Source organism: Camellia sinensis, chromosome 4 (genome assembly GCF_055761805.1).
Source record: "Camellia sinensis isolate YWXY chromosome 4, ASM5576180v1, whole genome shotgun sequence".
Lineage (NCBI taxonomy): Eukaryota > Viridiplantae > Streptophyta > Magnoliopsida > Ericales > Theaceae > Camellia > Camellia sinensis.
Genome location: NC_138964.1, coordinates 152031688 through 152099126, shown reverse-complemented (window position 1 = coordinate 152099126; position 67439 = coordinate 152031688). Strand labels below are relative to the sequence as shown.

The 67439-nt window shown below is 35.8% G+C and overlaps 3 protein-coding genes and 2 long non-coding RNA genes across 6 annotated transcripts; 3 read left to right on the top strand and 2 right to left on the bottom strand.

Moving 5' to 3' along the window:
- Positions 1 to 8966: 8966 nt before the first annotated feature.
- On the bottom strand, positions 8967 to 11086 carry LOC145789594 (uncharacterized). Its single transcript, XR_014327685.1, has 2 exons — positions 9223 to 11086; positions 8967 to 9119 (listed from the first exon to the last, which is right to left on the bottom strand). It is a non-coding gene; the product is annotated as an uncharacterized LOC145789594 (long non-coding RNA).
- Positions 11087 to 21408: 10322 nt separating this feature from the next.
- On the top strand, positions 21409 to 24790 carry LOC114316900 (transcription factor MYB80-like). The gene is made up of 3 exons (XM_028263596.2): positions 21409 to 21541; positions 21982 to 22111; positions 23877 to 24790. The coding sequence occupies exons 1-3, from the start codon at positions 21409 to 21411 to the stop codon at positions 24589 to 24591; spliced, it is 978 nt and encodes a 325-aa protein (XP_028119397.2). The 3' UTR covers positions 24592 to 24790.
- Positions 24791 to 30528: 5738 nt separating this feature from the next.
- Positions 30529 to 37413, top strand: LOC114316912 (tRNA (Ile)-lysidine synthase). 2 transcript variants are annotated; one of them, XM_082866566.1, is made up of 5 exons: positions 30529 to 31182; positions 35626 to 35739; positions 35885 to 36163; positions 36820 to 37060; positions 37139 to 37413. In XM_082866566.1, the coding sequence occupies exons 1-4, from the start codon at positions 30694 to 30696 to the stop codon at positions 37027 to 37029; spliced, it is 1092 nt and encodes a 363-aa protein (XP_082722692.1). In that variant the 5' UTR covers positions 30529 to 30693; the 3' UTR covers positions 37030 to 37060; positions 37139 to 37413. The 2 variants fall into 2 exon arrangements, with proteins under 2 accessions (XP_082722692.1, XP_082722691.1); XM_082866565.1 differs by having other exon boundaries at positions 30539 to 31182; positions 35620 to 35739.
- Positions 30607 to 35626, bottom strand: LOC145789593 (uncharacterized). Its single transcript, XR_014327684.1, has 2 exons — positions 33124 to 35626; positions 30607 to 31523 (listed from the first exon to the last, which is right to left on the bottom strand). It is a non-coding gene; the product is annotated as an uncharacterized LOC145789593 (long non-coding RNA).
- Positions 37414 to 57579: 20166 nt separating the features above from the next.
- LOC114316911 (uncharacterized) lies at positions 57580 to 59353 on the top strand. The gene is made up of 3 exons (XM_028263608.2): positions 57580 to 58600; positions 59010 to 59088; positions 59213 to 59353. The coding sequence occupies exons 1-3, from the start codon at positions 57803 to 57805 to the stop codon at positions 59287 to 59289; spliced, it is 954 nt and encodes a 317-aa protein (XP_028119409.2). The 5' UTR covers positions 57580 to 57802; the 3' UTR covers positions 59290 to 59353.
- The last annotated feature ends 8086 nt before the right edge of the window (positions 59354 to 67439 follow it).

The following is a 67439-nucleotide window of genomic DNA, read 5'->3' as shown; positions in this document are numbered from 1 at the left end:
GATTATCCGGGGTCGGGGATCCCCGATCCCCGATCGGGGGCGGGGATGGGGCCGGGATAGGGGTCCCCGTCGGGGATCGGGGACGGGGACGGGGGGAGTATTACTTTCGGGAATCGGGGACGGGGGGTAGTCCCCGGCCCCGCCCCGCCCCGTTGCCATTCCTAATCCAAGTATCCAAAATGTTGTCAAAAGATAATTATTTTTATGTCCTTATATTTTTTAAGGGTTCTAAATAATTTTAAAAAGTTACAAACTGTAACTTGAGAAAATCTCACTTTTTTAGGCTAAATAAGCTTAAAAAGCCATGTAACTTATAATTTAAAATTATAACTAAATACCATTAATTATTATTTTTTTAACAAATAAGCCATATACGTTAACTTGCGCTACCAAATGGGGGCATTAAACCTAATTTTTTAGAAAAATTTGAACGAACTTTTTTTCATTAGAATAATGTGTTAATGATATTTTTGAATATTATTATTGTAAAGTGATAAGATCATAACTCTACCATACGCATGTGTATATATTTTCTATTTATGTATTATTTTTTTAATTAAAAGAATTACAACAAAATAGAAAGCTTGGGAGCATAATTATAGTAAATCTAAGTATACAGAGGATCAAATACAAAACGAGACAAGTATGTCTCACAAGAGATGGAGCCCATACCAACATGATGTGAGACCTTCCTTTGGTGATACATCTGTATCTCATTCTGTGTTTGATTTATGTATTCCTAATATTGTTTGCATAATTAAATGGAGCCAACTAACCAGTTGGTTGTCAGGAAATACCTGTCTCTTACTCTGGAAAGTTTCAAAATTTTAAAATTTTAGAGACATGTTTGGATTAGCTGTGTGCCAACACATGTTCTATCAGATATGTGCTCTCCTTCAAAAGGGACTATAAAAACAAGAATTTAATAATCTTACATAGATTCTCTGCACACATTATTGTTATATATATAGTTTATATATGATATTCATCTCCTCTGTTCATATATACTTTAATTCTATACAAAATATCATATATAAATTCTATATGTATATATATATATATATATAGTTTATATATGGGTATTCAGTGTAAGATTCTAAATTTTGACCTAACTTGTAGCCAGAGGCTTAAGGCTTGAATTTTGGGCCAAATCATAAATTTAGATGTTTCAAATTTGACTTTTTATTGGTGTTTTTAGTGATCGGGTACTAGTCTATTGTGGTAATTTTCTTTTGTTTTATTTCAAAATAAAAGAAACAGATTACTTTTCGAAAGACTGTACAGTTTATTTGATTTTAATTTTTAAAAAATATTTTTTAGAAAATTTTAACTTTTTATTTTTATTTTTATTTTTGTTTTCAATGAATTTTTTTAATATTTTAAGCAATTTTTTTAATTTTTAGACACGCCTAACATAAATACACTTAAAAAGTATAATATTTGTGATTTTTTTTATAAAAAAAAAAAATTCACTAAATAGAAAAAAAATACAAAAAAATATATATATAAAAATTCAGTACATTTTTCATATTTTTGTATAGGTATTAATTTTTTAAAATATTTTTTCACAAATATTCTACCGTTTAGATATATCTAAGTAAGGTGCATCTAAAAGAGTAAAAAAAATTGCTCAAAATTTTAAAAATATTCACTAAAAATAAAAAAAAAGATACGAAAAATAAAAAATTCAATTTTAAAAAAATTAAATTAAAAAAACTGAAACCAAATAAATTGATAACTTCCTCATAATATATATATATATATATATATAAGGGTTGGAGTTTAATTGTTACAGTATGGTGGTGGTATTTTTATTTTGCCAGTCACTTTCAAACTACATGAACATAGGGGTTGTACGGGGAGCAAATATTCCGGCAAGCCCGTACTCCTTTCTTCCGAGCTCCGTTTATGTCCGATCACCTGCGAGCAAATAACAGTGAGCTGCCCGGCGGTGTGTGGCCGGAAATACCCTCTGACGATCAAGTTAGCGCATACCTTAGGATAGAGAAAGAGGGAGAGAAGTGTTTGAGTGTAGGAATTTTCTTACAAAGTGTTCGTCTGTCTGCGTATGGGGGGCGCAGACATGCTTATATACCCTCTGCGCCCCGTATCCACTCCTAGTCATCTCCTGACACGTGGCTCTGCTATCCCATCTGTCAGCATAAACCTTACTGAATATCACCTAATCTCAACTGCTTGCCTTCTCAGCTGGAGCTCGGCAGCCGAGCTTCTCTATCCACGGCCGTGTTGTGCTTTATACCCAAGCACTTCACGGGCTAAGCCCAAGGAGGACCGGGCTAGGCGGCATCTCGGCAAAGCCTAACCCGGGGCACCTCCTGCGGTCGGCCTTCCTGCCGATTAAACGATTACCTCGGCTGACCACGACTTTCCGGGCGCCGGTCATTAAGCTTGACTGGCTCCACCATTGCCTGATCAAACAACTCGGTCCAACCGAGCACTGCCTTGCCGAGCAGCTTCTTTACGGTCTGAGGCGGAACATGCTTGGCCCAACTCCTGCCCAGCCCAACTCCTGGCAACCCATCTCCGGGCGGATCGCCGGTCATCTCGGCCCCATGCACCATTAGGCTCTCAACTTGCTCGGCCGTTGCCTCGGCCCAATTCCAGATCATAAATCTCCTTCTCAGAGGTAATAATAAAACGAAACTACTACGTAGCTCGAAACTGTCGAGCTCGAAATTGGCTCGAATCCAAAACGACGCCGTTTTGGAGAATTTTTTTTTTTTTTTTTTCATTCTCGTTTTTTGGAAGTTAAAGATGAAGAAAAAACAAAAGAAGAAGAAGAAAAGAGCTGTAGATTCAGATCATCAACATCAACATCAACAAAAAAAAAAAAAAAAAAAATTTGTTCATCAACAATTTTTTTTTTTCTTTCTTGCAGGAAGAAGAAGAACAAGAACAAGAAAAGAAGAAGAAGAAGAAGCAGACCAGAACTAGAAGAAGAAGAAAAGAGAATAGGAAGAAGAAGAAAAAAAAAAAAAAACAAAACATCAATGTCTTCTCTTGTTCAGTTCCAGATCAAACAAAACATCAAACAAAACATCAATTTTTTCCCCCCTTCATTTTCAGCTCCAGATCTAGAGAAAAAAAAAAAAAAAAAATCATCAATGTCTTCATCACATTCAGCTCCAGATCAGCTCCAGATCAAACAAAACATCAAACAAAACATCAATTTTTTTTCCCCCTTCATTTTCAGCTCCAGATCTAGGAAAAAAAAAAATCATCAATGTCTTCATCACACAGCACATCTTCATCATCAACATCTTCATCAACACAGCACATCTTCATTATCAACATCTTCATCATCAACATCCCCAGATCCAGAAAAAAAAAAAAAAAAAACCGCCCCTTCTCTCTTCCTCTTCTCCCCACCGATCGCCTCCTCTCTTCCTCTTCTTTTCTCTCTCTCCTCTTTATCTCGCCTCTGTCTATTATTGAAAAGCAAGGCCTCTGTCTGTTATTGAAGCAAGGGAAGGAAAAGAATTAAAAAAAAAAAAAAATTCGAGCCAGTTTTCGAGCCAAGCATTCGAGCTACAGATCTTTATCCAAAATAAAATGTTCTTAAAAATTTATTTAGTAACCATACTTTTATAATAATAGTTAAACATATTATTACCAATCACATTTTCATCAAAATTTGAATAAAAAATTAAATTTTAATTTAATTGTTAATCACTTTTTAGTAATCACATTTTCATTAGAATTTGAATTAAATAAGAAAGTAAAAAAGCATGGCTACTAAAAACATTGTTTTATGTACTTCGAAAAAGAAATATTGAAATTTAATATTTTTTTTTTTTTAAAAAAACACCACTAAATTACTCATTGTGATAGATTTAGAGACTATTTGATACAGCTTATTTGAATTATTTGGAATGTTCTAAATAAGTGTATTTTTTTACTTTTTATAAAAAATTGTGTAGAAAAGTATAGATGAGATATTGATTAATGTGACCCCAAAAAGATAAAAAGATAAAAAGTGTGAACTTGTTTTGGGATGCCAAACCACCCATTAGTATAAATTATTACACTCATTTAAATAATTTAAATAAGCAAAAAAAATTATTTAGAAGTTAAGAAATAATTTGTTTGGTTTCAGTTTTTAGAATTCACTTTTCAAAAAATTTTACTTTTTTGTTTTCTGTATTTTTTTTTCACTGAATTTTTTTGATATTTTAAGAATTTTTTTAAAAAATTTTTAGACACACCTAACATAAGTACACTTAAAAAATATAATATTTGTGAAAAAATCTTTAAAAAATTTATTAAATACCAAAAATACAATATATATATATATATATATATATGAAATTTCAATACATTTTTCATATTTTTGTATATTTATTAGGGTGAAACACCAATAAATTCCAAAATGTGATATTGTGAACTATTTAATCCTTTTCTTTTTTCTGATGAACCCAAAAGTCCATTTAAAGTGAAAATTAAGCAAAATGGTAGTCATTTACATGCTTGGGTTTAATTTTTCAAGGATAAAAGTGGGTTTCTCCAAATATAAAATTACACATGTAGGAAAAAAAGTTTTGGATTTTCCTTCATTCTGAAACAAATCTCACATTACAAAAAAAGCGTAACACTCTAACGTAATACTTCAATATAACACACTAAAAACTTCTTGGTATATTTTTTCCAAACAAAACGACGTAACATTAAAAAAAAAACTCCTTAGTATACTTTTCCCAAACGTAACACTCCAATCAATATAATCTCAAGTGTAACATTCCAATGTAATACACACAAAAATACTAAAAAACTCCTTAGTGTATTTTTTCTAAACGTAACCCTCACAGTTTGAAAATTATACATTTATCCAAAACTTACTAAGGAATTTTTGTATTCCTTTTGAAATGGTTTGAAGAATCCCGAATCATTTTGGAATAATTTGAAGAATCTCACATACTTTTTTTGGAGTGTTACATTAAAGTGTTATGTTTGATAAAAGTATGCTACAGAGTTTTTTTAGAGTATTACATTAGAGTGTTACGTTTAGAAAAAGTACACTAAGAAATTTTTTTGTGTGTTACATTAGAGTGTTACACTAAGAAGTTTTTTTGGAGTGTTATATTGGAGTGTTACATATGGAAAAAGTATACTAAAGAGTTTTTTTATGTGTTACATTAAAGTGTTACATTAAGAAATTTTTTTGGAATGTTATATTGGAGTGTTACATTTGGAAAAAAAAAAGTATACTGTTATATTAGAGTGTTACACTAAGGAGTTTTTTTTTTTTTTTTTTTTTGTGTTATATTGGACTGTTATGTTTGGAGAAAATACACTAAGGCCATGTTTGATTCACAACACTAATAGTGAGGTATTAATAATCCTATTAAATTAGTGTGGTATTAGTTATCCCACCCCTACCCCATTACTAATAATCCTACAAATTTGTTGGATTAATTATCCATTGGATTAATAATCCTAAACTAAAATGTCAAAACAAACATAGGATGATTGGGCCCACGGATTAATAATCTCAATCCTATGCTTTAATCCTTCCAATCAAACATGCCATAAGTGTATTTTTTTTGGAGTGTTACTTTTGAATGTTACATTGGAGTGTTACAATTTGAAATTATGCGTTTGTCCAAAACTTAATAAGGAGTTTTTGTACTCCTTTAAAAATATTTGAAAAATCTCACATCTTTTGAAATGTTTGAAAAATCTCATATTTCAAGTCGTTTTTGTACTCATTTTTAAATGTTTTCTAAATAAAAAAGATTCTCATACAAAAATTTATCCCAAATTTAATTCTCATAGATTATGTATCTTACCTTTCTAGTACAAAAAAAGAAAAAAAAGAAGGAAGCATAATACAAATAATGGTATAATCGTAAATCTAATTTTTAAATAATATATTAAATATATCTTTTCAAAATTAATGGGACTAATTGGTTTATAAGAAAATTCTTGGGATTAAATAGATCACCATTCCTCAAAATGAGATTTATAAGTAAATTTTCTTATTTATTAATGTTTAAAAATATTTTTCACAGATATTTTACTATTTAAATACATCTAAGTAAGGTATATCTAAAAAAGTAAAAAATTATTTAAAATTTTAAAGATATTCACTAAAAATAAGAAGGCACGAAAAAAAAAACCTCAATTTCTAAAAAATTAAAATTAAATATACTGAATTATTTTTTACTTTTATTTATTTTTATTATCAATTTTTACTTTATAACAAATTATACCTAACAAACATTTAGTCAGGGGAAATGATGGCAAGAATGCGGGCACTTGTCCTCTGTATTTGGTTTGTTCTTTCTAGTTCAACCATGGTATATATATGTACCAAACTGTCCACACACTAATCTCCCAACTCTGTCACATTAATATTATTTTCACCTAAATTTTAGGTTTCCAAATGGAAATCTCAGGAGGATCATTTATTTCGTCTCATACAAGATGGTTCAACTTATGTAGTTATTTGGTGTAACTTATAATTTATTAGGTAGGAATAACTTAAATAAATTAAAAAAAAATTGATTATCTAAAAATTAGAAGTAAGTACTTTTAACTTCTATTTTATTACCCACTCAAAAAAAACTTCTATTTTATGATTATCAAATTTTAATTTATAATAAATTGTATTAAACAAGTCCATGACGACTTTATTCACCTATCAATATAACTCATAAGTAATTCCCTCTAGGTTTTGAACTTGTACTGTTGTTCTAATTTTGATACCAAATATTTTTATTTAAGGGAATGACTTGTCGGTGACCGGTAAGAGTTATTAAACAAAAAACTCTTATCGGTAAGAGTTTTTAAAAAAATTCAACTTGACCATGTTTTCTTTAACTCTTACCGGTAAAAGTCTTCATTTTAATGATTCTTATCAATCAGAGACCTCAACTGTCTGATTCAGTTCAACTTTCAGTTGGAGACAAACTAAATCCTTCATTTAACTAATACGTCAAAAGACGCTAGTTTAATAATAAAACACGTGAGATCGAGTCTTATACATTTTCTACTATACCAAAAAGGAAAATGATCCATTACCAAAAAAAATTTCTACAAAAACATCCCTTCATAGACTCTGACTGGTAAGAGTTTAGCACTACAGAATAAGTAAATAGACTATTACCGGTCAGAATGTGTGAATAGATACTTTTGTGAGAGATTTTTGTGAGAATGTAACACAACTGATACCAAAACAGTGGTCTAACTCATATCCAATACCTATACCTATGGTTTTTTTTAACCCAAAAAATGATGTTCTAAGATGTCATATTAGTATTCGTAGACCTAGGCCCCGGGATAGGCGGTTGCCAGCTTAATTTAATCCAATTCATAAGAAGTGACCTACCACCGAAACACCAGTGGAGCCCATCGACCATCCTCAACGTGGCCAATTTTCAATCGAAGTACAGTGCGAAATCTCTGCAGAGAACTACTGAAAATCATCCACCATTTCTTGCCCCCAAGAGTTGAACTTGACTCTCTGCTGGGGAAGGACAATGCTTTTACCACTGAGCCACCACCCCGGGTGGTTACCTATACCTACGGTTGATCCCACAATTATTATGACAACTTGACAACAATGGTTTAAAAAAAAAACAAAAAAATTGACAACAATGGAATCCATGGACAATTATTTGATATTGGTAAAGTTCAGATTTATCATTTTGTGGTAAAATTTTAGGAGATAGTACCTAACGTATCAATCAATAAATGAAATGGAGCAACATTCTAAAAATACTCAATAATTTTTTGATTGCTCGACAAAGGGTATATTCTTGAACAAATTTGTGATAATAATATTCTGGAGAAATTTCAATGCACGGTAGGTTTATAAAAAAAAATTATAAATAAATGATAAGTTTTATAAGCATTAGTAATTAAAGATATAAACTTTTTTACCAATCTGTAATAACTTTTTGACAAATGCAATAATTAGTAACTTTCCCTAAGATTTTTCCTATCACAGACCTATATTATGACTCTGTATTTTTTGAACTCATATAATGACTCTGTTTGGCAATTGGTAAAACAGCAACATGTTTTTTTTTCAAATTTTTTTAATTTTTTTTTTTAAAGATTTATGTTAAAATTTTTTAGGTCATTTATAAGTCTAAAATGATCTAAAATCTAAATAAGTGTGAGAAAAATCCAAAAAAGTTGATTGAAGACCCCAAAAAATGCCTACTATCACTACAAAAAAATTGACTTTTTGCGACGGTAAAATACCGTCGCTAATACTCCTAATGCCGTCGCTAATACTTTTTGCGACCGCGAAATGACTTTTTGCGACGGCAAGAGGGGGGTCGCAACTGCAGGGGTTGCAAAAGAGTTTTTGCGACGATAAGTGCCGTCGCTAATGTTTTGCGACGGCATTTTTTACCTTTTTGCGACGGCACCGTGCAGTCGCTAATAACGTTTGAAATTTCTTGACTTTTTTGCGACGGCCCTATTTTACCGTCGCTAAAAATGTTATTTGAGACGGCAAAAAATACCGTCGCCAATAGTCTTTTTTTTTAAAAAAAAATACTACTTTTTGCGACGGTTTGGTGCCGTCGCAGAAAATATAAAAAATATGAAATTTTCTATTTTTTGCGACAGAGTAATGCCGTCGCAAAAAATATTAAAAAATAATAAAATTTCTATTTTAAATAATAAAATTTCTATTTTTTGCGACAGTATAATATCGTCGCAAAAAGTAAACCTGTAACAAAATTAATAAAAATATTAAAATTTTCTATTTCTTCCGACGGTGGTGCCGTCTCTCTCTCTAAGAGTTGATTATTTACATTCTATTCACAAAAACATCATAACAAAAAATAAAAATAAAAATTTAAATTGATCAGACCATCAAATTCAATATTTTACAAAGAACAATTAAACTGTACATGTTCATAAAAGCATATTTAAATTATAAAATTCACCCAAATCCTAAAAAAAAAATAATAATAAAATAAAATCTAAAATTCACCAATCAGCACATTGGATATTTAAATGCTATTACAAAAATTAAAAAATTTCCAACAAGATCTCAATTTTGAGCCTATTTCAAAAATCAAGCTCCAAATTCCTTACTTCTAGAATCAGATCTTCCCCTCAGCAAAATTTATCCTTTTGACCTACAAATAAATAGATAACAGTTGCAAATTATAACCTTTTGGAGAAACCAACTATTTAAACACCAGTAATGAAGACAATGAAGACTGTGGAAAGAACACTTACGTTGTCATCAGGAACAACTGCATATCTCTCAATTGGAGAAACCAAAGCTTTCCCTGCTCACAAAAAATAATAATAATAATAATAATGGAATTCAATGTAGTCCAAAATAGTGTAATAAACTCTTATTGTAATATACCTGGGGAATTTTTTCATGTCTAATGGGAGTGGGAAGGGTTGGACTTAAAGGGTTCCTACCTGTCTTGGATTGTAGAATACACAAATTCATTTTGTAGGAACTCACATGTAGAGGGTCCATCATAAAGAATTGTGAGAAGAATACTAATATGTGATTACAATTAACTCTATATATGGTAGTTAATCAGGTGTAACGAAAAAAATTTTACGAAAAAATAAAAAAAACAGGGTGTCCACTAAAAATTAATTTTTTTTTTTATTTTTTGTATTTTTTGTGCAATAATTTATGATCTATGGTTGTTAGGAAAGATGAGAGGGAGACGATATAAATGTTTTAGAGCTCTAATATTGGAGTTCTAATAGCTCTAATGGAAAGAAATGCCTATGAATACAGAAATCATGACCCACAACTATATCCATAACCCACAACTATACCTTTTGCATCGGCTGGTGCCAGCAAAGAAATGCCTATGAATACAGAAATCATTCCTAATATGAACATTGTTGTCCTTAGAGCACCAAATACCTGCTTAAGCAACAGTCAATAGTCTGCCAATGTGTGTGAATTCAAGAGAAGCAAGACTGGACATATGCCAACAGACTATGCCAACAGACTAAATAGACTATGCCAAGAGAAGCAATCATTCATAAATGTTGATGTATTGGTTTCATCGCACAACTTGGAATTTGAACTTCCAGGGGTACTAAAAACTACTTGTTCCATTGTCATCTGCATTTCTCAAGAGTGAACATTACCAAAAAATCTTCATAATAATACTTACATCATGCGGGTATTGTTTATAATTTTTAGTAATTTTTATTTTGGAATCCCTGGCCTCAATTATATTTAAAAAAAATTTAAAAACTACACATGAAAATTTGTTTGATATTTTTCTTTTTCATTTGAAAAAATATGTAAACAAACAACTCAAAAAAAAATCTTATAAAAAGAAAATTTAATTTGTTTATAAATGTTTCTTTTCCACCTTCCACCACCTCCTGTTTTCATATAACATATTCAGTATTTTCAGTAAACCAAAAATAATGAACTGCAAGCATTACCATCAACTGCTACCTTACTTCCCAGTTTTGATTGAATAAAAAACATTTGAATAAACAGTAAGATGTGAAGAGAACACAGGTAGAAAGAAGAAAAAGTAATTGCCCGTCGACAACAGTAATCAATTCTCAGTGGCACCTAGTGCCATTTGATTCTCTCCCAAGAATTCACTTAAAACGATCACATGTATATTGACTAATCAATGCTGCCATATAATTGAAAATCTGTGAAACCACAGCTTGCAGAAAAAAAAAATAATAATAATATATCAACAAAATTCAATTCCAATTAATCAAATATCATGAAACTGAAAAATCTGTATATCCTCTACTCACTCAGTTGCATCTCTCCAACAGGCAAAGAAAAAATTACAAAGAGCTAAATACAAAACTTTGCTTTCAAAAAATAATCACTTTTGATAGCTAGACAGGACAAAATTTCTCAATGGCTATTTTACAACATTCACAATATGATGAAAGCGGAGAAGAATAAAAGACAAGAAGTCACAAATGCATACCAGGCACCGCTTTATCAATGCCCCTAAAATGCCCCAAAATGGATTGAAGAATCTTGCGATCCAATCTTAACCCTTCAGCATCTCCATTGCTTGTCCACTAGAAAGTTAACAAATTAAAGGCCAAGAAGAATTCTAATGTAGCACAGTGGACTCTTCCAGGTAAAGAGAACTAACCACGGGATCAGGAGCATCAATTTGCTTGCACATAGTCCATGGCACTCCAGTTTGAAGTCCCACAGCCATTTGTGCTGCCCAACGAACGTAAGCCAGCCCTTTCTCATGAAAGGCCCCTTCTATAGTTTGGTACTTGTTCTCGATTCCTTTAGCCACGAAGCTGTAGATCAAAGACTGTTGCCCCATCTCTCTCACACTCAAAACCCTAAAACCCAGAGAGACAAATGGGTAGAGAGATAAACGGAAGGAGAGATTGGGGATTTTGGGTTTTTCAGGGGGGATTTTGGTTGAAGAGGTTGGGGTTTTGGGGGGGGACGGGGGGGAGAACCCGATTGGGGATTTGGTTGAACAGATTGGGGATTTTGGGGGGAGGGGGAGGGGGGAGCGGGAATGGAAAACAAGAAACAGATTGGGGATTTTGGGTTTTTGGGGAGGGGGGAGCGGGAATGGAAAGAGGGAGGGGGGGAACCGGACGGGAATGAAAAGAGGGGGGTGGAATTTTTTTTGGATTTTTTTTATTTTTATTTTCATTACAAATAAATATTTAAATAATAAAATGATTTTTTTTTTTTTTGCAACAGAGGATGTCATTGCTAAAAAAAATTATTTTTTATTAAAATAATTTTTTTATAGTTAATGAATTTTTATTTTTATTTTTTCATTTAGTAAGGTTGAAAATTTATTTGTTTCATATTTATTTTAATGAATAAAAAATTATTATTATTTTTTATTTGGTAGAAGTAGGGATAATATTTTCCATTCAAATAAAGTTAATTTTTTGTGGTCAATGTGGCATTTGCAGTGGTAGTAGTGGTAATAATGGAATGGCATTTGCAGTAGTGGTGAATGTGGTAGAGAAGATGGGTGGTGAGAGACAGATAGAGAAGAGAGATAGAGAGAGAGAAAGAGAGACAGACAGATAGACAGAGACAAAGTGATGAGTGAGAGAGAGACAAAGTGGTCGCTAAAAGTGCATTTTCTTGTAGTGGAGAGCTCGGTAAATAGAGAAGAGATGAGGGAGAGAGTGAGCAAGGTGAACACAATGGGAGAGAGAGACAAGCAGACAGACAGACACATAGAGAGAAAGAGAGAGAGAGAAGAGCGAAAGACAGACAAACAGACATAGAGAGAGAAAGAGAGAGAGAAGAGTGATAAGTGAGAGAGAAACAAAGAGAGAAAGAGATATAGAGAGAGATATAGTGGTGGTAGTGAAGTGGTGGCGATGGTAGTAGTAATGGTAGTCGTAGAGGTGAAATGGCGACCGTGGTAGTAGTGGTGGTAGTGAAATGGCGTTTGCAGTAGTGGTGAAGGTGGTAGAGGAGATGAGTGGTGAGAGAGAAAGATGAGTGAGAGGCACACACAGAGAGAGAGAGAAAAGAGATGAGAGAAGAGATAGATGAATGAAAGACACAGAGAGAGAGAGAGACAAATAGACAGACAGAGAGAGGAGAGTGATGAATGAGAGAGAGAAAGAAAATAGAGAGAAAAAGATGAAAAAATTGGTGAAAAGATATAGACAAATAGAGAGACAGAAAGAGAAAAAAAATAGAGCGAAAAGAGATAAACGAGAGAGAGACAAAAAGAGATGAGCGAGAGAGAAAAAAAAATAGAGAGAGAAGAGAGACAGAGAGAGAAGATAGATGAAAGAGATAGAGAGAAGAGAGATGGACGAGAGACACAGAGAAAAAGAGAGACAGACAGACAGACAGACAGAGAAGAGTGATGAGTAAGAGAGAGAAAGAGAAGAGAGACAAAGACACAGAGAGAAAGAGAGAGACGAACAGACAGAGAAGAGTGATGAGTGAGAGAGAGACAGAGAAGAGAGACAGAGACACATAGAGAAATGGAGAGACAGACAGACAGAGAAGAGTGATGAGTAAGAGAGAAAAAGAGAAGAGAGACAGAGACAGAGAGATAGGAAGAGGAAAAAATGGGTGAAAAGAGAAATGTTCAAAAGAGTAAGACGACGTCGTTTATAGTGGATCGATAAATCGAGAAGGAGCTCGATAAATAGAGAAGATGGGAGTAAGAGAGTGAGCAAGGCAAATATAGTGAGGGAGAAATAGACAAATAGACAAGTAGAGAGAGAGAGAAGAGTGACGAGTGAGAGAGAGACAGGGAGAGAGAGATAGACAGAAAAAGAGATAGAGAGAGAGAGAGATAGAGATAGAGGGAAAGATAGAAAAAGAGAGAGAAACAACAGATGAGCGAGAGATAAACAAAAAGAGAGAGAAATAGAGCGAAAAGAGATGAGCGAGAGAGAGACACAGAAAAAGAGAAAGACAGAGAGAGAAGAGAAATGGACGAGAAAGATAGAAAGATAAGAGAGAGAGAAAATAAATGAGAGAGATAGAGAGAAGAGAGATGAGCGAGAGAGACAGAGAGAGAAAACAGATGAGAGAGATAGAGAGAAGAGAGATAGGCGAGAGACACAGAGAGAAAATGAGAGAAAGAAACAGACAGACAGAGAAAGAAGAGTGATGAGTGAAAGAGATAAAGAGAAGAGAGAGAGATAGAGACAGAGACAGAGAGACATGAAGATGAAAAAATGAATGAAAAGAGAAATGTTATATCAAAAGAGTAAGAAGACATTGTTTTTTTAAATTTTTTTTGCGACAGAAAAAAGTACTAGAATTTATTCAAACCATTTTGTGACTGTATATATATGAAGCTGTCTCAAAACAACAATCACTATGCTAGGTTAGAGTTTTCCAAAAACTCTTTTGAGAAAATTATACTTTCTTGTGTTTCCGTGTTATATTGTTTTTACTGAATTTTTTTAATATTTTAAGTATTTTTTTTTTTAATTTTTAGACACACCTAACATAAATACACCTAAAAATTTTAAAAATTGTAAAAAAAATCTTTTAAAAATTCACTAAATACCAAAAATACAATAATTCAATACATTTTTTTTTTTGTATTTTTATGTATTTATTAATTTTTAAAAATATTTTTTCATAATTTTTTTTTTTAGATACATCTAAGGTGCATCTAAAAAAAATATTCACTAAAAATTAACAAAAAACACGAAAGTCACTTTTTGCGACGGCACCAAATGCCGTCTCAAAAAAGTAGAGTATTTGCGACGGCAGAAAATACCGTCGCAAATGCTCTTATTTTTTGAGACGGCAAATTGTGCCGTCGCAAATGCTCTGCTTTTTTGAGACGGCAAATGGTGCCGTCGCAAATACTCTGCTTTTTTGAGACGGCATTTTCTGCCGTCGCAAAAAGTGACTTTTTGAGACGGCAAGTGTGCCGTCGCAAATAGTCCCGTCTCATATACCCACTTTTCTTGTAGTGTATTTATGCCTTTTTCTCTTTAGTTGACTTTGTCAAATTTGGTATATATATTATTTTAAAAAAATTTAAGGTCATATAGTCTAGTAAGGACCTTAAAAGTTTTTTAAAAAATGAAATTTTTTTTTACTAAGGACCAAAAATACCCACAAACAAAATTTTGCTAAAAAAACATTTGCTGTGCAATTGCAAAGTTGCTCATTTGTGACTAGAAACAATTTTCGCACGGCAAGTTAAGGTTACTTATTGTGGGGATATATTTTCTGAGTACCAACACGTGGCAAGGTGACGCCGACGTGTCAGCCGAGGTGCCACGTGTCTTGGTCGTTGTGCCGAGGTCATCTCGGCTAGGCCGAGGTTGCCTCCGAAGATATCGGAATCCGAGATAAGCGGATAAGAGACAAGAGTCCTAGAATGAAGAGGGAACTCAACTTGGATATGGACAAGAGTCCTAGATTGAGAGAAGACTTCAGTTTGGGTAAAGATAAAACTCTTAGAGAGTTTATCCTGATCCCACTGGGAGTTCCAGATTAGCAGTAATCCTAAGTCCATTAGGGCCAGGCTCCTATTGGGACTGGGATTGTATTGACTATAAAAGAGAGGCACCCCCATGGGTCTAAGGTATGCTTTTGATACTCAAGCTTGTGAGTTTAGTACTTGATTTATCTTTGAGAGATATACTGACTTGATCGTCGGAGTGCCCCCGGGTGGTCGAAACCACCGCGGGATTCTTATATTTCTGTTACAGGTAAGACAGGGGCCATCTATTCTGCCAGTGCTCTCCAGCTGGTTACTAAGCGGGCAGTGTGGTCGGAAAATCACCCACACAATTTGGCGCCGTCTGTGGGAAAGAAAGAAGAATAGATGGCCAATGACGGACAGAAGGATCAGATTAGAGACAATGCTCCTGCTGGGAGTGGGAGACCTATCGATCTCGACGTTGAAGGGGACAACCGCAACACAGAAACTCGTGACCAGAGTCACGGAGTAAAAAACGGCAGCCAGGAAGGTGACGCACCAAAGACAACAGATCGAAGCGGATATCACAACGAAGATGACCTCCAGGTATGGAAGGATAATACCTGCGGAGGAACGAAGACCCTTCCAGAAGGGATGCGAAGACAGGGGGCATGAGCGCTCCCAAGGAGATAATATTCAAGTATAGATGAGCTCAACCTGAGTGAGCAAATCCCGGATCCCAGATCCCAGAAGACATGATCTCGGCCTAGATAAGTAGGTTCGAGAAAAGAAGAGCTCAACCTGAATGAGCAAATCCCGGATCCCAGAAGACATGATCTCGGCCTAGATGAGTAGGTCCGAGAAAAGAAGAGCTCAACCTGAGTAAGCAGATCTAAGATTCCAGAAGATAAGATCCCGGCACCTGAGTCCGAGAAGAGAAGAGCACAATGAGCAGATCTCAGATCTCAGAAGATAAAAAGGAAACACACAAGATCAGACTAAAGTTGGCCAGAATTGAGAAGTATGCTAGGGCCGAGGAGGACATGCCGGGAACAAAGGCGTCGGAACAAGAAAAGAGAAACGGCTCGCCGTTGCGAGGCCGAAAATCAAACTCAGGTTGGAGCCAAGTAAGATCAATAGAGAAACCAAGGCTGACAACCTCGGCTTGAATTAAACCTCGGCGACAAGGTCGAAGCTACATGTATGATGAGAACCCAAGTGGATTTTAAGTTCACACTGGGGGGGCAGAGAGAAGAAGAATGTGTTTACCACTTGTTGAAATTTGCAGCAATTTACAAGTTGGTTAAACCAAGACGATGCTTAACCGAAGTTAAGCCGCAGATGATGCTTAACCAAAGTTAAGCCGCAGATGATGCTTAACCGAAGTTAAACCAAGACGATGCTTAACCGAAGTTAAGCCGAGATGATGCTTAATTGAAATTAAGCCGAGATGATTCCTTGTCTCCACTTGTTGAAATTTGTAGCAATTTACAAGTTGGAGTCAAGCTGATTCCTTGTCTTCACTTGTTGAAATTTGTAGCAATTTACAAGTTGGAGTCAAGCTGATTCCTTAATTCACTTGTTGAAATTTGTAGCAATTTACAAGTTGAAGTTAAGCCGAGATTATTCCTTAATTCACTTGTTGAAATTTGTAGCAATTTACAAGTTGGAATTAAGCTGATTCCTTATCTTCACTTGTTGAAATTTGTAGCAATTTACAAGTTGAAGTTAAGCCGAGATTATTCCTTAATTCACTTGTTGAAATTTGTAGCAATTTACAAGTTGGAATTAAGCTGATTCCTTATCTTCACTTGTTGAAATTTGTAGCAATTTACAAGTTGGAGTTAAGCCGAGATTATTGGTTCTCTTCACTTGTTGAAATTTGTAGCAATTTACAAGTCGAAGTAAAGCCGAGGTTATTGCTAAACACTTGTAGCAATCTACAGGTTGGTTAAACCGGAGAAGATGCTTAACACTTGTTGAAATTTGTAGCAATTTACAAGATAATGTTAAGCCGACATGTGATCATCTGTTGAAATTTGCAGCAACTTACAGGTTGAGTAAAAAGCTAAGTATGTTGTTTAAACACTTGTTGAAATTCGTAGCAATTTACAAATAGATTATTGTTTAACACTTGTTATGTTAATCCTTGTTGATCCCTGTTACAGTATATGTTAATCCTTGTTGAAATTTGTAGCAATTTACAAGTAGACTAAACCGAGATCACCGTTTAAACACTTATTGAAGCTTGAGACAAAGTTTGCAAAGTTAACATTGAGTAGTATATGTTTCACACTTGTTAGAATTTATGAAAAGTTTGCAGGTCAGTATCTTGCTGAAGTAAAAGTTTTATAGCTATTATACCCGAGGTATGTAACCCCGAGAAGATTGCACAAAGGAGGCAAAGTATGAAAGGCATGCACAATATTCTAAGTATAGAATCGTGTAAGAGCAGTTAGAAGAAGATCAAGACAGAATTCATGGTGATTAACACGCCCTCACCATACAATATCATCTTGGGAAGGCCATGGTTGCATACAATGGGGGCAGTTCCCTCAACGTTGCATCAACTATTGCGATTCCCCACAGAACATGGGATTGAAGAAGTCAGAAGAGACCAATTGCATGCAAAGAATTGCTCCATGGCAGCAATGAAAACTACCTGTAAACATTCAGGAACCAGGGAAGGCAGAGATTGAAGACGAGGACATGGAGGTCCTAGATGATGTCGGCAAGGAGCCAGCCAAAAAGAGTGAAGAGACACTGAAGAAAATCCTCGTCCAGGAGGGCGACGAAGAGCGCTTCATTCAGAGAAGGAAAGTTGAATTAGACATTCAAGAACAAGGAGGCACATCGGCCATATGCAGAGCTTACATTATCTAAAGAACAAAAAGGTACAGGAGTACAAGCGACAAAGAAAGAAGGAAAAACTTCAAAAACTGAGATGATGCTTAACCGAAGTTAAGCCGAGATGATGTTTAACCGAAGTTAAACTGAGGTGATGTTTAACTGAAGTTAAACTGAGATGATACTTAACCGAAGTTAAACCGAAATGATGTTTAACACTTGTTGAAATTCTAAGAGAATTTACAAGTTAAAGAGTGCACAAAGTTAAATGTCGACAAAAGATTTGCCGGAGTCAAACGTCGTTTTGATTAGAACAGAACCACTAAGTACACACCAGAAGAGGTGACCAGAATTGTGAAAAGGAATAAATGCTTCAAGAAATAGCGAGGATAGTTTGCAAAGGCCAAGAGAAAGAGGGTCTAAAGGGGGTGAATTAAATACCAGAAGTTTTAATACATCGGCGAAAGAAGAACACATCAGGTCTGTGACTACAGCAAGAAGCCCACCCTAATGTGATCCTAAGTACAACTTGCGTTCACATTAGGGGGCAGGGAGAAGGTGTAGGGGGAAGGAATGATAATTAAGGAGCAAGGAATGTTAACACTTGTTGAAATTTTTGAGCAAATTACAAAATGAGTTAACCGAAGATTATGAAGTCTACCACTTGTTGAAATTTGTAGCAATTTACAAGTTTGGTATAGCCGAGATAACACTGAAAGACGTTTCCAAGATATGATCAACCGAGATGACCAACTAGCTTGTTAAGAGCTGAGAAAGTTGGCAAGTACAAAAATGAAGACCTTAAAAAACTAGGGACTGAAAGCAAGAACGTCGGACTAATCTACTTCGACGGACGACAATGGTTCAGCCTCGGCAGTCAGTTGGAGGAGCTTCTCTACCGCTACCTCGGCATCAATTTTAAGAAGGAAGCAAACTACTCGGCATCAGCGGTAGGTTGTGTCTCACCCCCAGAAGACAGTTGGAAAGAACTTCTCAGCAGCCTTCTCAGCCACGAGCTCAGCATCAACCTCCTGAAGAAATTGATCAAAGCTCTTCTCGGCGATTGGCACCTTGGAGTTTGAAGGCAAAGATTGAAAGCAAGAATCTGGAAAAAGACACAGAAAACAGAAACAAGAATATAATTCGTAATCAAGAATGGTGATGAAGCTATCAAGAAATCAAGACAAAAAGATTGCACAAGTGTGTCAAGCCAAGAACAGTGGTAGAAATCAACAAATGTGTGAACAGTGTGTATTCAAGAAGATGATTTGGAAATAACGGGTAAAACAAGCAATGGTGATTAACAATGAAGCAGAGCTTCTTGGAAAGCAACAAGAAATAAAACCAGGAGGAACAGTGGCTTACCAGAAAGAGGGAAGCCAAAATGAGAATTGCCGAAGTCTGACGACAATGACAGAATGACGTAAAGCTTCACCGGAGGAGAGAAACGAAGACAGTTGAAGAAGCTTGAAAGCTTGGAACAAATGACGAATTTAAGCAAAAGAGCTAGAAAGAGAAGAAGCCAGAGGATTAAATGAGAAAAGAAAAAAAATAGTCAAGAAGACGACAAAGTTCAAGAATAAAGCCAAGTGCACAGGCACTAAGTAAGTATGTGAAGAACAAGAAAGTAATGACCCAGACATGATACTAGCAACAGAAAGCGGATATGACAAAGAACAGTTCCAGGCATTTTTGCAATAAGAAATCAAAAACTTGAAAACAGACAAAAATAGAAGACAACAGAGGGCAAATAAACAGATTCAAAGTAAATCAGAAGAGTTATGAAAGATTGAGCTTAATAAAAAAGTAAGAGTTTATGAACCTACAAAGTGAAGTGAACGCCGATATGAAAATCGCCGGAGTCAAATAGGTGACTGGAAATCGGGAACTCACCAGAGAGTGTGAGTGGAGCAGTCGCAAAGCTCTTGGAGTTTTCGAATTAATGGAACCAGAACCTCGGCTAGGAGGCGCTATTTCAAACAACTTGGAATGCATGAAACTTGATACTTGACACCAGTGGACAGCGAAGTCCAGGAAACTTTGAGGTCGGCAAGTTTGATCTCAGACAGAGGGGCACAGATGAACGAACAATGTAGGTTCCATCACCTCAGAATGCCGAGGTAATAGAACCTAGGGGGCAGTTGTGGGGATATATTTTCTGAGTACCAACACGTGGCAAGGTGACGCCGACGTGTCAGCCGAGGTGCCACGTGTCTTGGTCGTTGTGCCGAGGTCATCTCGGCTAGGCCGAGGTTGCCTCCGAAGATATCGGAATCCGAGATAAGCGGATAAGAGACAAGAGTCCTAGAATGAAGAGGGAACTCAACTTGGATATGGACAAGAGTCCTAGATTGAGAGAAGACTTCAGTTTGGGTAAAGATAAAACTCTTAGAGAGTTTATCCTGATCCCACTGGGAGTTCCAGATTAGCAGTAATCCTAAGTCCATTAGGGCCAGGCTCCTATTGGGACTGGGATTGTATTGACTATAAAAGAGAGGCACCCCCATGGGTCTAAGGTATGCTTTTGATACTCAAGCTTGTGAGTTTAGTACTTGATTTATCTTTGAGAGATATACTGACTTGATCGTCGGAGTGCCCCCGGGTGGTCGAAACCACCGCGGGATTCTTATATTTCTGTTACAGGTAAGACAGGGGCCATCTATTCTGCCAGTGCTCTCCAGCTGGTTACTAAGCGGGCAGTGTGGTCGGAAAATCACCCACACACTTATGTATGACTCTCTCTCAATTTTGCAGTGACGATGAACCAAATTTTTTAGAACTACCATTTTTATATTATGATTGTCCCTATTGTTCCCTCTCGTCCGATCCCATTCTAGTGAGAGCCTTGTGTAATAAGTCATCATTTTTTTATAAGTAATTTATTGTTGGGAGGTCCCAAATGGCTTCTAATGGATTCTCATTAGCCATTGACAATTATTTAATTCCATGCCGTTTCCCAATATCCTTTTGTGTTTGTTTCTCTCGTTCTTTATCTTGTTTGGATACCATGATTCATTTTTCCTTTGTTTTCCTTCACAAGAAACTATAACAAAGGAATCAAAATTCCACTACTCTCCTTAAAATTGTTTCCAAACATTCTTTTAACCACACATCATGCCAAAATGGTGGGAGCAAACAAGCAAGCTCAAATGTGCTTTTCCAAATTGCTTCTTTGATTAGTTGAATCTTTATATAATAGTCACTCTCGTCAAACTTGTGATCAATGGAAAATCAAAAACAAAGCAAGTCCCTTTGACACTAATGAAACATTTAATCCAAACAATAAATAATTTAAGCTAATTTATTTAGTTTAGATCTAAGTTTAACCAAATAATTCACCCAATTTGAACCTGACTCAAATGTTCTTGGAGCCAGGCATTTGATATGAGTTATGGATGGGTTAGAGAGGTAATAATAAATTTTTTAATTTTTTTTGGATTCCATCTCAAGCCGTTAAATCGAAGATGCCATTCATCATGCAAATATAGTTAAATGGGAGTGAAGCCCATGCTTTTCTTGCCTCCACACTAGTTATACCTCTAAGCTCGCAACCTCTCTCCATTCGCTCCTTGGGCCATCTGCAGAGGTTCAATGTTTGAATTTGCATCGCTTATTCACTCTAATTATCATTTTCCTTCTTCTTTTTCTTCTTCTTTTTTGTGAATGTTGACATAGTTTTGGATCAATAGGTACAATGGTGAGGCCTCCGTGTTGCGATAAATTGGATGTGAGAAGGGGGCATTGGACCGAGGAGGAGGATGCGAAGATACTTGCTTATGTATCGAAGCATGGAACGGGGAATTGGACAGATGTGCCAAAGAAAGCAGGTTCGAAGGTTCTTTTCATTTGGCTAAAACTAAAATGTCAACTTTTTCTCGACTTATTTTTATCTTTTCTAAACAATTTTCAATTTCGAATTAAATTTTATTACTTTATACGTCTGTCTCAAAAGGACTCTAAAAATAAAATAAAAAATAAGTCATTTTTTAGAAAAGATTGCTAAAGACATGTTGGCTATTTTTTTTCATTTTTTGAACTTTTTAAGGAAAAATTCAATTTTTATTTTTAAGATCGCCTAATTAAGACCGGATCTAAAAAGGTTTTTTAAAAAAAATACAGAGAAAATAAGCCTAACTAAAAAAAAAAAAAAAAAGAAGATCTTGAAAATGACTCATTTTAAGATTCATTGATGGTGAATCCGAAGAGTTTAAGACTAATTAATTTCGATTTCATGTGGATTAACAATGGCATGAGTGTGGTTTTGTAGGGCTGAGGAGGTGCGGAAAGAGTTGCAGATTAAGGTGGACTAACTACCTAAGGCCTGATCTCAGGCATGAGACCTTCACACCCCAAGAAGAGGAATTGATTATCAGGCTTCATGCTGCCATTGGCAGCAGGTTAGTCGGTTACCGATTCGTTTAAACTTTCTTCCAAGTAACCAGCGGCAGGGATGTTTTCCCAGACTGTCCGTCACTTTCTCTAGAAATTTTTAGTTATTTTCTTTCTCACTCGGATTGAATTATGAAACTACTAATTTTACTTCTTTCACTCACATTGGAAGCATGATTTCAGATTTCAGATTGATTTTTTTTCCTCCTTCATAACCCCGTATACAAAATCAGTCACAGAACCAGCCACGAAAGCTTTTACAATAATTCAGACTGAATTTCTTACTTAAAAATCTATTCATGTGCTTTTCTATCAATTTTTTCCTTATTATTTATTTCTTATATGAATGGATTATGTATATATATGTATCAAATTTTTTACTAGAATGACTATTGGTCAAATAAATATTAGATATAACGGTAATAATACGTGACAGTATTACCAACCAATGAAAATTCTACTATTGTAACCGTTAGAGTTAGAATTACATGATTGGGTTAGTGGGGCACAAGCTTGTCCACCTAGTTCTATTTGTGATTTTTTATTGATCAATGATACTATGTAAGATAGTGTCACCGTTGCACTCAACATTTATTTCAGGACAAATTACAACAATAATTCCTACATTTTGCCCCTTTTATCATTTTGGTCATTACATTTTTAATTGGCTCAATTTTGACTATTAATTTTAGATTTTGTATCAATTTGGTCCAATTGATGACATTATTTGTATTTTTGATAGAAAATAATCACTAAATTAGTTGAAATTAACTTACTAAGTAGACCAAGTTTGTAATTTTACTTCTAAAAGCATGATACATACCAATTATATACGCGTTTTCTATAAAAAAAAATATATATATATATATATATATATTAATATTTGTAATCAATTAGACTAAATTGAGATAATATTGTAAAGTCATAATTTTATAGTCAAAATTAAATCAATTAAAATTATAAGAATTAAAATGACACAAAAATCAAAATAGAATTATGGACGTAATTTGCCCTTTATTTCACGAGAAGTTGTTTGTTTCCCACCAAACAATAGGGTGATACATAATTATTTTGTTTAAAATGTAATAGAAAAAATAAAAATAAAAACAAAAACAAAGATATAGTTACACGTCTTTCTGTCATAGACACACCACATATGATAACCGGATTTTTTGGAAAATTTAAAATTGATATCCAGACCAACTTTCAATAGTCGTTGAAATGACTCAAACACAATACCTTAAATCTTATTCTCAGATGATAACAAACTTAACTATCATATGCATCTTATTACAAATTGATATAATTTTATCATAAAATTTTGTAACATTAACAACAAAATGCGTAATTTTATTACAAATTAACATAATAAAAAATATCATAATCAAGTCACAAATTTTTAAATTTTTTATTACGCTAATTTATAACGAATTTAAGTATTTTATAATTAATATTATAAAGTGTAATAATAAAATTATATCAATTTGTGATAGGTTACATATAAGCTCCACAACATTGGCTTTCCCGCAACGTTTAACTACCTCTACAAATAGAAAAATGTTTTGGAATTCTAATTTCCGGGCTCTAATAACTTTAATGTGTATGTGGAACTCATCTAATGTGATGTTTTAGCCTCTTTTTTTTTTTTTTTTTTTTTTTATAAATTTTTCACTTCACTAGAGTTCAATTAAAGCCGTAATTTTAGAAGATGTATCATTGTTGCTACAAATATTTTCTTAATTATTCTGTGTGTCATTGTTTTATGTGGTTCAGGTGGTCTATAATAGCCCAACAACTTGCAGGAAGAACAGACAATGATGTGAAGAACTACTGGAACACAAAACTAAGAAAAAAGCTATCTGAAATGGGAATTGATCCAGTGACTCACAAACCCTTCTCCCAAATCCTTGCTGACTATGGAAACATTGATGGCCTCCCAAAATTCGGAAACCGAATCGGATCCCTCAACCGGGACATAAAAAACGCATTCATCTCCAAATCGGTCCAGTCTCCGATCCCACAACACGTATTCTCAAATTTCAACATGCATTTCACAACACTCGATCATCCAATCCAAAACACCGCTGGCAATTACGCAAATAACAGTTCGCTAGACCTTCTGGCTCAGCTCCAATCCATTACGCTCGTTACTGAAGCCTCATCAAACTATACCAACAGCCAAACAACCAACACGCCACATGTTGATTGCTCCTCTTCATCAGCAGTAAGTCAGTTTAACGCGTCTTTGAGTTTCAGCTGGCGCGATTTTCTTATTGAAGATCCATTTATACCGGGTGATGTACAACAAGAAGAAGAGATTAAGCAAGAAGAAAAACAAGATTTTAGTGCGGTTGAAGAAATGGGTCATGAATTTGAGGTGATGAATAGCTTTGAGAGTTCATCGTGTTCTGACAGATCGTTTGTTGAAGCCATGATGGATCAACAAAGCGATATGCTATTGGAGTTTCCTGGACTTATGGAAGAATAATTGTTCTATTGAATTGTCAAGAATCATTGGAGTTCAAGAACTTGTCAAGAATCATTGTTCTACGTAGATTCTATTGAATTGTCAGTATACTGATTTGGCAAAGATTTAACTAGCAATTTTTGTCAGTTTGTTATTGCTTTGTTCATTAATTAACAGTATATAAGATGTAACTGAATGATTTCTAGTTACCTAATAAAGGAGGTGGTTGTTTCAATTAATCAAAGTACTACGTTTTATTTATAATTGATGTGTTGAGCATCTCCAATGTACTAGGCATATAATACTTGTTAGTTAGAGCATCTCCAATGTACTAGGCATATAATACTTGTTAGTTAAAATGCCTAGTGTGATTCACTTTTTTCAATTCCAATGCACTAGGCATATGATGAGGCATTTTGCCTCAGCTCATATTCACTAGCTACATGTAGCTAGCCTTCAACGCTAGGCAAAATGTATTCAATCATTAGGATCATTTCCCTCCATCTTTGTTGTTGACGTGGCATTCTATAAAATTAATAGTATTTGGATAAATAGCTAAAATAAAGAGCATGGTTGGAGTAAAAACATAAAACAGTCGATAGGCAAAATAAAATATATACTTTATAGTAATATTTAGATAGGTAAAATGCCTACTACCGTTGGAGATGCTCTTAAAATGCCTAGTGTGATTCACTTTTTTCAATTCCAATGCACTAGGCATATGATGAGGCATTTTGCCTCAGCTCATATTCACTAGCTACATGTAGCTAGCCTTCAACGCTAGGCAAAATGTATTCAATCATTAGGATCATTTCCCTCCATCTTTGTTGTTGACGTGGCATTCTATAAAATTAATAGTATTTGGATAAATAGCTAAAATAAAGAGCATGGTTGGAGTAAAAACATAAAACAGTCGATAGGCAAAATAAAATATATACTTTATAGTAATATTTAGATAGGTAAAATGCCTACTACCGTTGGAGATGCTCTTATGGCTCTATTTCGGTCATGGATTTACACAATAATTGTGAGGGAATAAAGGAAAGATAAAAAAAATGAAGTGAAAAAACAGAATTTATTTATTTCATTTTAATTTGTTTTTATTTTTATTTTTTTCATAAATTCAATAACACCCATTTTTCTTTCCTTTACAGTAGAAAATAGTTAATGCTATACATAAATAAATAAATAAATAAAATTATATACAAAAAAATTATATTAAATGATGTAACTCGTTTATAGTCATTTAATAAAAATGAAAAAAAGTCACCACCATGAATTGTAATGCTAAAATTCCGTTTTCAATCATACTGCCAAAGTTCTATATATTTGTTATTTTCATTAAGAAATATATTATATTTTTATTATAAACTAAATTAAATTAAATTTGGTGTTCATCAACTAGGGTTACCGAGATCTCTTAAACCATTAAAAAATATTATTTTGATCCCCTAAACTATAAAAACATAAAAATAGACTCTCTAAACTAATGACGTGTTTCACTTTGACCCTTTTTTGTTAAAAATTTGTACGTTTTTATAAGTTAAGAAGTTCATTTTTACGCTTTTTATAATTTCAGACAAATTAATAAAATTCCTTTGTTTAGAGGGTTTATTTGTAAATTTTTATAATTTAAAGAGTCAAAATAATATTTTTCAATAATTTAAAGGATCTTTGTGTAAATAACTCATATTTTTATTCTTTTGCTATTATACTCTATAAAAGATGGTTTAAATTAAATAAATTTATAAATTTCTACTTTGAACCCCTCTTCTTTCTACCCCTCTTTTGCTCCCTTCAAATGCCACAACAATAATTGCCCCTCCTCCTACCTCTCTTTATGTTCTCCATCTTCCCCTTACTCTTCCGAGTCCAGATTCCCTCCTTGATGCCCCTTCTTCATTTCTTAAATAAATAAACAAATAAATTTCATTTCATTTCCCACCCAAACCTATATACAACATATAGCTTTTGTACACTCACTCCCACTCTTACTTAGCCCCTTCTCCTCCACCAAACCCATCATTACCAACGACCCATCCTCACCGGCGACCCACTCTTGACGACGACGAGAAGCTCTTGAAACGGAACCGGCTGACTCCTTTCATTTTCCTTCTTTCTCCTTACACAGGCAAACTGTCTCTCTCTCTCTGTTTCTTGATTGTGTTTTTGATTATGCAATGCTTCATGATCTGATCATTGGATAATTCGACAGTTTTGTATTTGAAGTATGCAACTAAGGAGAAATTAAACATGAATAGTCACTGCATTATTGGTTTTGAAAAAGAGAAGGCTAGTTGCTTAAGTGTCACGACCCAAACCCGCCCCTCTGGGTTTAGTACCGTAACCGGCCAGTAATCCGTGATTACCGAAGGCCTGCTTAGCAGTAATAACAGTAATACAGAGTACAGCGGCTGGCGGAAGCCAAAACAGTAATAAAAGATGTCCAATGAGCTGTGACAGTCTGTATGTAAAAAGACTTTTCATGACATAATCACATTCAGAACAAAAGCAGTATGCACATACATCATATACAGGCATTCAAGTTAGGGACCACATCCTTACCATAACAGTACAGTACTAGTCTATACAGTCTATATGAAACAGAGACAGAAAGGGAGAATGTAAAACACCCCGAAGTAGCCTTGGCTTGGACACACTTGGAACCTCGCAGTGAGGCACGTTGGTTGGCTTGACAAAAAGGGAGTTTAACCCAATGCTCCTAACTCCGATCCGGTGCCTAGACACCTACATATATATATATATATATAAACAGTAAGCTAAATCCCAGTGAATAACATATGCGTAAAGAGGTTAAGAATGAATATCCTTTCAATATTTAAAACAGTCATTTAAACAGTATATCGATTATTCGATCATAGCAGTCATAAGTGGTACATCCAATAGAAAACAGTATAGTAGGTCTTAACAGACCGAACAGTCAATTGATGGCCATCATATCAGTAAACAGTAGTGGTTCCAAACATAGGAACCGACAGAGATCTCTGTGACAGTAGCAGTACAGTACAGTAACAATGAATTGCTATGGACGCCACGAATACAGTTCGCAATCAGGACAAGCATTCATTCAGTAAGAAATATCATTTCAGAAAGCAATACAGTAGATCATTCAGAAAATATTCGTGATTGAATATATCTTTACAATATTGTTACTCACAGAGTTCTGGGCTACAAATAGGCTAGTGAGCGTCCTCGGATGCCAACCCTACACAGTTACAAGATGAACACACACTAAGTTGCACGTTTGGGAAACAATAACTTAGTCCCTATATTGACTCGGTGTGCTTCTATAGCATTATCTTCATTAAGATGCCTTAAACATGGCCTAGGAATGCCTAGGATGAAATGAGGATGCAAAGATGCACTTTAAAATACTTTTCAGAATTTTCAGAAAACAGGGGTCTTGCTCGAGCGTGGCTTTCCACGCTCGAGCGGACATGCAGACAAAGGAGTTTCGCTCGAGCGTGACTTTCCTCGCTCGAGCTGACTGCAAAAGTACTGAATGCATGAAATTTACGCTCAACGGGCGCTTGACCTCCGCTCGAGCGTGAGACACAAGTCCTCGCTCGAACGTGCATTTCCGTCGCTCGAGTGGACTATAAACACATGCAAAGTACTGGATACACACATTTCATGCTCGAGTGCTAGTTTTCTTGCTCGAGCGGACTGCATGATCTCAGAATGTACGCTTGAGTGTGGAGTTCCTCACTCGAGCATGGATCCAAAATCTGAAATTTTCAAATTTGTCTCCAAGCATGAAACTTAACATTTAAAGCATCAAATTTGATCCTTTTGGGCTAATTTTTTGGAAAACACTTTAAAACTCATAATATGACATGTTTCAAAGATCAATTTGCAAAATCAAAGCCCAAAGGTAAGTCAATTGAACACCATTTCAACAATAACTTCAAGAACATAAAGTGAATGAACATGCAACATGCATGAATTTAATTGAAACCAAAGTTTCCAATACATGATCAAATAACTCAATCCTTCCAAAAACATGATGAATTCTTGAACTATAAACAAAATATGAACATGCATGTGGTAAATTTCATGGAAAGACCTCAAAACTCAAGAATGTGCACATGCATGCAAGATTTAAGCCTTAATTCAACATTTTAAACCAAAACTTGACTCTAAACTTTAATCCACCAAGAACCATGCAAGAAGTAACTCAAATTCATAATGGAAAAGATGAATTCTCTACCTTAGGTCCTCAATTCAAAGGTAGAAGTTCAAATATGCAATGAATTATTCAAATCCTCTAAGTCTCCAAGCAAAACTTGTTGAAAACAATTCTCTCCTAAGTCTCTCTCTCTCTAGTCGGTTTTGGACTCGAGAAAAGGCTGAAGAAATGTGATGCCAAGCCTAGGTGAATCAAGACTAATAGATGGCCTAGCATTAACCACTAATGGCAATTTGGTAACTAACATAATCAAGAAACAAAGAGAGAAAGAGAGAGTCTGTTGCCTGTGTAAGAAGAAAGAAGGAAAATGAAAGGCGTTGGCCAGTTCCGTTTCAAGAGCTTCTTGCCGTCGTTGGGAGTGGATCGCCGATGAGGGTGAGTTCAGTGGAGGAAAAGGGGGCTGAGTGAGAGTGAGAGTGAGAGTGAGTGTACAAAAGCTGTATATAGGTTTGGGCGGGAAACAAAATTCAACTTGTTTTATTTTATTTTATTTTTTATAGCCGTTGGATTTGCAACTGTTGATCTCAGCCGTTGCTAGTGGGAAATGAAGAAGAGGCATCAAGAAGGAGATCTGGACTCTACTCTTCCACCTTCTCTTTTCTCTCATATGTTAGGTTTTGAAAAGATGGAGACAACAAGGTGAGGATTTATAAATTTTTTTATTTTTTAAATAATATCAAAAACATTTAGGGATATTTTGGAAAGATAGTTAAAAGTTGACTTTTAATTTTTTTTTTTTTTTGAAAAAACATGTAAAAATGTGAGAAATGAGTTAAAATCTAGAATGTAACTTTTAACACACTTCTCAAAAAAGGCCTTAATTGTGAATTGTTAGGCTTTATTTGAGAAGTGTGTTGGTTTTTTAACTTTTTAATTATTTTAGCCTAAGTTAAAAAGTTCATTTGAATTAATTTTTTTTTATTTTTGTAAGAAAAAAATGAAATAATTATAATTTAGATATAATATTTTATTTTATTAATTTTTAATTAATTTATTTTTATAATTAATTTAGCCCAAAAATTTAAATAAAAAAAATTCAGTTATCAAACGAAGGTTTAATAAACTCTTTAGATTTTAAACATCCACTTAGGAGTGTAAATCTAACCCTGCCCGACCCATGTCAGGTCTCGCGAGCTCCCGTCACGAGTCAAAAAATTAGGCCCAGGCCTAAGCCCAAGGATATTTAGGCCTTGGGCAGGGCGTGCCTCTGGCCGACCTGATGGGCCTGGCCTCAGGCTTGGACTTGGGCTGGCCTGATCATTTTTTTGTTTTTTTAATTTTTTCTACTAAAATTTTATTATTTACCACTAAAAAATATATCGGGCCTTGACCCAGGCTTTGAGTGGGCCTTAGCGAGCCAATGGGCCAGGTCAGGCTTCAAAACAAATGGCTTAGGCCCTAGCCCAGAGGCTCGGGCTGGGTTCAGGCCTGAGCCCAAACGAGCCTAAGGCACCGTTTGGGAAGAAGGCTTTCAGGCTTTTTTAGTTATTTTAGTCACAAAAAATAAAATAGACTATTTTAGCCACAACAAACAAAATATCACATTAAATCCATAATCATTACACTTTTCTCTCACAAAAAAATCAAAAAAATTAAAAAATCAAAAAACCCTTTCTAAATTAAATTTTTTAACCCAAATTAAAATAATTAAAAAAATTTTAAAAATTAAAAAGTCACCTCACCTTTTATACGAAGGCTAAATTGGCTACCCCACCCCAAGTCACAAATAAGATTTGAACCGACTACAGACCACGAGCCATTTGTACGCTCCTACATCCACCACAGAACCTATTTTGGTGTTAAAACATAAAATTTATTTTAAAGACGAATAAAATTATAGAATTTTTTTTTGGTTCCCAATTAAGCAACTAGAGAGAGAGAGAGAGAGAGAGAGAGAGTTTGAAGAAAAGAAAATGGTGGCGATATCGCTGTACAGAGGGAACCTCCACAGAGTCCCAGACGTTCCACGGCGATGGCTAATGCCAACCCCCAAAATTTCCCTCAAAGACTTCCGAATCCTCCTCAACCGCCGCTCCAGAGCCCTCTCTCGCCTCCATTCCTCCTCCACCACCTCCTCTATCCCTAACCCTAACCCTAATGTCAAACAAGAAGAAGACGTGAAAGAGAATGATTCTCTTCCTCCTCAGCTCGATCCACCGAACATTACTATTACTCGTCATCCTAAAGAAGAAGAGACTTTGAAGGAAGAAGAGGTCCAAGAGACTTTGAAGGAAGGAGAGGTCAACGATCGGAAGGAATCGGAGGGTGGTGATGGATCTGATGCATCACCGGATGAGAAATCGCCGCCTGAAGTTCCTCAAACCGCCACCAATCCGGTGGATGCGATTGCTAATTCACAAGGCGAAAAGTCGCCGGAGAGGTTGGAAAAGCCGAACCTTGAGGTACTGGCCATTGTTATGGTTCTTGGGGTTTGATGCTTTTGTTTGAATTGGATGTTTTGTAGTTGAATGTGCTGTGAATATGTGAAATTTGACCTAATCAATACTAGTATAATTTAAGAGAAAAAAAATTTGAAAATTTGTGATATCCACTTCGCAAATATGAGAAGTTGTAGATTAAATTTAAATTACAAGGAATCAAGGATTGAGGTAATTGATATGGAAATTTGTAATAAGCAAAAAATTTGTGGGTTAATATGATTTTTCGAAAGAAGCAAGTTTACATTTATTTACATCCAAATATGTCACTTCTTAAAAAAAAAGAAAATTTAGAAACTGAAACACTACGGGTATGTTTGGTAACGTTTACATTTTCAGTTTATATTTACAAAAATTTTATAAACTTGTTTTTGTTTATTTTTAGAAAAACATAAACTACAAACTCCTTTGGTAATTGACAAAATGTTTAAAAATATAAAAAAGAATGAGAAATGGCAAGTGGTGGCAAGTGGCGGCGGAAGACGGTGGTGGAAAGTGGTGACGGTAGGTGGTGGGTAGCTGGTGGTGGTAGTTGGTGGCGGGTGGTTGGTGGTAGGTGGGTGGGTAACGGTGGCGGGTGGTGGATGGTAGCGAGTGGGTGGTGGTGGTGGCGGCGGGTGGTCGTGGCAGGTGGGTGGCGGGTGGGTGGTGATGGTGAATGGGTGGGTGGGTGACGATGGCGGGTGGTGGGTGGTGGCGGGTGATGGATGTTGGTGGTAGTTGGGTGGCGGATGGCGGGTGGTGGTGGATGGTGGGTGGGTGGGTGACGGTAGCGGGTGGTAGGTGGTAGCGAATGAGTGGTAGTGGTGGGTGGTGGTGGCTGTGGTGGGTGGTGGTGGCGGGTGGGTGGCAGGTAACTAGTGGTGGTGGGTGGCAGGTGGTGGATGGTGGTGGCAAGTGGGTGTGAGTGGGTGGTGGTGGCGTATGGGTGGCAGGTAGCTGGTGGTGGTGGGTGGCAGGTGGTGGATGATGGTGGGCAAGAGGGTGGTGAGTGGTGGTGGCAAGTAGATGGCGGGTGGTGGTGGTGGGTGGTGAGTGGTAGCGAGTGGGTAGTGGTGGCGGTGGTGGCGGCGGGTGATGGTGGCACGTGGGTGGTAGGTGACGGGTGTTGGTGGTGGGTGGGTGGGTGGGTGACGGTGGTAGGTGGTAGCGAGTGGGTGATGGTGTCGGGTAGTGGGTGGTGGTGGTAGGTGGGTGGCGGATGGCGGGTGGTGGCGGGTGGGTGGGTGACGGTGGTGGGTGGTGGGTGGCGGATGGCGGGTGGTGGTGGGTGGTGGCAGGTGGTGGGTGGGTGGGTGACGGTGGCGGGTGGTAGGTGGTAACGAGTGGGTGGTGGTGGTGGTGGGTGATGGTGGTAGTGGTGGTGGGTGGTGGGTGGTGGTGGCGGGTGGGTGGCAGGTAGTTGGTGGTGGTGGGTGGCAGGTGGTGGATAGTGGTGGCAAGTGGGTGGTGAGTGGTGGTGGCAAGTAGATGGTGGGTGGTGGTGGCGGGCGGTGGATGGTAGTGACGGGTGGATGGCAGGTGGGTGGTGGGTGGTGGGTGGTGGTGGTGGGGAGAGGTGGGTGGTGGTGGCGAGTGGGTGGTAGGTGGTGGCGGGTGGTAGGTGGTGGTGGCAGGCAGCTGGTGAGTGGTGGTGGGAGGTGGTAGTGGGTGGTGGTGGTGGTGGCGGAAGATGGTGGTGGAAAATGGTGGCAGGTGGTGGTTAGTGTTGGGTGGTAAAAAAAAAAAAATTGAAAACTCAAAATGGAAACACATTTTTTATGTTTTCATTTTTTGGACAAATTTATAAACTGAGACCACTGATTTATAAATCAAAAATTTTTCCAAACAAATTTTTATTTGAGTTTTTAAAATTTTTATAAATATAAACAAAAAACTGAAAACGCAAGTGTTATCAAACGACACCTACACTACACACACCCGAATAAGGAACTAGAAGTGCATAAATAAATAAAGGTTGACATATCACTATAATTGCTTTTGGGATTGATTCTTGTGAAATTACCACTGCCAAATCATTACAACCTACATTCTGTTTGTAAAAGCATGACTCCAATAAAGCTTGCAAGTTGCAATGCTCTACTAGTACTAGTGGGTACAAAGGTGCGCTTTACTTAAAATAAATTTGAAGTTTGAGTGATGGAAACTTGACTTGTTACTATATTGTTAGTAAAAACCTTTTCATTTTTATTCTTAATGAACAAATCAATCTATCCTTAAGTTTATACTTTAAGAATTATGGTTGTTGGAACCTAAAATTTTCAGCACTATTTATTTAAGACTAAAATATTTCATAACTTGAATATTTATCATTTTTTATTTCCATTACTTGATTTTCAATTTTATCTGACATGCTCTTAGTCAAGCTAAGCATTTCTACCCAGATGGCTGCACCAATGTCTTTAATCTATCCTTTTTGTTGTGAAGGTTGGTAAGCTTCAACTCATTAGTCATGAGAATGTGTATCCACATATGTAAGTAATAGTACATAACCCTCCCCATTAATAATGCTTCTACTTTGTAGCATTGATTAAACTTAGTGGAAGGGAAGGCCAGGGAAAACCTTTGAGAAAGGAAACAAAATTTCTCACCTACTATTTTGTTGAGTAGAAAGGGAAAGAGAAGGAAGGAAATAGGGTGCCATTGTTCGCTTACATGTTAATACAAGTTATTAATTGAAGAGCGGAAACTTAACAACAAAGTTTCTCTCTTTCTCTCCTTTCTACTTGCTTTTGGGAAGAAAGAAAATGTTGGGCCTAGAAGTGAACTTTCTCCCTTTTTCTTACCTATCTTTTTCTTTCCTAACAGATGATGAAAAATCGCTCCATTTCATTCCTTTCCTTCTTCCCTCGTCTATCTCAATCTTCCCTCCTACCAAGTACCAAGTGGAGGTTTAGGCAAAGAATAAATAGAAACCACTCTTGAATAACTTAAGACTTTCTTAGGAAGCTCAATATGAGGTGTATTGTTGACAGCATGAATACCCGAAGTGTTGGCTAATATCAGTATTGGTATTTAGAATGAGTATGAGCACTATGAAAAGAGGAAATGTAAACACAGTTTATATCTCCATGTAGGAACCACTGAATGTGTTTGAAATTTGATAAGATTTGGAGATTTACATGGGTGTGCATTTGTGTCTATGAACCCAAAAAATAAGATATGAGTGGAAAACTTGTTGGGCTAGTACTGATAATAAGTTTTATGATTAGAATCAGGGATATGCATTTGAGATGGATGCATCTATTGATACATGCCAGGGGATATATATATATATATATATATGAATAACAAGTGGTACTCCAATTTCTTTCGTTATTTTGTTTTATTGTTTGTAAAAATGGTAAGGATAATAAAAACAAGTGAGAAGGATAATTTCAAATTCTAAAACTACATACTGCTTTGAGAATGTTTCCTTTTTTTCCACTTGCTCTTTAACTTGGTTTTCCATGGTTGAAGTTCAACATATGTGACTTGTAAGACCATGTAGCTGAGGACTGATATTTTGCCACATCATGAACAAGAAGTGCTATTTGAGTTTATCTCTGCAATGGCATAAGAGAGAACTTGAGATACAAGATGGTGTAACGTTTCCCAGAGCTGTTATGTTAAATACTTGACAATGACACCCTTCAAAATAAAATAAAATAATTAACTTCGCAATGACAGCAGTAAAGGCATATTCACAGTCAAAAAGATTGAAAGGCGAAGGAATGAAGCTTATTCCCTGTCTCTTCCTTTCACTCTTTCCATTTTTAAGTAAATAAAATTTATGTTTTAAAAACTAATATTTGATCTTGAATTTGTATTGCAGATTTTGATTGCAGCTCATAATTGTAAATGTCAAAACAAACAATGTTGGTCATCATCTCCGTGGCCTTTAATTTAGTTGATACGAGAATCGTCAATTTGAATATCGAAAGAGTTCTAAGGTCTAGGAAACTTACCTACAAAGTTTTACTTTGAATTCAAAATGAAATAATTAAGTAAAAGAAGACAGAGGAGGATGGAAATTAACATAACTAACTACTTATTCTGTTATGTATTATCTGTATCCATTGGATGTACTTAATAAATAAATAAGGTGTACCCATCATATGTGAGGGGAGCTTCTTCAGTACTCAGGCTTGTGCCTTTTCTTTTTTTCTTTTTATTTATTTATTATTATTTTTTGACGTCTATGCAAGGACAATCATTAGTGCACCATGTTTTGAGCTATGAGTCTCAATGATGTTGAACCTTTCAGACTGATTTTTAAATAGTTTACCTTGAGACTTGCCTTGAGGGTAGCTCATGCCCGTCATGAGCCCCTTTCATAACCAGCAGTGACAGTTCTTGTATTGTATTAAGTAACTATTGTTATTTCCTCTTACTTCTCTTATTGGTTGTTATTTTTTTAAGTGCCAGACAAACAACAAAGTGGATGCCTTGAGTGATAAAGAGAGAAGAAAAAAGGAAGTCGAGGACAAGTTGCAAATTTTGAATGCAAAAAAACATAGTTTAGTACAAGTGCTGAAACAGGTAATTTTATATTTCATTGCCATCTTTTTTATGGTTGAAGAGTTTCTTGGTATTTGCCAACATTGTAGATTATAAGACCTTTTGTTAACTACATCTTTTCTCTGCAATAATTAGTAACTAGGCTGTAATTGGTGATGTTTAACAGATATTGAATGCGGAAGAAGAATTAAAGAGGCGAAATAGCACACAAGGAATAGGAATTCGCCCATGTATTCCACTTCAAGTGGATGCTACAAATGATTCTGGGTCGATGACTAGGCTTGCTACTCCTAGGACGGGCTCAGAGGGAAACCTTGGTGGTGATATGGAAGGAGGAGAAGCTGATGATGTTTCAAACCATAATATGCATTCCCGCCATTTGCTTCGAATGAGCAGTACATCACCATCTTCTGATTCTCCTCATAGAAGGCCGGCCTTTAGTGTGGTAAAGTATATGAAATACCCATTTTCTAAGAAGCAATGACACTTCTAAAAAGGTGCCATGTCCGAAGTTTGAAGAAAATAACTTTGGTTTCAATGATAAACTAAAAACAATGAGAATTTATTCTTATTAATTCTTCCTCTAGAGTTTTTAATTTGAAGGATTCTAGAGCCCAAAATATGAATAGAACTTTCTAAAATAGATATTAGACTTTTTGTTTGCACTTCTTTTCCAATATGTACAATGTGGAAAGTGATTTTTACTATTTTGATATAATTAAATATATATGTATATTTGTAACGTAAAAAATGAGAAGGAAAAAAAAAAGAAGAAAAAGATATTAGGCTCATGTATACATATAAATATAAATATATATATATATATATTTAATGTTGTGTTTTACCTTGCCCAGTCCTGATGTTTTCAAAAATTGTTGCGTCGGTGTACCCATACTGTGTGTTGTGTTGCATTGGTGCTTTTTAGCCCATCCCATCTTTGCTGAATGCTACCTGTGATACCAAATTTGGTCGAACTCTTGGTGACAATTCGTCCATGATGAAATATTAGTGATAATCTGCTACAAACTCAAGGCTTTGCCCTATTTTTAGGAAAGACTTGCTTTAAAATGTATTAATTTTTAGTTACGGCATTTATTGCAGGTTCCACATACTTCTCGAGTGAACTTGGCTGTTGTTGCTGGCAGTCCATCACGCTTTGCTCCCACGGGGCACCAAGGCCACCCTGCAAATCTGCCAACGGTCTCTGTGTCCGGAACAAGTTACATAGCCTCCTCTCCATCTCCTTCCCCTGCAGCATCAGGTAGCACTTCAGCGTTTCGAGACACCAGACTGCCTAGTCCATGGAATTAGAAGCTTTGCTGCCTACATTTCACATCTTGAGGTGATTCGACGTTTCGAGACACCAGACTGCCTAGTCCATGGAATTAGAAGCTTTGCTGCCTACATTTCACATCTTGAGGTGATTCGACCTATTGAGCCGCATCTAGATTGCCTGCTTTGAACTTGTTCAGAAGAACACACCCAGTTTCCAAGCTGTTTTTGCCAGAGCTTATAGGTCAGGAGCAAGTACAAATCTCTTTTTTCACTCTTTTGTTTGTTATCTATTAAAGATCCATGTCTTGTCAGCTAAATTGTTGTTGTAAATTTAAGCATGTTGGCTAGTCTTACAGATACGATCTGTAAATGTGTTTAAAGAAATCAAATATGCAGACTGAGTTAGAGTTTCTCCTTTCATTATCTTAGTAGTTTTATGATCCACAGCTATTGTTCCTAATCTTGAATCAATTTTGTTGCTGAGGAATCTGTTTGGTAAACAATTCTTGAAAATAACCTAATGAAAGCGGTATGAAACAATAAGGCTCTGTTTGTTTATGTTTTCAAACTAATTTTCTACACCAGAATTTGAATATGACGTTTGTTTAGTGTTTTAGAATCACGTTTCGAAAGCTCTGCGGAGAGCTTTGTCTCAACCGCTTTCTCAACCGTGCTTTTCAGAAATTTTTTTTGAAGATTTTGTCTGACGGGACGTCTGACCGGTCGTCCGGCCGGTTGACCGGAATAGTGATTTTTTTTTTTTTTTGCAATTGATATGTTAATTTTTATATAATCGAAAAAAACATTTTTTGAAATTTTTAAAATTTTTTATGTGCTTTAAAATAATTTTGAGTTGTATGTTTAATTATGAGTTGTAAATTTTTGTATCAAATATCAAATGTCACATCAACAATTCTTCACTCAAATCAAAACTCTTTTCAAAATTATTTTCAAAACTCTTTACCAAACAAATTTTCTACACTTAAATCATAATTCCAAACCCTACAAACTCAAATTACAATTTATACTCTCAAATCATAATTACAAAATACAATCAATTGCAGGCTAAGTGTTTTTAAATGTTATATTATTTTCATTTTTGAAAATATCAAAAACGAAAACACAACTAAAAGCTCCGTTTGACAAGGAGGTTTGGGGCTAATTTAGTCACAAAAGGCAAAATAGGCTATTTTAGTCACAACAAACAAAACATCACATCTAACTTTAGACATCCCATTTTTGACCGACCTTGAGACTCAGACGTCACCAGTTGAGCGCTCGGTGATATTGCATATTGTGTTCGTTCAGAAGTTTCAGAGTCTCGGCTGCGAGTCTTGCCTCCGGACTTCCGGACTCTTTTGTGCTTTGCCTCGGTTTGCGAACCAGGCTTCGTTTTCTCTGTTTTCTCTTCCTGAAGGGAGGGAGAGGTCTCGTAGATCATCTCTCAGTGGCCGTAGGCTACGTTTCGTGGTCGTAGGCCGTTTTGCCCGTTTGGAGTCCGGTTTTCGATTTTTCGGAGCCGTTGGCCGTGTGCCTCGGTTCGGGACTGCTTAACCACCTCCGTTTGCTCCAGTTTTTGGCATGCATCTTATTTACTCCCTTTTGAGGGACACTGCAGTTTGAGAGACCAACTTCGTGGTCGGACACCACTTCCGGTGCCTAACAGCCCACTTTCGGGGCCCCGAACTGCGTGTTTTGGCTCCCGAACCTTCATTCTGCATTTTTGGGCTCCGACCCGAACTTGAGATAGTCATATTTTAAGGTCCTTTTCATGTTTGATTGAGGACCTTTTGAGTTTGAGATCTCCTACTGCCACTTGCTTCTTTACCCCTCTTTTAGGCCTTTTCTTGCATGATAGTTTAGGCCTACTTGTATTTATTTTCGTGGCTTGTCATAAACTACAAAGTGTCTTATTTTGAGCCCCTCTTCAACTTTGTTGAAGGGCTCTCTTCGGTTTGAGATCTCCTACTATCACTTGCCCCTTTATCTCTCTTTTAGGCCAATTTTGGGAGGAAATTTGAATTTTATTTCCCCCCCATTTTTCCCCCTCTTTTCCACCCCTTGTGTCTATATAACAGACCCCCCAGCTGCGTTTTAGGGGTTAGAAAATTTTGGTTTGGAGCTCTCACATTAAATCTCTCTCTTTCTCTACTCTAAGCCTTAAAAAAAACCTTTGATTCTTACACCATTTCCTCACCATCACCTAGCACCACACCACCACTCCATTCCAGCAGCGTGGAGGGTCTTCTCAGAGCTTAGGAGGCAGCATTTCTTGGTCCAAAAGGCTGTCAAAGATTAGTCTTCAAGGGTAAGTCCTCTTCTCCTCTTTTTGACCTTTTTCTTGGTTCACATCTTAGCTCTTTATGCTTGCATGTTGGGGCTCCGACCCTAACTGAAAATATCATTTTTTTGAGCTCTATTTCATGTTTGTTTAAGGGCCTCTCACTGTTTGAGGCTCCCTTTTTGCATTTGCTTCATTACCTCCTTTGTATGCCATTTTCTTGCATATTATTTTAGGCCTATATGTAAACTGTTTTGAGCTCTAGTCTGAACTGTAAAGAAGTTTATTTTGAGCCCTTCTTCAACATTGTCGAAGGGCTCATCACTGTTTGTGGCTTCCATTTGCCACTTGCCTTTATATCCCTCTTTTGGCCTCATTTTTGCATGATTTGTTAGCCCCTTGTGTTTGTGTTTCTGGACTTTGGTCCAAACTGTAAATGGCCTTATTTTGACCCCCTCTTCATGTCTTATTAAGGGTCTTTTACTGTTTGAGGCATCCTTTTTGTACTTTGTGTTATAGCTCTCTTTTTGGCCTTGTTTTGCATAGTATTTTGAGCATGCTTGTGCACTGTTTTGGGTTTGATCATAAACTGTAAAAGGTCATATTTTGGGCCCCTCTTCAACATTGTTGAAGGGCCCTCATCTGTTTGGAGCCGGAAGCCATCGCTTCCTTCATTACCTCTCTCACGGGGCCATTTTTGCATGCTAGCTTAGCCCCATTTGTGTTCATTGTTTGGCCTTGCTTAAAACTGTAAACATGCTTGTTTTGGGACTGCCTTGAATCTTTCTTCACACTTCATGTTCAAATAGTGCATGTTTTGTATAGCTATAGGTCATTGCGCATGCTTGATTTTGCATTTCGGGTCCCCATTCCATGCATCGGGTGCCATGTTTCTATGATTCGGGGCTGTTTTGGGTCATATTTTAGTGCTAAAATTTGCATGCTAGTATGCCATATTCCATGCCTTGCCATGTCTTGTTAGAGTGGCATTCGTGCCTTAGGTTCGGTCCTCGGTTTGCGTGCATGTGTGCACGCATTCCGAGTTGTCTCATTTTCATCTCATGGCCTCTTATGTGAGTGTGGCTGAGGTCCACTCATGTTGGTGTAAGCCCATATTGCATTGTGTATGCCATTTCATTTCATAGCATTGCGTATGCTAGGTTGTATGTTAGCGCATTGTGTATGACATGTTATCTCGTGCATCGTGTATGCCATTTCATAGCATGTTGCATGTTAGGTTGTATATTAGTTTCATTCATGCTTATCATGTATATTGCATTGTGTTTGGGATAGGAATTAGCCCAGGCACGGGAAACGAGGTACGTTTCGTACTCCGAGTGACGGAACGTGTCTCAATTCCCAGTCACCGACACTCCGGATTATCCATGATGGAGTTAGGTTTTAGTTGAGTTTTCATGTGCATTCATTCTATATTGAGTAATGCAAATCGACTCCTCGGCCATCATGCATCGATATGCGTGATTGGTGGCACGAGGATCGAGGCATGCATACATCTGTGAAAATACATTGCTATGCCCCTCTCCTGCTCTCTGTTGTAGCAAATCAAGAATTAGCAACCTTCCGGAACTTGGCGCGCTTTCTAAGAATAATTGCAAAACAGAGGCTAATTGGGGCATCCCAGTGGATTTCTGCGCAAGGCAGCCCAAACATACATCATTCATCAGAGTCAAGGCAGTCCCTGGCTTGCATGCCAGTTTATAGCTTTCCTAGATTAATTTGTAAATTAATTAGGATTTTTGTATTTATTGGGACTGTATTATTTATTCATTCGGGACTGTATTCTTTATTCGAACCCTCTGCGCGAGGGCAATGTTGTAATAAGTGTGCGTGTGTGTGATGTATGTCTTCCAACCCCACGTCTTTCTCCCTTTTATTTACCAGCTTATAATGGTTAGATTAGGGCATGTTTCAATTAGCATACAGTATGACAGCATGTTTGCATTCATTCATCTGTTTTGCATGCACCAGGCTCGGCGCATCATACTAACTGCATTGTATTTTCAATTTCAAGTTGAATACATGTTAGCTGTAGCATTTCATATGCCATGTTTAGAATAGCCGAGCCTGTTATAGTTGCATTTTTGCATGTGTTGCATTAAGTATTTCCGTATAATTAGGATCATGCATGGATTTCTAATTAGCTTCTGTTTTGGCTTGGAGTACTCGGTAAGTTTTATGCTTTAGCATCCTTGCATGCGTGTGAGTGACTGCCATGAATAACATGCTTACTATGAGGCTATATGCTTATGTGATATAACTGCCTGAATGCCTGTGGGTGAAGGTTGGGTTATTTGAATTGGAACAATTCATCAAATGTGTGTTTTAAGCCCACTAGATAGTGGCAAAATCATGTTTTTCTAAGCCCACCCGAGGGTGGCAAATCCACGTCTTAGCCTACTTGCGGGTAGCACCATCAAACCACTTTAAAAAATAAACATGAAATGTTTTGTTCCAATTCAGACGATCTAGTCTATACTTGTATGCTGTGCGCATCACATAGTAAATCTAGGCTAATAACCGGAATAAGAACGCATAACGTTTTCAAAAATAGATATCATGGTTAGTAGAGGCCGATCGTTGATCTTGCGAGCGGGGGTGCTCACGAAGTGACCTTCCCCAATCGTACCCAAGTTCTCGAGCCAAGGCAACTTTGGTGATGACGGACACATGGCCTTAGGCAAACGAGTCAGGGTTTCCTAAATTTTCCCAAAATAAAACATTTAGGTGGCGACTCTGTATCTAGCAAAGCAGTCCATGTTTGGCACTTCTTTCAAAATCTATTTTCTTAAAACGATTTGCCGGATTTGGACTCTTTGGTTCAGACTTAGAACCGTGACAATTTTAGAGTCCTGAGCTATAGTGAGCCCACTATCGAACGGAACGGGGGGGACTCGTTCCTCTCCCTGAGGCGTTCGGGGGACGTCTACAGTTTCTGGCGACTCTGCTGGGGATTTAGAGAACTTGACTCGAACTCATGATATCTTGTTTTGATTACACTTACGTGTTTCTTTGCATTGCATTTGCATTGGTGCGCCTAGGACACCGTGTTTGCCATCTGCTATTCCTGAATGGTTTGCCGGAGGCTTGTCTTGTCAAGGCATGACCATAAGGCTGACCGGTTGTGGGCTCTGCCAGTATGGGAACACAAACCCCGGTTTTACCGGGGCACCCTTTTTGACCATTCGACCTAGTGCATTTTCGGATCCATAGTGACCATTCCAAACTAGGACAGGTTACTTACCCAATATAGGTTGTTTGAAGCCGCTGCGTGCGTAGTGAAACTGTAGATGTCCCCCGAACGCCCCGGGGGGAGGAACGAGTCCCTCCCGTTCCGTTCGATATTGGGCTCACTACAGCTCAGGACTCTGAAATTGTCACGGTTCTAAGTCTGAACCAAAGAGTCCAAATCCGGCAAATCGTTTTGAGAAAACAGATTTTGAAAGAAGTACCAAACATGGACTGCTTTGCCAGATACAGAGTCGCCACCTAAATGTTTTATTTTGGAGAAATTTAGGAAACCCTGACTCGTTGGCCTAAGGCCATGTGTCCGTCATCACCAAAGTTGCCTCGGCTCGGGAACTTGGGTACGATTGGGGAAGGTCACTTCGTGAGCACCCCCGCTCGCCCGATCAAAGATCGACCTCTACTAACCATGATATCTATTTTTGAAAACGTTATGCATTCTTATTCCGGTTATTAGCCTAGATTTACTATGTGATGCGCACGGCATACAAGTATAGACTGGATCGTCTGAATTGGAATAAAACATTTCATGTTTATTTTTTAAAGTGGTTTAATGGTGTTACCCGCAAGTAAGCTAAGACGTGGATTTGCCACCCTCGAGTGGGCTTAGAAAAACATGATTTTGCCACTATCTAGTGGGCTTAAAACACACATTTGATGAATTGTTCCAATTCAAATAACCCAACCTTCACCCACAGGCATTCAGGCAGCTATATCACATAAGCATATAACCTCATGGTAAGCATGCTATTCATGGCAGTCACTCACACACATGCAAGGATGCTAAAGCATAAAACTTACCGAGTACTCCAAGCCAAAACAGAAACTCATTAGAAATCCATGCATGATCCTAATTATACAGAAATGCCTAATGCAACACATGCAAAAATGCAACTATAGCAGGCTCGGCTATTCTAAACATGGCATATGAAATGCTATAGCTAACATGTATTCAATTTGGAATTTGAAAATACAATGCAGTTAGTATGATGCGCCGAGTCTGGTGCATGCAAAACAGATGAATGAATGCAAACATGCTATCATACTGTATGCTAATTGAAACATGCCCTAATCTAACCATCATAAGCTGGTAAATAAAAGGGAGAAAGACGTGGGGTTGGAAGACATACATCACACGCACGCACACTTATTACAGTTGTGCCATCGCGCAGAGGGTCCGAATAAAATAATGTACAGTCCCAAATAAATAGTACAGTCCAAATAATTACAAAATCCTAATTAATTAACAAATTAAACTAGGTAAGCTGTAAACTAGCATGCAAGTTAGGGACTGCTTTGACTCTTCTTCGGATGGTGAATGATGCATGCTCGGGTTGCCTTTGCACGGAAATCCACTGCGATGCCCCAATTAGCCTCTGTTTTGCAATGATTTCTTGGAAAGCGCACCAAGCCCCGGAAGACTGCTGATTCTTGATTTGCTGCAACAGAGAGCAGGAAAGGGGCATGGCAATGCATTTTCACAAATGTATGCATGCCTCGATCCTCGTGCCACCAATCACGCATCTCGATGCATGATGGCCGAGGAGTCGAATTGCACGACTCAATATGAAATGAATGCACATGTAAACACAACAAAACCTAAACTCCATCATGGATAATCCGGAGTGTCGGTGACTGGGAGTTGAGACACGTTCCGTTACTCGGAGTACGAAACGTACCTCGTTTCCCGTGCTCGGGCTAACTCCTATCCCAAGCACAATGCAATATGCATGACATGCATGAATGCAACTAATATACAACCTAGCATGCACAATGCTATGAGATGGCATACACAATGCATGATGTAACAAGGCATACGCAATGCTCTAACATACAACCTAGCATACGCAATGCTATGAAATGAAATGGCATACACAATGCAATATGGGCTTACACCAACATGAGTGGACCTCAGCCACACTCACATAAGAGGCCATGAGATGAAAATGAGACACTCAAGATGCATGCACGCATGCACGCAAATCGAGGACCGACCCTAAGGCATCAAATGCCACTCTAACAAGACATGGCAAGGCATGAAATATGATATGCAAACATGCAAATTTCAGAAGCGAAAGATGATGCAAAACAGCCCCGAATCATGGAAACATGGCACCCGATGCATGAAATGGTACGTGAAATGCAAAATTAGGCATACGCAATGACCTATAGCTATACAAAGCATGCATTATTTGATCATGAAGCATGAAGACAGATTTAAGGCAGTCCCAAAACAAGCATATTTACAGTTTTAAGCAAGGCCAAATAGTGAACACGAATGGGGCTAAGCTAGCATGCAAAAATGGCCCCGAAAGAGAGATAATGAAGCAAGTGGCAGCTGTTGGCTCCAAACAGATGAGGGCCTTTCAACAATGTTGAAGAGGGGCCCAAAATATGACCTTTTACAGTTGGTAGCCGAGCCAAAAACAGTACACAAGCATGCTCAAAATACTATACAAAATAAGGCCTAAAAAGAGGTCTAAACACAAGGAGGAAAAAGGAAACATCAAACAGCAAAAGACCCTTGATGAAACATGAAGAGGGGGTCAAAATAAGGCCATTTACAGTTCGGACCAAAGTCCAGAAACACAAACACAAGGGGCTAACAAATCATGCAAAAATGAGGCCAAAAGAGGGATATAAAGGCAAGTGGCAAATGGAAGTCACAAACAGTGATGAGTCCTTCGACAATGTTGAATAAGGGCTCAAAATAAGCTTCTTTACAGTTCGGACTAGAGCTCAAAACAGTTTACATATAGGCTTAAAATAATATGCAAGAAAATGGCATACAAAGGAGGTAATGAAGCAAGTGCAAAAAGGGAGTCTCAAACAGTGAGAGGCCCTTAAACAAACATGAAATAGAGCTCAAAAAAATGATATTTTCAGTTAGGGTCGGAGCCCCAACATGCAAGCATAAAGAGCTAAGATGTGAACAAAGAAAAGGGTCAAAAAGGGGAGAAGAGGACTTACCCTTGAAGACTAATCTTTGACAGCCTTTTGGACCAAGAAATGCTGCCTCCTAAGCTCTGAGAAGACCCTCCAAGCTGCTGGAATGGAGTGGTGGTGTGGTGCTAGGTGATGGTGAGGAAATGGTGTAAGAATCAAAGGTTTTTTTTAAGGCTTAGAGTAGAGAGAGAGAGAGAGATTTAATGTGAGAGCTCCAAACCAAAATTTTCTAACCCCTAAAACACAGTTGGGGGGTCTGTTATATAGACACAAGAGGGTGGAAAAGAGGGGGAAAAATGGGGGGGAAATGAAATTCAAATTTTCCCCCAAAATTGGCCTAAAAGGGAGATAAAGGGGCAAGTGATAGTAGGAGATCTCAAACCGAAGAGAGCCCTTCAACAAAGTTGAAGAGGGGCTCAAAATAAGACACTTTGTAGTTTATGACAAGCCACAAAAATAAATACAAGTAGGCCTAAACTATCATGCAAGAAAAGGCCTAAAAGAGGGGTAAAGAAGCAAGTGGTAGTAGGAGATTTCAAACAGCAAAAAGTCCTTAATCAAACATGAAAAGGACCTCAAAATATGACTATCCCAAGTTTGGGTCGGAGCCCAAAAATGCAGAATGAAGGTTCGGGAGCCAAAACACGCAGTTCGGGACCCCGAAAGTGGGCTGTTAGGCACCAGAAGTGGTGTCCGACCACGAAGTTGGTCTCTCGGACCGCAGTGTCCCTCAAAAGAGAGTAAATAAGATGCATGCCAAAAACTGGAGCAAACGGAGGTGGTTAAGTGGTCCCGAATCGAGGCACACGGCCAACGGCTCCGAAAAATCGGAAACCGGACTCCAAACGGGCAAAACGGCCTACGACCACGAAACGTAGCCTACGGCCACTGAGAGATGATCTACGAGACCTCTCCCTCCCTTCGGGAAGAGAAAACAGAGAAAACGGAGCCTGGTTCGCAAACCGAGGCAAAGCACAAAAGAGTCCGGAAGTCCGGAGGCAAGGCTCGCAGCCGAGACTCTGAAACTTCTGAACGAGCACAATATGCAATATCACCGAGCGCTCAACTGGTGACGTCTGAGTCTCAAGGTCGGTCAAAAAATGGGTTGTCTACACTAACCCATAATCATTACACTCTCCTCTCACAAAAAAAAGCTAAAAAGTCCTTCCCAAACCAAGTTTTTTAAACCAGGCTAAAATAGTCAAAAAAATCAAAAAGTCAAAAAGTCAACCCACTTCCCAAATGGATGCTGAATTCAAACCCCTTAATGCCACTGTCCCTACACAATCTATTACCTTAGTGGATTCTGATAAAATTCATATTGGGAGTAGGAGTGTAAAAATGACTCACGGTCCGTGAGTGATCCGAAGTCCATTTGTGGTCTAGGGTGGCTCTGACCCGATTAGATCCGGTTAGGTCCAGGCCCGAGCTCAGCCCGGGTGGGCCAGCCAAATTTACAACCCTAATTGGGAGTGACAGGAGGGGTGCATTATAATGATATATTTCTCTCACATACGTGTGGCCTTCAGTACAATACGGGAGTATATTAGTATACATGTTACACAAAATATCACATTAAAAAAATGCCACCTTGGTACCTCCCTTTTATCCTAACTATATTTTATATAACTGATACATCACGGGTAATATATCGCTCTTTACATTCATGTGGGTTTATGAGTGTAGGTTCCACATGTATGGACACTTATCAATCAGTTCTATTAATTAAACTTATTTACCTATCGGTCTTAATTGATACATTTATCACTATAAAAATAAAAGATTGATAAATTTATCACTATAAATTTATTTATAAAAATAAAATATTGATAAATTTATCAATAAAACTTAATAAATAATAAATCTCAAAAGTAGGACCTATTAATAATTTTTCTAAAACACTATTAGAATACACTTGATACATAAGTTGTCACTTCCTTAAATTTGACCTCACATTTTTCTAAAATGTGATTAAAAAAATAGATTCAGACTTAGTATTTATATGATTAGTAAATCATGCTAATACATTTGTTTCTTATATAAATGTGAGTTTCATAAATGTAAACTCTACAAGTGTAAAAGAGAAATATATTATCATTACGTATTCGTTATATAAAATACATATTACATCCGTATAGCTGACTCCTCACCTTCGTTTAATGTGGTAGAAAATTGTAGCTCTTGATTGTTTTATTTCATATACTATTTTGTTTGTATGTGGCTTATCTTTTCTCTATTTTTTTTAACATATATATTTTTCTCAGCAACTTCCGTCATGAAGACTGGGCTATACTTGTAAGTATTGCAAATTTAAAGAAGAGAAGACCATTCAGTGATATGAAACTACCTGCAATTGATCTCTTTTGTACTTTTTTTTTTTTTTTAAATTGTACAAATAAATATGTAATAGTTTTGTCATATCACACTGCTCTTCTTTTGTCTCTTTATTATAGATTTGCAAATCTGGACTACTTACTCCCCATGTTACTTTGCTCCCTCAACAACAGTATCAACAATTTTCATTCAAAAATGTTATTTATTATAAAAATTTATTTTAAATTTTATCTTAAAAGTAAGTGGATGAAATAGATTTAGATCATGATTGATTGGAATATATAATACGGAATGTATCCCTTTAACTGGATACAAGAATAAAGAAAATGGTAATGATACATTCTACTAAAAATGATATTTTAATGTACTACTAATGAAATGGCAAGCACTTTAAATTAAAAAAAAAAAAAAACAAGACACAAACAGTGTCTACTGTCACATCACTAGTGATACTTTTAGAACATCACTTTTAGTGGTCTCAAGCATTATTGATTTCCCTTATTCCATGAAGAAAATCCCTCTCTTATTCTAAGTAGAAAATCTCTCCCGTATTTCAAAGAGAAAATTTTAAATTATGAATTTTGAACCTTTTTATAATTTGAAAATTTTAAAAATAACGTAACAAAAAATATGAATGAAAATCAAAATATAATATGAATGTTCATAGTAAACAACAAACATACAACTAACTTTTGAAAAAACAAAACATATATTTAAATACAATATGAATATTCACAATAAACAACAAACATATAACTAACCTTCGAAAAAATAAAATTCATACCAAAATACAATGTGAATGTTTACAATTTATAATTAATATACAACTAACCTTAAAAAAAAAAAAAAAAACTTATACAATGTAAACATTTACACTGTAACGTGAAACCATAAAACAAAATTGAAAAAAATGAAAATCAACTATTTCAATTGTTCAGTAATAACAAAAATGATTGTTTAACTAACAAGTATAGTAACAAAAACAACAAAAATACAATCAACTTTTGAAAAAATAAAATTTATACCAAATTACAATGTGAATGTTCATAATATACAACTAATTTTAAAAAAATAAAATCATACTAATGTGAACATTCACACTGCAACGTGAAAACATAAAATAAAATTGAAAAAAAGTAAAAATCGACTATTTTGATTGTTTATTGATAACAAAAATGATTGTTCAACCAACAAGCATGGTAAAAAAAAATAATAAAATACAACTAACTTTCGAAAAAATTTTAAAATTAAAAAAAAAAAAAAAAACTCATACCAAAATATAATGTGAATGCTTACAATTTACAATTAACATACAACTAACTTTAGAAAAACTAAATTCATACCAATCTGAACATTCACACTGTAACATGAAACAAAATTGAAAAAAAAAAACTATTTTAATTGTTTAATGGTAACAAAAAAATGATTGTTCAAACAATAAGTATAGTAACAAATAACGAATAATATGTGAACATTCACATCTTGCAAAATATATAATTATATTCATATCTATATTTCAACACTTATTTATCAGATTTTCAAATAATATGAAATGTGAACATTCACACTGATTAACAAAAAAATAGAAACAGTGGCAGTAATAGAATGAAAAATCTAAAAAAAAAAAATCAATCACTCAAAAAACAAAAAAACAAAAAAATATCATTCACATCTTCATCTTCATCAACATCTTTATCATTGGCCTCGTTTAGGAAGTGGCTATTTTAGTAAGCTATTTGGCTATTTTAGTAGGCTATTTTGATTTCTGTGTTTGGGAAGATGAGATGGATTTTATTTGAGTTGTTGTATTGAAAAATGTGTTGAAATGATGTTTGAAATTAGAATGACAAATTTGTCCCTAAAAATATATTTTTTAAATTGCTATCAAGGGGTAAAATCGTAATTTATGCACTGATGGAACAATTTCTGGAGCTGACAGTGTAGGCTGTGCCTACGCTGCCGGCTGTGCAGCCTATATATATATATATTTTTTTTTTTTGAAAAAGCTTGCAACAGTGGACTTTTTGGCTAAATTTTCATTGTAGGCTATAATAGCCTCTTTAGCCACTTCCCAAATAGCACCATTATCACAATCATTAACAATCTATGTAATTTCACCATTCCACCAATCCAAATTAAACCAAACCCACCTTTGAAGAATATGTTTGTAACAAAATTAAGTAGGCATAACTAGACTTTAGACTTATAATAATAGAGAAACATAGAGTTTCGAACATAGAGCAACAATAGTCGAACACAGAACTTCGAACACAAAGTAATAATAGAGGAACACAAAGCTTCACCTCAACAATGGAGAAACATAATATTATTTCACCACCATGTGTAAACTAGAGTTTCTAAACCCTACCAAATAGAGAGTTTCGAAACCCAACCACAATGAAACAATACCACAAATGTAAATGAAACTAATCAAAAAAAAAAAAAAAAACGTGAATAATGATAACTACTAAAATAAAGGTAGTAACAAAAAATGAAATGTGTATATCCTTTTTTCATGAAATACATATCAACAATAGACATAAGGGTATAATAGTCCACAAACAATATAAATTAGGAAAAAAAGATCTCATGAAATAAAAGTATAAAAATCCTCAATTTGATAACAAATTTGAAAAATCCTAGATTTAATGAAAGATTTGATGCGAGTCCTCCCTAGAGTGGAGGTTTTCTCTTGCCTTGTGCAAGTTTATCTTCTCTCAGTAGGAGTTATGGGTTTGTCAATGTGGCGAGACAGTTGAATCTCTTATTGATCTTACTAGTATGTTAGATCTCACTTCTGTGGAGGATACTGTTGTGCGTCTTGGGGAGGAGTCTACAAGATTGATGACAAGAAGATCGGATATGTGTCTTATGGGGAAGCTCCTCACTCGACGGCCGTTTAACGATGATGCCATGAAGAGTACTATGCTATCTGTGTGGTAACCCACCAAAGGTATGCAGGTGCGAGCCCTTGGAGATAACTTGTTTGTATTCTCGTTTGGCCATGTCGTGGATAAACGGCGATCCATGTACACCTACCAATTCAACATAGATTCAAACTATTTTATCGAATCATGGATTCTACTTGTCCCCAAAACTAAATTATTATTAGAGAAAAACAATTTTTGCTAACTTCTTGATCCCCTTTTCTGGCTTTATCGTTTGTTAATCTCCTAGCTTAGTGTGAGATAGAGATAGGCATATCTTAACAATGAATGAAAGTGGAAGAAATGGAATTTATCCCCCTTTCTTTTTCTTTTCTGATGGATAAATCGCTCCCGGAAGGAATTCTATCTTTCGTACTATTTCTATTTTTTTTTATTATTCTATTAAATTAGAAAATAATAGATTTCTATATCTATCTATTTAATATAGATATATAATAGAAATAGAATGAATGGCGATTATAATGATTAATTCATGAATAACGAATAAAAAAAAATTATGAAATTCTGAAAAATAGAAAGAGACCTTGGGTCTAATCATACCATTCTATTATATTGACAATTTCAAAAAAACTGTTCATACTATGATCATAGTATGATGGCGGTCGGGCAAGTATGCCCCCATTGTCTAGTGGTTCAGGACATCTCTCTTTCAAGGAGGCAGCGGGGATTCGACTTCCCCTGGGGGTAAGACACTACGAAAGGAAGTTGATCATGGATTACCAATAAGCCTAATATGTCTACGCTAGTTCAAATCTAGCTCGGCCTAATAAATAATTCACCAATCTACCATGAGATGATATAACCCCTTGTCCTTCAGAAATACCTAATACGGAGGAATAAAAAAGAATCCAATTTTCTGCTATAACCCTTATTTCCCTGGGATTTGTAGTTCAATTGGTCAAAGCACTACCCTGTCAAGGCGGAAGCTGCGGGTTCGAGTCCTGTCATTCCCAGCGGATCCAATAAATACATCAATTCAACTCTCTCTTTTCTGTGAAAGGTGAGACAAGGGGCAGAGCAGGATTTTATCCCTCATGGGGTCTTTTTTTATTTTTTCTTTCACATTTCTCATCAAATTTGAATTTGAAAAATCGATTTCATTCAAATTGCACGCTGAGCTTTTGATCTATGTGTCCCAGTCCGAATAATCTAAGGAAAGAAGATAAAAGAAAGATAAAGATCAACCAAGGATCCCACCCTCTTAGCGAGGGAATTAATAAAGTTTTCCTTTCTATTTATTTGATTTTTATTGAATGGCCCGTAAACGTTCGATAAGCACCTTCTAATGTTGGATAAGATGGATCCAAATGTTCAACCGTTTGATATACGGTTGATATCGGTGCAATTATGGGTGCATGTTTACAACATTCCTTTGCTTTTTATAAATAAAGAGGTTGGCCAAATAGTTGGCAATTTTATTGGGGAATTTATTGATATGGGTTTTGATGATGGTGGTATTTCATGGGGCCGAACAATGCGGATTCGGGTAGCTATTGATGTTCGAAAGCCTTTACGGTGGGAAATGAAGCTATCTGTGTCCTCTACTACTCCTCTTTGAGTGGATTTCAAATATGAGTGCCTCCCAATTTTTTTCCATTTTCGTGGAATGTTAGGTCATAATGAGCCAAAATGTGATACAAAACTCTCATCTGTAGTCAGAGTTACGGTTGCGATGCTGCAGTATGGGGCCTGGTTGCGAATGGATAACTTCAAATTTCAGGGGGTTCGAAGAAATGCATCGATGGACAGAAGGGCTTAGGTTAGGCCTTCTACTGGACAGAGGACCCAGATGGGGATTGTTTCTGATCTGGTAAGTAAGGGAGCAAGGGCACAACGAAGTAGCTCGAAACATGGTGCTCCGGTGGCTGTGGAGATTGACTGGGATCGGGGTCGGAAAGGAAATGTTGGGAAAATTCTCTTGCCCGTGATTGATGGCGTTAGTCAAGGAGTTAATTTGAATCTTGCTACAAATCAATTATATAACCTATCTTCCCCATCATCTAATCTTTTTCAATTAGTGATTGAGCGGACGGTTAAGGACGAAGGGGGTACTGGGCTTGATAATTCTAGGGCTGGTTTGGGCCTAGGCGGAGTCAAACCCAATTTAGTTGAGTCACTTGAGATGGCCCAATTGTTTCGCCCAACTCCTAATGCTTTTATGGAGGATGGGGACAGCCCATTAGGTAGATCAGTGTTGCCTAAAACAAAATGGAAGAGGGCGGTTTGCCAACAGATGGGCCCACCGATTAATTGACCATATATTGTTGGGTCAAAGCGAGCAGTAGAGGAGGAGATACCTTATGGTGTAAAACAGAGTGATGCAAGTGGGGTTGGGAACATTGGGAAACGTTTGCGGGTGCATGAGAGTGATGTCCTACACCCACCATACAATATTTCAACAGTGGCGGCTGAGCCCCACTGATCCCAATGAATGTTTTATGCTGGAACTGCCGTGGGCTTGGGAACCCTTGGTCAGTTCGGTCACTTCAGCTTTTACTGAAGATGGAAGTTCCTGGGCTGGTTTTTCTCATGGAAACCAAACTCGATTTGAAACATATGGATGGGATTCGTCAAAAGCTTGGATTGGTAGGTGGATTTTATGTCAATTGAGTTGGCCTTATGGGCGGTCTTGCTCTATTATGGCCTAAGGGTATCCAGGTTAGTGTGAAAATTTATTCGGTTGCCCATATCGACGCATTTGTAGAGTTTGGCTTGGGAGACCAACCTTGGCGTTTTACGGGGTTTTATGGACATCCTGAAACGGTCTAAAGGAAGGATTCTTGGGCCTTATTGAGACGGTTTGAGGCGTGCTTCCAGTTGCCTTGGCTTTGTATGGGTGATTTTAATGAAATTTTGTTCAGTCGCGAGAAGTGTGAAGTGTTGGGCCGCAGTCAATCACAAATGGAAAAGTTTCGAAATGCTATCGAGGATTCACACCTTGCTGACATGGGTTTTGTTAGGCCACCTTTCATTTGGTCCAACAATCGAGGTGGGACGGCTTTGGTTCGGGAAAGGTTGGATCGTGGATTAGCTAATGATGCATGGCAGGTCTTGTTTTCCCATGCAAAGGTTTATCCTATGGCTTGCACCTCTTTAGATCATTTGCCTCTTTGTATTGACCTATGTGGGGATAAGGAACAACATCAATCTCGTGCTAGTAGCCATCGAATTTATCAATTCGAGGCTATGTGGCTACGGAATGCTAGCTGTGAGCAAGTGGTTGTCGACAATTGGCTGGCCACTCCTAATGTGGATGCTCGGGGTTTGGTATCTAATATATTCCCATGTGAGTTCTTCGTTGCGACGGTGAGACCGAAATGTGTTTGGGTGTGTAAAGAGACAGTTGAAGGAGAAAACTGACCACCTCACGAGATTGTTTACAACGTGTTCCAATTCTCCAGATGAAGTGGAAAAAACGAGTCAACTACGGTGCGACATTGATGAGACTTTAGAACGAGAATCAATTTTTTGGAGACAACGAGCTAGAGCTAATTGGCTAAAGGATGGGGACCGTAATACTTCTTTTTTCCATTCTAAGGCCACCTAAAGACATAAAAAAAAGAAGATTGATGGGATTGTTGATTCTAATGGGATTTAGCAAGAAGAGCATAGAGTGGTGGAGGACAATTTTGTGAATTACTTTCAGGAGTTATTTTCGGCAGGCGTGGGTTTAACCATGGACCCAGTGTTACAGTTGATTCAAGCGAGAGTTTCAGATCCTAGTGCTTCTCAATTAAGTAGACCTTTTTCTGAAGTTGAGGTCCATCATGCATTTTTTCAAATACATCCAACGAAGGCACCCAGGCCTGATGGTAAGCCTGCTTTATTCTTTCAAAAATTTTGGCATGTGGTGGGTCTTACCATGAGTGCTGTTGTGCTTGGGGTATTGAATGGAGTTGATGATATCTCACAGATTAATCATACATTTATTGTGCTGATTCCTAAAATAAAGACACCTAAGTATATGTCAGAATTTCAGCCAATTAGTCTATGTAATGTTGTCTACAAGATAATTGCAAAAGTGTTGGCCAATCGCCTTAAAGGGGTGTTGCCATCAGTCATTTCAAACACTGAGAGTGCGTTTATACTAGGCCGTTTGATCACTGATAATGCGCTGTTGGCTTTTGAAGTTTTCCATTTTCTTAAGCACAAGCGGAGGGGAAAATATGGATTTCTTGCATTGAAACTTGATATGAGTAAAGCTTATGACCGAGTGGAATGCCCATTTCTTCATCATATGATGCTCCAGTTGGGTTTTCTGCATCATTTTGTGCAGCTCCTCATGAATTGTGTGTCGATGGTATCCTTTTCAATTCTTGTCAATGAGAAGGCTTTAAGAATGTTTCACTCAACCAGGGGGCTCCGACAGGGGGATCCACTATCGCCATATTTGTTCACTATTTGTGCAGAAGGAATGTCGGCGCTTCTGTCACATGCTATGGCGGACAATCGGTTGTCTGGGATATCAATTTGTAGAGGTAGTCCATGCTTATCGCATTTGTTTTTTGAGGATGATAGTCTTCTTTTTGCGACCGCAAATAAAGATGAGGTGGGTGTATTGCGAGTTGTCCTCCAATCGTATGAGCAAGTGTCGGGGCAGAAAATTAACTTTCAAAAATCAGCTGTTTGTTTTAGTAAAAATATGTCCTTGGTTACTCAGCAAGTGATGACATCAATTCTTAAGGTGGGTTCTCTGGCACAGTATAGGAAGTACTTGGGATTACCATATTGTGTGGGGCATTCTAAAAGGACAGTTTTGGGGTTTGTTAAGGAACGAGTATGGCAACGATTAAATGGGTGGAAGGAAAAATCCCTATCGGTTGCGGGTCGCGAAGTCCTCATTAAATATATTGCTCAAGCAATTCCTACTTATATTATGTCTTGCTTTCGGCTACCTGATGGAGTGTGTAATGAAATTGACTCCATGGTGTGCAACTATTGGTGGGGACAAAAAAAGGAAGCCCGTAAAATTCACTGTACTAACTGGAAGCATTTGTGCAAATCTAAATTGCATGGAGGTATGGGATTTAGATGCCTTCAACAGTTTAACATGGCTATGTTGGCCAAACCGTGTTGGCACTTAGTGCAATGGCCTCAATCATTGGTCGCACGGGTGTTAAAAGCAAGGTATTTTTCTCAAAATTCATTCCTTGATGCAATAATAGGACGCAATCCATCTTTTCACTTGGAGGAGTATAGCGGGCTCTAGAAGTTTGCTAAATGTTGGGTTGCAATGGCGAGTTGGGAATGGTGAGAGTATCTCGATTAAGCACGATAAATGGGTTCCAAGACCTCATTCTTTTCAGATAATTTTGCCACCTTCAACTCTTCCGGACAATGCGAAGGTTAGTGCCTTGATTGATTCCCAAAATGGTGGTTGGCATGATGCGATTCTTACTCAACAATTTTTGCAAATGGATGTTGAAGCTATTCGACGAATTCCTCTTTGTCCAACTCTCCCTTCGGATAAATTGGTCTGGCATTATTCACAGAATGGAGAGTTTTCGGTGCGTTCAGCGTGTCATTTGTGTGTGGATATAGGCCTTTCGAAGGGCCATAGTGCCACCTCTAATGATGGAATGTCAAATAGGTAGTTCTGGAGAGCTCTTTGGCAACTTCATATTCCGAATAAATTCAAGATCTTTGCCTAGAAAATGTGTCTTGGGTTGTTAACGATGCGGGCAAATTTGAGGAAACGACATATCGTTCATATGGATTTATGTGCAGGGTGTAGAGTTGAGGCTAAAACCGTAGGCCATTGTTTTCATAATTGCTGGTTTGCGACACAAGTGTGGATGTCAAGCTCGATCTCTATGGTTCTCAATGCTACGCCTGCGACAAATTACTTTCAATGGGTTAGTACTATTATGGCCAAATATGATATGGAGTAGCTGAAGTTATTTATTACACTGTGTTGGCGCTTATGGAATCAAAGAAACTCAATTATATTTGAACATAAGTCAAGGACTGTGGATGAGGTTGTGGCTTTTGTTGAGAAGTACATAATAGAGTATGATCAAGCTTAACAATGCAGCCAAATTCCAGTGCATCGGATACGGTTATGCAGGTGGATTGTGCTAAGCGCGGGTGTCTTTAAATTGAATTTTGATGGCACGGTTCGGAAGGCCCAAGCCATTGCTGGTATTGGGATTATTGTTCGGGACAATAATTGGGCGGTTATTGCTTCTATGGTTGAGCGACTTCCTTATCTAGAGGATGTTGATTGTGTAGAAGCTTTGGGTGCGGTCAAAGCACTTCAATTGGGGTGTGATTTGGGATTAGGTAATGTTCAGCTGGAAGGCGATTTTCTAAATGTGGTGTCTGCAATCCACGGCAAGGTGGATAACTTTTCTTGTTATGGTCATTTCGTAGGTGTGGCTTAGCCGCCACTCTTGCATTTCCATTCCTCATCGGTCTCGCATAGTTATTGAGAAGGCAATTATCTGGCTCATTGTTTGAGTGGGTTAGCTTTAGATTTTGATTCACTACATATTTGGATGGAGTAGGTCCCCCCTTTTTAGCGGCGTTGGTGTTTTCTGAGGCTCCTTCTTCTGTGTAATTGTTTTTCCTATCTAAAATAATAAATAAAATAAAAGTATAAATATATAAGACTAACTATGTTATAATTTTTCTTGATAGACTTATTGGGTTAAAATACCTCTAAATAAGATTTATTAATAAAAAAAACCTTTGATAATATTATTGTATATAAAATAATATGTGAGTCGCATGTTAAGTATTATGCTCCTAGAACCACGCATGATTTTCCCCAAACAGATCCAGTCAAACACAGATTCTAGGACCAGCCTTTCTTCCCCTCCTTGTCCTCCGCACCCGGCGCACGTTAAAACAAACTACAACCAGATCTCACCACACAAATCCCCATCCATTGAATCCCACCACCCCCATCTCCACCACCCTCAACCCCACTCCTCTCTCTCTCTCTCTCTCTCTCTCTCTCTCTCCACCTAAAAGGGTAAGCCCAAACACACACACCCTACTCCATTTCCTCTTAAAACTAATCCCCACCACCACCATGGCACACCACACCACCCACCGGCGCAACTTAGCGGCTCTAGACCCCCCAAAGACATCCATGGATCCCACACACAAAAAGCAACCCAAATCCAACTCTACCCCCTTCACCACCACCACCACCACCACCACCACCACCACCACCACCACTACCACCAAACCCAAGCACCCAACAGACCTAGATCCCACTATTGCCTCCTCAACCACCATCCACAACATCTCCAAACAATTTTCAAAGCTATACACAAATCATCAACGCAGCTTAAAAAGACCAAACCCTCCTTCAAAACCCCAAATTGACAATACCCATTTCCAAGCAAAACCCATGTCTGTTTCTGCAATTGAAGACACCTCTACCAAACCCACCTCCAAATCAAACTACCCAATTAGAAAAACTGTGGCTGAGATTGAAAAGGATAAGCTAAGGGTTGCAATTACAGGGGTCATAGTCAAGAAATCAGCAAAGAAAGAGAGGGCAAAGAAGGAATTTCATGAGGAGCATGATACAAAGAGACCATCTGTTTCACTCTCAAGGAGTCATGATAGTGGATTGAAGATTGCTCATGAAGGGGATGATTTGAAAAAACCACCATTTTCACTGGCTGTGAGTGGTGGTATGCGGAGGTCTTTTTGTAATCCTCAGGCTGAGTTGGTTGATTTCTTCAGCTGTTCTGGTGTGAAAGTGGTCTCTGTTGATATGCCACCATTCATGCAAGTTCATGCTGTGGATTGTGCAAGAAAAACCCATGATAGCTTGGAAAAGTTCACTTCCAAGACCCTGGCTTTTACTCTCAAGAAGGTACTCTACTGTGTTTGGGCGTTTTTGCTTCAATTTGAGATGTGGGTTTTTTGATTAATTGATTGATAGGGTAGGGTAAATTACTCTATTGGTCCTTGTGATTTTAATTTTAATTTCAATTTCATTAATTTAAGCTTCACACTTTCAATTTACCATTAACATTTTGTAAAACTAAGACCAAATTAAAATTAAAACATACTATTGGGACCTTGGGGTAATTTATTCATTTTTCTGTTGTGGGTAGGAATTGTTAAATGTGCACTTGAGTTGCAGAGGGATTAACGTTGAAACACAATTGGAAGTGTGATGAAATTGAAATTATGGATCAAAGTGGAACACCTCTCAAACTGAGGGGACAGAGTAGTGTAATTTGCCCAATAGATTAATGGGTTTTGTGAATTTCTTGCAGGAATTTGATGGGGTTTATGGACCAGCTTGGCACTGTATTGTAGGGACTAGTTTTGGGTCTTTTGTGACGCACTCAGTAGGTGGGTTTCTGTATTTCTCAATGGATCATAAGCTCTATGTCCTCTTGTTTAAGACAACTGTACAAAGAGCAGATTGAAGATTGTTGAGGACAAGGAATTATTAAAAGCTTTTTGGTATACACAGGATTTTTGGAAAGCTCAAAAGCCTTAGCAGATGATGTTGTTGGCTTCCTTTGCCAGCTTGTACTTTGGTTTGAGTAGATGTAAGTGTACAGATGATTTTTACAAATAAGTCACATAATGTAAGACTAGACTTTTGTTTCTCGATCCGTGTCTCGTTACGTTAAATTTTTTATAGCACTTAAGACATATATATATATATATATATGTATTTTTATAACTGTGTGTCTGGGTCAGCAGCTTTGCGGAGTGTCGCACTTCGACTAATCTCAAGGATTTGAGCCGATCAATCAGGTAAAAACACAATGGTCCGCTAGTATCCGCTAGTAGCCAATTAGAGGTGAGATTTGAACCTAAAATTTAAAAAAAAGCATATTCTTAGATCTCTGATCTCTTGTCCGTGACTAATTAGTTAGGCTATCTTTACTGGTTCTCTTTTAAGAATTTTGAAAACCCACTTACTTTGGGCCTCTATGAACAAAGTAATGATTAAGTGGATCAATTATGTAGGAACTATTTAAAAGTGATTTTTGATATCTTGACTCTTTGCAGGATTTAATCCAAAGGTTATCATGTGTATGTGTGACTTTATTTTATTTACTATTTATTTATTTATTTTTGCCCTTGTTTTTATACTCAAGGTATTTATTAATAAGGCCTATTCAAAAACATGATTTCAATGTCTATTATTCTATTTTGTTGTGTTTCAATTCAGAATATAGTAAGGAATGTGATGGGAAGCTCTGAAGTTGCCACTCATTAGCTTAATTCGCGGAAGATAAAAAGAGAATTTGTGTACATGATTTGAAAGAATAGAAAGAAGCAAAAATCAGGTGGTCAAAGGCAAGTTATGAATGGTTTTGTAATATTTTTTTATTTCTGTTTTGTTTTATTGAAAAGTAGGGCTGAGCAAGGAATTTGCGAAATCTGTAATTCAATCCAGTTCAGTCTAATCCGATAAGTTTGGATTGGTTTTTTGAATCCGCGATTTGGTTCCGGATTGAAGAATTAAAAACCCGGATTGAACCCTACGGTTCCGGATTGAACCCTACGGTTCCGGATTGAAATCGATCCGGACCGTATACAAATAGTCTATATTTTTATTATACATCATCTCCCATAGTATCTTCTCTTATTCTATATAAAATCTAAACTCAAACCTAAAATCGTATAATATCTTATTTTATTACTTTTGTTTGTATTTTCTTATAGTTGTTTAAATTCAAGAATAGTATGTCACTATTATAAAAAATATGTTGCTATTATAGAACTGATATAGCGCTATGTTTATATTTTTATGAAATTAAAGTGTTATATATATATTTTTTTGTTATTTAATTATGTGAATCCGTAGTTCTAAACCGATCCAATCTGTACTTAAATGTATTGGTTCGGATTGATTTCATGATTTAAACGGATTGAATTGGTTCTAATTTTTCAAGAATCGTAGATAACGAATTGGTTTTGATTTTATCCCAATCCGATCCAATTCGGACTATGCTTACCCCTATTGAAAAGTGATAGAGAATGATGGTGACCACCAAATGATGTTGGTGAACTATTGTTTAGTTCCTCTCTTCATATAGTTAAAAATTAATTTATTTGGGATCACATTCATCATATTTGTTTTTAATTTTTTAAAAAATTTTACTTTTTGTATTTTTGTATTTTTATTAATTTTTTTAATATTTTAAATAATTTTTAGACACACTTAACATAAATACATTTAAAAAATATAATTTTCGTAAAAAAAACTTTAAAAAATTTACAAAATACCAAAAATATAAAAAAAATACAAAAATTTAATATATTTTTCGTATTTTTGTATATTTATTAATTTTTTTAATTTTTTTTTCACAAATATTTTACTTTTTAAATATATCTAAATAAGATAGGTCTAAATTTTTTTAAAAAATATTCACTAAAAAAATACAAAAAAAAATAAAAAAAATCAAATTTTAAAAACTAAATTCAAAAAATAGAAATTAAATGCACGGATTATTTTTCATATTTTTTACACAAATTTTTATTAAAAAAACTAAAAAAAATTAAAAATTAATTTTAACTAACTTTTTAAGGCTAAGTTTGGCATAACACAAAAAAATCAAAAAATCACTATTCTATTTAAGTCACGTCTACTACATCACTTTAAACATAATCTATATTTTATAAAAAATCAAAAAATATATTTATTTAAAACATTTCAGACAATCACTTAAATCTCTCAGCCCGTCAATTGTATTATATTATTGGTACATTATTTGTGATGTGAGGTGATAGACACACCTGCCGTGCGTGGGGCTACTTAAATGATAGAAAAATTATCGTGGTTCAGGACTATACAGATATGTCTCTGATTAATCATTATACTAGTGGTAATCTGTGATTAAAAAAAAAAATATTATAATTACTTTTAAGTAATTTAATATTTTATTTTGTAGTATATATGAAATTTATAAATTAACTTTTATATTTATAACTTTTTAAATTATTAGTTTAAAAAAATTAAATATATATATATATATATAGGACAATTTTGATAATTTTGTTGGCTTATTTTTCTTACGAAGGAAAATATCATAAATACGAGCGTGTCAGCAAGAATTGAAAAATCCTTACAAATTAAATTTAAGTCAATTATCAAGCGATTGCGTTGACGGTTCTTTTGCTTCAACAAAGAAAACTTTAAAATTGTCAAAGTGTAGAGAAAAAAAAAATTAAAAGAAGAATGAGGGAGATGGAGAAAGACGATTGAGCGAATAATCAAAATAATAATTACTTACCTCTACTTCTATGCTTCGAAAGGAAATACATTAAATGATTTGAAAAGGAAGTGCTAAAAATAAATGCTTCGAAATATAAATCTATATTAAACTACTCCTAAGATAAGGAAAATGACAAGAAATATTGAAATTAATTGTCTTTGATTTGAATTCTGGATCTTTTACAATGTAGCCCTAAATGGCTATTTATAGACAAATATTTGTAGGAAAAAGCTTTCAGCAATAATTACCTAATAACCACCTATAACTACCCACTCTTCCATCTTCATTCCCACAATGCCACATATCCCTCCATGTCTTCATAACTTATTTTAACCTCTAATTCATGCTTCATGTTCTCCACTTTATTCTTCATCATCTTTTCACATTTCATAACTTCTCATAACCTCCAAATGAGTAGGAGGATGCCACATGTCCTGCAATTATATAAATAATAAATAATAATAAAAATTGCAGATTTATGGTGCCAACAAATTTGTATTTAAAAAAAAGTTAAATCTGATAAAATGAGATTAACTGAATTATGACATATCTCTTCTTGTTATGAAAATATATAAATTTAAAAGTTATAATTAAAACAAATATATAATTTTATTATTAAATATGAAGTGAAGTGATATTTAACAATAATTAATACGATATTTATATTATTAATCCAATAATTTAAGTTATATTTCTTTTGATTTCAATTTTATAACTAAAAATACAATACGAATATAATACACACATGGATTTCCAGTCTTTATGAATAAGAATGTTTCAAAATATTTGTTTTAAAAATGTATAATTTAATTAATTCTTTTCTCATATTTGTATAAAAATTGACACTTATGACGACATCATTATAAGTTGGATTATGGAAAAAAAAAATTGAAATTTCAAACATTTTCCATTTGTAAATATCCTACATATTAAAAAATGAAAGAAAAAGAAAAAGAAATGTGTAGCTTTTTGATATGTGTTTATCAGTTTTGTTTGATGGATATAAACAATTGATGTTTCAATTTAACATATTAAAAAGTATTAAAAAAAAATAGATTGGATTTTTTAGAGATAAAAGAAACCATCTAACTCTTCTATATACTATTAAGATGGACTATTTTAATCACATAAAAAAATAGAAATTATATTGAGATATTATCCCTATATATTATGTTATTATATACAACTGTAGTTGTAACAAATTAACTATAATACATATGAAAGTTATATTAAGCTTTCATTTTCAATTAATTGAATTATAATTAACAAACAAACAAATAGCAGTAATGGTCTAATGGAATAGAAAAAAAATAAAAGTAAAGAATACAGTGATATTTAAAAGTTTTAAATTTACCTAGTTATACAAAAATCTAATGTTATAGTAAAATCTTAAATTCTCGATAAATTTTCACATTTTTTTATAAAATAAAATGACAAAAAAAACATAAAAAATTTGATACCCATTTTTTTAACTTCAATTTTATGGTCTTCACTAAAGAAAACAAAATCCGATCAAAATCCTTGGCATGGAACAGATATAGATACTTTGATTGCAACCATAATCACTAATAATTCTTCTCTACAATACAAACATGTAAACAAACACATAAACCTCACTAAAACCTAAACCAAAACCAAACCAACAATAGATAAAGAAAATCACACAGGAAAAAAATAAAATTAAAAAATAAATAAATTTATAGAGTCTGAAAATGTTACCTCTAACAATTTAAACCCCACCTAACCCAATCCGTTAGTTTCCCTGTCAGTGTACGCGAAGTTTAGGAGTTAGGATGGCTAATCAGATTATTCTTTAAATAAGACTTGAAAATTAATTAATTTGTCTCATTAAATGATTTAAATTTTTTGATATATATACATTAGAAAAATAGATAATTATATTACTAAATTATAATTTAAATGTAGATATTGTCATATTTTTTTAGATCTATATCTAAATTCTTATCTTTTTTATTTTTCTGTGGTTTCTATTCGAGTTTTTTTTTTTCATTTTATTTAAGATGGAGTCGTAGGTATCTTTTTTTTTTTTAATTTAATTTATCTGTGGTTTCTATTTGTTTTTAATTATTATTATTTAGGTAAATTATGATGTGAGTTAGATATGTTGTAGACATGTGAGTTTATTGATTTAAAGTATAACGTTGAGAGATATTTTCAAATTAGATTTGTTTAGATAAACTTTAAAAAAAATTAAAATTTAAAATTGGATATTGAGATGCAAAAGAAAGATTTTAACTGAATAAACAAAAAAAATTATTAATTTTATCTGTTTGTATGTTTGATTTTTAGGTTTTTTTTTTTTGTTATGTTATAGTATAATATATGAGATATAAATAGATATCTATAACTTTCATAAAAAAATATTATCTGATTTTTTTGGGAAGAGAGAAGGAATGCAAATCTTAATATTTTTTTTAGATCCATATCTAAATTCTTATGTTTTTATTTTTATTTTTGTGTGGTTTCCATTCGGGTATATTTTTTTTTCAATTTATTTAAGATGGAGTTATGGATATCTATTTTTTTTAATTTAATTTATTTGTGGTTTCTATTTGTTTTTAATTATAATTATTTAGATAAGTTATGATGTGAGTTAGATATGTTACAGACATGTGAGTTTTGTTGATTTAAAATATAATAGTAGGAGATATTTTCAAATTAGATTTGTTTAGATAAACTTTAAAGATTTTTAAAATTTAAAATTGGATATTGAGATGCAAAAGAAAAATTTTAACTGAATAAATAAAAATCAAATTTATTAATTTTATCTATTTGTATATCTGATTTTTAGTTTTTTTTTTTGTTATGTTATAATATAATATATAAGATATAGATAGATATTTACAACTTTCATAAAAAATGTTGTCTGATTTTTTGAGGAAGAGAAAATGAATGCGAGTTTTAATATTTTTTTTTAGATCCATATCTAAATTCTTATCTTTTTTTATTATTTTTGTGTGGTTTCTGTCACGCCCCCAAAATAATACAATAAAAACAACTCATATGCAGAATAAATATGAGAAACAACATGCTTTCATATATCAGAGTTCACTGTTTAACAACCAGGTAAATGCCATGCAGGCTTACATGTTTCCAAGTCATTGCTTGGTTACACAAATTGAGTCTCGCTCATTACATCTTAAGCCTTTAACTTTACAAATAACAAACATACACACATAAGGCATAATTAAGAAGCTCTTGTTTTCCAAAACTCCATCCACGCTATTGCCTTGGAGGAAGCATCTCACCTGTACCTGAAAATGGTATTCCCATATAGGGTGAGCCAACAGCCTAGTAAAAATAATCTAATACAATTTATGAGGTTTAGCAAAGGTATAAATACCACGTACATAAACAATATCGATCCTGAAACATCCACAAGACCTGCATATCCATATGCCACTAAGACTAACCTTATTCCATTTTCCTTTAATTTCATTTCCAGTTCATATATGTTACTCAATTCATGAGTTAAATTCGTTATCTTTCAACAACCAAAATGAGACTACAACTCACTGGTTTTCCATTTATGCAAAACACACATAAACACTTCAAACTTGCCATTTTACGGATATTTCGTTTGCGGGAATCGGCACCCATGTATATTTTCTCAAATGTGCCATTTTATGGATATTTCGTCCGAAGGACTCGGTACCCATTTATATATAAAATTTCAAGTTTTTCACACAGGACATTGCAACCAACTTGCTTTAGATGGAGCCCATCCCCTTTCTCCTCCCAAACAAATATATATGCAATGTATTTATAAATATAATCATATATGGAGTGCATCCCCTATCTCCTCCCAATAAACATACACATACAATGTATTTATAGCACGATCATATTCAATGACAACCAATCAATAGATTAACATTAAATCACTTAATCCTCATACAATTTCTACAACAATCATGATTATCCTCTACCGATAACCCAATGCAATTATTTCTAAAGAGATGTTCAATATCAAAATAAATAGTTTATTCAAAACTTCCATAGGTGAGATAATACATATCCAATATCACCATTTATAATCACAACCTTCCAATTTACGTTTTCAATGTTAATCTCAATTATTTATGCAAAATAATAATTTAATCAAAATTAGGGCAAAATCCACCTTTCACCAAATATCAACCCAAACACCAAAATCAACTATTTTGGCACAACATGATCTTGTATTCAAGCCTCGTACTCGTTTATCTCATATTCATCAAAACCCCTCTTTTCATTTCATATCCAAATCCTATATTTGTCCAAACCACAACCAAATCTCATCATCTATACACAATAGCAAATAACTAAACTAAAAACCATATTAGAGTATAGAAAATCCCTACCTCAAGTTTGAAGAAGAAACGAGTTGAAACCCCAAAATCAACGATGCCTAAACTCGATCTCCACCACACACAATGTAGCCTTCGCCTAGATAACCAACTTTGATGAAGGACTTGGATCTAAATCCCAATGGATTTGGAGAAATTAAAGATCTTGTGAGGTTTTTGGTAGGCAATGTAGAGAGAATGTAGAGGAAATGTTTTTAGAGAGGGAGAGATATACAAAAAGTGACATTCAAACAACCCAAAGAGAGAAGAAAAGGAAAAAAAATTCCGGATCTACCTAACTTCTCGTACCTCCAGCCGCACCTGCCTTTTTAGCAGTGTGCTTCAATCCCCTGCCCTGTTTTCCGCACTTGCGGCCTAGCAACTTCGAATGCATTTTGCATTTTTGTTTTCAAGGGCACTGCCCCTCAACCCCGCCAGGGCGCTGCCCTTGGAACCCGCCAAGGGGCGCTGCCCCTTGAACCCCCGTGAGCTGACCGGGCAGCTCGACCGCCGACCGGCCCAGTTGAAGTGGCAAAACATGAAAGAAGGATCGAAACCGGGATCGCTACAGTTTCTATTCGGGTATTTTTTTTTCAATTTATTTATGATGGAGTTGTGGGTATATATTTTTTTAATTTAATTTATCTGTGGTTTCTATTTGTTTTTAATAATTATTATTTAGGTAAGTTATGATGTGAGTTAGATATGTGATAGACATGTGAGTTTTATTAATTTAAAGTTTATTTAAATAACCTTTAAAGATTTTTTTTGTTTTGTTATAATATAATATAGAAGATATAGATAATCTACAATTTTAATAAAAAATATTATCTGATTTTTTGAGGAAGAGAAAAGGAATGCAAGGTTTAATATATATATATATATATATATATATATATATATTTTTGGGAATTGGTGAGAGATATTAGGAGGGAGAGATTGTGAAATATTTTTGTTATTAAATAAATAAATCAGTCAATAGCTTTTTTAATCTATTTTGCAAATTAAAAAATCAATAATTTTATAAAATTGATTAATTTGTCCCATTAAGTGATTTAAAATTTTGATAGATATACATAAAAAAAAAAAATTATATTACTAAATCATAATTCAAATT

Bases quoted from the DNA above. Each gene is read 5' to 3' on its own strand.
- LOC114316900 (XM_028263596.2), top strand. From the start codon at position 21,409: ATGGTGAGGCCTCCGTGTTGCGATAAATTGGATGTGAGAAGGGGGCAT. The intron at 21,542-21,981 runs GTTCGAAGGTTC...GTGGTTTTGTAG, and splicing joins AGATGTGCCAAAGAAAGCAG to GGCTGAGGAGGTGCGGAAAG. The intron at 22,112-23,876 runs GTTAGTCGGTTA...TATGTGGTTCAG, and splicing joins CATGCTGCCATTGGCAGCAG to GTGGTCTATAATAGCCCAAC.
- LOC114316912 (XM_082866565.1), top strand. From the start codon at position 30,694: ATGGTGGCGATATCGCTGTACAGAGGGAACCTCCACAGAGTCCCAGAC. The intron at 35,740-35,884 runs GTAATTTTATAT...GATGTTTAACAG, and splicing joins TAGTACAAGTGCTGAAACAG to ATATTGAATGCGGAAGAAGA. The intron at 36,164-36,819 runs GTAAAGTATATG...CATTTATTGCAG, and splicing joins GAAGGCCGGCCTTTAGTGTG to GTTCCACATACTTCTCGAGT.
- LOC114316911 (XM_028263608.2), top strand. From the start codon at position 57,803: ATGGCACACCACACCACCCACCGGCGCAACTTAGCGGCTCTAGACCCC. The intron at 58,601-59,009 runs GTACTCTACTGT...AATTTCTTGCAG, and splicing joins TGGCTTTTACTCTCAAGAAG to GAATTTGATGGGGTTTATGG. The intron at 59,089-59,212 runs GTGGGTTTCTGT...TGGTATACACAG, and splicing joins TTTTGTGACGCACTCAGTAG to GATTTTTGGAAAGCTCAAAA.